The sequence below is a fragment of the Argentina anserina genome, chromosome 6 (genome assembly GCF_933775445.1).
Source record: "Argentina anserina chromosome 6, drPotAnse1.1, whole genome shotgun sequence".
NCBI lineage: Eukaryota > Viridiplantae > Streptophyta > Magnoliopsida > Rosales > Rosaceae > Argentina > Argentina anserina.
The window spans coordinates 16,100,769-16,172,857 of NC_065877.1; the positions used below are offsets into that span (position 1 = coordinate 16,100,769).

The 72,089-nt window shown below is 37.8% G+C and overlaps 1 protein-coding gene and 1 pseudogene across 1 annotated transcript; one reads left to right on the forward strand and one right to left on the reverse strand.

Annotated features, from left to right (window-relative positions):
- Positions 1–1,969: 1,969 nt before the first annotated feature.
- On the forward strand, positions 1,970–8,217 carry LOC126798801 (NADPH-dependent thioredoxin reductase 3). Its single transcript, XM_050525860.1, has 10 exons — positions 1,970–2,198; positions 2,291–2,492; positions 2,589–2,694; positions 3,536–3,801; positions 5,568–5,847; positions 6,010–6,117; positions 6,619–6,705; positions 6,839–6,943; positions 7,577–7,707; positions 7,959–8,217. Exons 1-10 carry the CDS (start codon positions 1,976–1,978, stop codon positions 8,017–8,019), a joined length of 1,569 nt encoding a protein of 522 aa, XP_050381817.1. The 5' UTR covers positions 1,970–1,975; the 3' UTR covers positions 8,020–8,217.
- A 6,648-nt stretch (positions 8,218–14,865) lies between these two features.
- Positions 14,866–58,819, reverse strand: LOC126796958 (ABC transporter G family member 15-like; annotated as a pseudogene).
- Between the last annotated feature and the right edge of the window lie 13,270 nt (positions 58,820–72,089).

Genomic DNA, 72,089 nt, shown 5'->3' on the forward strand with positions numbered 1-72,089 from the left:
GTAGATTTACCCCCTAATAATGAATGACTAGTGGTGAGGCTGCGCTCCGCAACGGTGTTTGCTAGCGTAATTACAGTTTACAGATGAAAGAAAAGATTAGTTATATTTATATATTTTTTGGTCGCGGCATTACATTTCATAAGACAGTGGGCAGTTCTTTATTACATAAAAAAACAAACAAATGCAAACTGGTTGACATAGTTAATATGTTTGAACCGTCCCTAAACCTATTTCTACATGAACCCCCACCGTCTGTTTGTCTTTCACTGTCAACATTGGAAAACATAATATAACACTGTTAATTGTGGCTTCTATAATGAGAATATTTTGACAAACAGATATTATACCTCGCAGTAGGTTGTTCAATTCGCCTCGTGAAGTTTTGATATTGATACTGCATTTAAGTTCTTGTTGATTGGAGTTGTATTACAGTAGAAAATATGTTAAGACATTATGACAAACAGATATAACATACCACCATACTAACTTGTATCTAAAATATTGAAATCGTTGTGTGATGATTCCTCTGTTACATAACCACAGCATAAACAAAGACAAATGGATCACCATAGACTGATAAACTGTTTCATATTCAGGATCTTATGTCTTTATGTTATATTTATAATTATTATTTCTAATATTTCAGAAAAGAAGATGGTTGAGGTGGACGATAATTCTGAAGACACATTGGGTTTGAGAATGCATGATCAAATAGCGGAAGAAGAGAGCTTCACTTGAGAGAAAACATGGCATTGATGTGAAATATGAGGATAAGACATATTAGTTTGCTGTTTATTTTCCATGTTTTCAATTAGTTTGTTGTTGCACTTATAAATAGGCACTTGAATTCGAACAAGGTTAATTGCAATGTATCTTATATATTTTCAATTAGTTTGATGTTGCACGTAAAAACAGGTACTTGAATTCGAACAAGTAGCACCATTATAATTTTATTTTGATTGTTTCTATGTGACCATTAGGGATGAGCCTTTACAAAATTGAGGACTCCAAAAAAAAAAAAATCATAAATAAAAATAATTTTATTCTCAAAGAGTTGTGTAGAATTGTAGAAAGATATAAAAATCATAAATAAATCAAATCATGTCGGATTTCTGAAAAAAAAAATTACGTGTTGACGGGTTCCAACGGGTAGCACGGAAACCCGTCGTACTTAATCCGTTAATATAAACGGGTTCTTAGAGTGCTGGCCCGTTAAGAGCACGGTCCACCAAAAACACGCACGAGCCCACCCAATTGCCAGGTCTATTTCTCATCAAGTCATTGTTGTTGTGTTATCTGTACTCTAATAACCCTAACATGGTTGCTAGGAAAAACACAATTTTTTTACTAGAAAATTCCTGATATATTAAAAACCTTTGTGAATAAATTAAATCATAGAGACAATTCAGTCAATTGTAAAATATCTGTTAATTATAAAAATAAAATAAATTCATCCTATAGATCCATATTTTCTCCCACATAAACTAATATTTTTCTGTAAAATCAGCCGTATTCTTTTTTATTTTTATTTTTTTTTAATTTTCTAAAAGCAAATAAGTTCTTCTTTCGTTCTTCATTCTTACAAGACCAAGCATTTGACCAAAGGGGTTGCCATTTTGGGTTCGACGGACACCTAAACGGAATTATCGAGGTCACAGTCTCCCTTGGACCTACAGATACGAGTACAGTCAAGTTTGTTATAGAAACACACGTGTGCTCCCATCGTGACCACCTTTCCTCACTTCCCCCACCCCGTTTCACACCCCCACGCGCCACATCAACTCGCTATATTCTTATTCTCCTTATCTCCTATACTCTTTAAAAAAAAAATAAACAAGCGCGTGCAACGCATCCTCTCCCGCGCGAGTAAGGATAACCCTCAACTGCCCGTCCACAGCTTCCAAAAAACCAAAAACAGAATCATCTTGAATTCTTCATCAATTTTTCATTTTGAAGCGTATGGTCTGAAACCAATATGGCTGCTGTTGTCAAGATAGGAGCTACCACCGGCGTCGGAACCGTTCCGACTCACCACCGCGTCACCATGTCCGCCGCTCTCCCTCCTCTCCCTCACTCCCTCTTCTTCCTCCGCACTCTCCCCTCCCGCCCACGCGCCCTCCGCCTCCGCTCCACTCGCTCCCCTCACTCTCACTCTCTCCGCCTCCGCGCTTCCGCCGACGACTCTCCTCCTTCTTCAGGTACTCTCTCTCTCTCTCTCTCACTTGCGTTGGCTGGAGTAGAGATGCTCTATTTGCTTATACGATTTGGACGAGTGTGATTTTTTTTGCAGCGCGAGAGGTGGAGAATGTGGTGATTGTTGGCTCAGGTCCGGCTGGATTCACGGCGGCAATCTACGCGGCGCGTGCGAATTTGAAGCCGGTGGTGTTTGAGGGGTACCAGTCTGGCCCGGGAGGACAGTTGATGACTACTACAGAAGTGGAGAACTTCCCGGGATTCCCTGACGGAATTACCGGTCCGGATTTAATGGACAAGTGAGTAGAGCTAGCTAGCATTTTGTTTCATTTGTTTTATAATTAGAATGCAGAATGAGGTAAGGGCCTCATCAACACATTGTGGCTATTGCGTAGGATGCGGCGGCAGGCTGAGCGGTGGGGAGCTGAGCTGTACCAGGAAGATGTTGAGTCTATTGATGTCACTACCAGGCCCTTTACTGTGCAGAGCAGTGACCGTAAGGTGATGTTTGGTTTTGCGCCAGCTTGCTATATGTTAAAGTTTAATGATTCTGGTTTGAGCTCGTGTTAGTTAGTTAGGATGCGTTTTCGTTGAACAAATGTGAAAGCCACAGTTACGTTGTAATGAGATTTTAAGGTGAAGCTTTTGAAGGTATGCTAGTGGTTGGCATAAACGAGGGGATGTGAGTGCCGGGTTATGTGTAAATGCTTGCTGAGTGTATTCTTTAAAAGTTTTTGATAGATTTGAAATTAATTTAAGGTAACTCCTTGTTTGTGGTTGTATGTACTATATGAAACTGATAGTGTCTTGACCTTTACTATTGAGGGGCATATGTTGGTTGCTAAAACGCAGCTTCCCGTTGTGCTTGATGGGATGCCTTTCCACTCAATAGCACGCCAAGTGGCTGTAGTTATTTTTGTGTGCCGTCCTGTTCATTTCTTAGGATTAAGGTTTAATCTTCAGCTCTTGGACTTCCACCATAAACTCAGAAACTATTTCCTAAACAATGTGCTCTAATTTGTACACCCCTAGACTAATTGACCACATTTTGTCAAAAGGGTTCCATTTTTATGCATTTTGTTCCTTGTTTTATTAGTAAAGGTAATCAAGATATTCCGTGTCCATTTTTGTTCTTGTTATTCTTTTTTGATTTTCTTCACGCTTGTTGGTAATGATGCATATGTTCTGTAAATATCAGTGTGATGAAATACGACTTTTGATATGCGAGATTAGTGGCTCTGACCAAATTTTTGGTGAACCATGTAGGTTAATAGTCCTCAAGTTATTTAATGGCTTCATCAATATTTCATATCTAGTTCTCATTTTTGCATTTGTATTTCAGGTCAAGTGCAACAGTCTGATTTTTGCCACAGGGGCTACTGCAAAACGTCTTAGGATACCCCGTGAAGATGAATTTTGGAGTAGGGGAATCAGCGCTTGTGCAATATGTGATGGAGCGTCGCCACTTTTTAAAGGGCAAGTGCTTGCTGTTGTAGGAGGGGGTGATACAGCCACAGAAGAAGCTGTGTACCTTACCAAATATGCTCGACATGTTCACTTACTTGTACGTAGAGATCAACTGAGGGCTTCTAAAGCCATGCAAGATAGGTAAGCAATAATTAAAAGTCTCCTTTATTTGTATTCATCTCCTACTAGTGTAGTGCACCCCTTTAAGATCATACTTGTATGTTGGTAATTATAAATAATAAGATGTCTTGACACTATCTAAAATATGCTCTATACAGTATGATCATTCGATTACTTAACCTAGTCATATATTTTTCTTGTTGTTTTATGAGCCACATCAGAAGAAGAATTTTTTTTGAAGAATTCCTCTTTATTTTTAAGGTTCTTTTCGTTTTTGTATTTTCCCCATAATTTGTTTAAAGTTCTTTCACACCATTGGTGGACTTATGTCCTATTATTATTTTTTCTTTTGTATGTTTTTTCATCTGTTGCTTCGTTGGTTTGTTTAGTGTATGCACAATGCCTATCAGACGCCTGATCTGTTGAACTAGTTAAGAGTATTTCTGGTAGAAATCTGAAGTTTTAAGTTTTAAGTACTATAAATAATATTGGAATTGTCTTTCTTCATGTATTCTTGTTATCTTGTTTAAAGTTCCACTCTGTCACGTTGTCATTTCCTTAAAACGGATAAGAGAAGTCCCATTTGTCTGTTTCCGCAAGGCTTGTTGTAAGTTTTGTTGCTGTTGCCGTTGAAAAATATATTTTTCATATTTTCGTTCTTGCTCCTGGAAATAAATAATCTAAAATAAAGTTTCTTACTAACACGAGTGTTGTATTGAAGATGGGGAAAACAAGAATGCAATGTCTCTCTTCACATCCTCCCTTCAAAGTTCACACTCACACAAGGACTTTATTATAAGCTTACACTCGAACACTCATACACAGTGCATTAGCATATGGTTGAAAGTTGTTTACTTTTTTTTTGGTCAAAAACAAAAACTGATTGAATGATTTCTGTGTTATAAAAAAGAATCACTGAAAATATATACGTCATTACTTTCAATATGAATCTACTTATTAGGAAAAAAGAAAGCTATTGCACGATACCTAGTCTCACTGTGTTATGAATTCGAGTGGGGTTTGGGGTATATTGAAAATCCAAACAGGGAAGGAAGATTATCATCATATCTTTATTGAGGTCATACGTCCTTCCTATCATAAAGAGAGTCAGGTATAAATACCTTTAGGATATTTAAAGCTAACATGTCAAAGCAGGTAGTGGGCAATTGTCATTGTGGTGCTGGGGCCACATGCTTCTTGATTGTCCGTCTTTTCACATATTCCTAGTTCAAGTAACTTGTCATAAACGTCTGGAGGTTGTATGTTATGTACGGTTTATAGATCATTTTGTAAACAAACTCTTAGTTACTGTTGAAGTGTGTTTCTCTTGAAGACATAGAAGATCAGATGATGATGTTAATTCATGTGGTATAATCTTTGAGTTTTATGTTTCTTTCTATGAAAAACGTTTTTCTTCGCTTCTTAGATGATCTTAGCGGTCCTTTTTTCTTTTGTTTTCTTGGTGGAGGATCTTAGTCGACCTTCCATAATTTTCCCCCAAAAACATTTCAATAGGTCCAGGTTGAAAGGGTTTTATTAGAACTGTAATGAGGCCAATGTTTCATTGCTTGCAGAAAGAGAACCTGTGTTGACATCTGGTTTGGAAACAAATTTTTGTTAGCCATATTGACATTACAAGTTCATCTCAGGAGCATCACTTTCTTTTATAGATTCCGTTTGGCTCCCTTCATGGTGATTTATACTAAATTACTAATGAACACCTTGTATGTGTGAGTTTCAACTCCCTGAATGTTTGTTTAACAGGTTGATTATCGCGAATGTTTCAGAGTGTACAACAACCCAAATATCACCGTGCACTTCAACACAGAGACTGTGGACATTGTTAGCAATACAAAGGGCCAGATGTCAGGCGTATTAATTCGGAACCTTGATACCAAGGAGGAATCTGTGATTGAAGCAAAGGGGTTATTTTATGGTATAGGGCATTCACCAAGTAGCCAGTTGTTGGAAGGTCAGGTTAAGCTTGACAGTTCTGGCTATGTCATAGTCGAGGAAGGAACTGCAACAACTTCTGTTGAAGGTGTATTCGCTGCTGGAGACGTACAGGTAATCCCGCGAAAACTTAAACTTTATGTTCTCCGTCGACTTCTGCAAATTATTTTGAAGCTGGTGAGATTGTTTTAGTCTACTTGGGAATGCCTAGCAGCAAATCAGTCATTTTGTTATGCGAATTGTAATGTCTGTTCTGGTTTGCACTAACCTCAACAGGATCGTGAGTGGAGGCAAGCTGTAACTGCTGCAGGTTCTGGATGCATTGCTGCACTATCGGTTGAGAGATATCTTGTGGGCAAAAGTCTGATTATTGAGTTTCACCAGGTATTGAACTTCTTATGACATCTTAACATTTCCTTTTCAACATGTCCCTAGAAGTGCATAATATTACTCGTGTTAGACGTTTCTACCTTGTTTGGAGGTTTATATCTATTGAACCTAGATTATTATTGTTCAATGTGACTCTGGATCTAAAACAAATTCTGATCAGATGGTTTCGTCTATTAAAAGAAAACTATGCTTTTAAAGACAAGTACTTCACCTTCATTTAATTGAACCTTTTTATTACAATGTCTACTGCACGATGTTTTGCCTACATTTTTTTCAACATTGATTTGCTAAATATTAAATATGTTAATCAGTACAAATACGACTAAATCGTTTTACGAAAAAAATACTATGTTGGTGTTAAACATGTACGAAGGGATCTCTCGATTTTATATTTTTCCTTGTAAAAGATTTTTTAGAATTCATTTGTCAGTAGCTGCATTAATACTATCAATTTCATTTTTCTTCGGCCTATCTCATATATTTACATTTTGACAGCCCCAATCTGAAGAGGCTAAGAAGGAACTTACAGAAAGGGATGTTCAGGAACATTTTGACATTACAATTACAAAGCATAAGGGCCAGGCATGTCTTTTACATACATGTTGAATTTTCTATTTCCATATTTTGGTGTATTATAAATAATAATTAACTTCTGCAAGCTCTATTTGCTGTTCAAAATTTGTAACATTGTTGCGCTATTGTCTTCTGTTTTCAGTATGCCCTGCGAAAATTGTACCATGAAAGTCCAAGGCTTATATGTGTACTATATACAGCACCAACATGTGGTCCATGCAGGACTCTGAAACCAATACTTAGTAAGGTATGCAAGGCAACTACTATAGTACCAAACAATACTCATTCCCAGTGACACTTTTCCTAGCTATAAGTTTATGATAGTGTTGATCTTTCATATGCAATGTGAACACTGTATGACATGTAAGTGATTCGTGCGCATTTGGCATTACTGGTACTGTGCATAATTTTCATTAGGGTAGTTGTTTTGGAGCATATGGATATTAGAGAAAAAGAAATTTGTAGAAGCTCAGGTTTGACAACTTATATGGTAGCGTTTGCTTCTTTAACAGTGGGAATAAATTATTTGTCATATCTGAATAGCCAAACCTGATTGTGGGAAATCATAAGGTGCTATCATGTGTTAAGAGTACAAGTATAGAATGCAAAGCAGTTTAGATGTCTCAGAATAGTACTAGCTCCACTATTAGGTATATATTAATGGTTAGAAGGGGAATTGAACCATCATACCCAATTACCCATGCCCACCACTCATATAAAGGCTGGTGGGCACTATTAAAAACTTTTAGCTGAGTGGGCACTATTAAAATTTTTTGTGACTTTACAGCATGATTTATGGTATCATTCAGTGAATGTGTAGAATGACTGCTAGAGTATGTGATAAACTGATAATTATTATCGCAACTTAATCTGATGGCAGGTGATAGATGAATTTGACAAAAATGTACATTTCGTTGAAATTGATATTGAGGAAGATCAAGAAATAGCCGAAGCTGCAGGAATTATGGGTACACCATGTGTTCAGTTTTTCAAAAACAAGGAGATGATCAGGTGGGATATAATTTTGTTCTTTCATGTTGTTTCTTGTCCATTGAGGAATTGAATGCCTAGATTTCTTACACTTTGTGTGCTTCTTTGGGTCATTAAACACCCAGTAAAACTATATTCATTTCTAGATATTCACCTAACAACTTACACAAAAGGTTGTAGGGAATTTTTAGTTTCCGTGATCCATACCACATAAATTGCATCTACATCGCACAAAATCTTGATCTGGCTAATTGTTACGTTCTTGTTTTTAGGACTGTATCGGGAGTCAAGATGAAGAGCGAGTATAGAGAATTCATTGAAGCAAATAAATGAGAAGATTCAAGGTACTTGCTTGCTGGATAATTGTCATTTTGTAATTCAATTTTGTTCCTCCCAAAAGGGCTAGTTCAATAATACCTCCATTTCCCACATTGTTTAGGTAATTGTATCCTCATCTGTTGTAATTGTTGATCAACAACACTAGATCATTGATATTAATGCAGAGTTGCCAGTGCAACGTTACGGACTTAATGTTCCCTTGTTCTCAAGATGGATTCATTGAGAATGAAAGCATACGAGTATGAGTGGCTTTGAAAGAAACAAGAACGCTTGAAATGATCATACATTGAAAGGCCTAGCTTCGACTATATTAGTATAGGTTCCATCAAACCTAAGAAACACAATTCGATACGCGGACACGCCAAATGAAATTTTTATTGGACACTGACACGTTTTGGACACGTTAATTAAATATTATTTTAAATATATATCTATTTTAAAAAATAAATAGCATAATTTATTAAATTAGAACAAGATCATCTCAAATATCAAATACAAATACAAATACAAATACAAGTTAAATATATAATAAATATAAATAGTTAATAACTTCATTCAAACTCCAATGTCATCTCCAATTACCTCCATTTGCAGGCTTGCTAATCTTCTTCACAAATGCCCACAATGGAGTTTTATCATCTATTTGACGATCTTCACGACTACCTCCATCTCCAACATTACCATTGGTATGAACTGATCTGGTACTCATACTTCCTGAAAAAGAAAAAAATCTGTCATTTTTCAATGCAGATCTGCAACTTCAAAACATGATAAGTAATTGTAGAAAAATCCTTTATCTATGATTCAAGTTCTCAATTGTTCTTTAGGATGTCTATTACAAATGTCTAGAAAACATTATCTGCAAATAACCAACTTAACTACTTCATTTTTAGCCAAACCTTTTACTGCATAAAAATTACAGATTCAAGTTAACTTAACATTCATTCACACTTAGTAAACTATGACACAAGACAACCCACCCACGGGCTACAATAAATCTACTGACACTAATATGTGGATAACTAAATAGAAATCAAGACATATCTATGCAAGACTCATGCCCAGTCATTTGACACTGATCAACTGGTTATGAGAGATCTAACTGTAAATGTACTTGTATGTTACTTTTCTGTGTGATTATAATGATTATAGTGACAGACATGTAGTAGTAGCATTATGTGTTTGGTATATTTATTTATTTGCATGTAACTGAAGAACAACAAAAGTGGCATCAGATTTAAGGTACATATAGTTCAAGTTCAAGTTAGGTTGATGATGCCAAGCTCGATAATGGCAGAAGCTTAAAATCCTTACGATCTGTCAATCTGAACTTTACTAGGCACGACATAGTTAATTTTATTAGTTTATCATCAAGACATAAAGTATGTGGAGGAAGAGCAACATCAACGCAACTTTTTAAAGAATGTAGAAATGGATAATATCATTTAGCCAGAATATACAAAGCAATTGTATATTTGCAACTACAGAACCCATTCAACCAACAAAAACATTCAAATATCATTTACTTTTCATATGTGAATTATTGCATCCTAAAACGAAATTGAACTTAGTGATGTGAACTTAAGAAATCTCTTTGACATCAAAAGCTAACACAAAAATCTCTTTGCTCCAAGTATTTATGAGTATCAATTGATCAATATGCTGGAATTCTTAGTACTAAATCTAGTTGACATCAAAATTAAGCTTCTTTTTTCTTTGAATTCACAACACAGTTTAACCACATCCTATCAGTTCATGCATTATCTGTGTTCCTATTTCTAAATCAATAACAATGCAAAGCCAAACACCCAATCAAAATGAACATGAACACTTGAAAATTGGAATAGGTTGAAATCGCAGTCTCAAATTGAATTCTGAACTCACATTCAGAGTTGAATCACGAGGCTAAGAGGTATGTATGTAATCAATAATCACAGATAGTCATCAATTACACGATCACCATATAATCATCATTACCTAGCATAATCAAAACCATTTAAAAAAAAACCAAGAGAAAGAAAACTCGGCCTCATATAGAAGATTAGATGAGTTCAACACAGAGATTTAAACATGAAAACTAAGTAGGCTTGAATTTGTGATCTAAAATGGTGAACCCAAAATCATCAAACAAAAACCCAATTCAACTAGCATGTAATCCCAAACAAACCAAATCACTCAATCATAAAAATTAAAAATTTAAGATTATCGCTTTGTGTTTGTGTTCTCAATCGCTCTCAATGGCCCTTGGAGCAGTTCGATTATCGCTTTCAAATGAAGTACGGCGATTTGTCATCAAGAAGACTACATTAAAGGGAATGTTGGATAGCCTATCCAACATGTATGAGAAGCCAAACGCCGTTCAACAATTATACTTGATGAGATGACTATTCACTCTGAAAATGGGTAAGGGTATATCTGTTCGCAAACAAGTTGGAGTAGTTGATGATATTATCGAGCAACTAGCCTCAGTGGATGTAAAGTTCGACGAACACATCAAATATTTGGTGTTGTTGACTTCCATGCCTTCAAATTGGGATGTGACTGTGAACTCAATTTGTAGTGGAGTTGGGACTACAAAGAAGTTGGAGTTTAATGACATGCATGACATTATTTTGAATGAGAAGATGCGAAGACTTAATAACCTTGATGAGCCTTTAAGTTCTGCGCTATCTATGGAAAATAGAGGTAGAACGTCCAACAAACACTCAAACAATAATCGTGGAAGGTCCAAGTCCAAGGCACCAGGAAAAAGGCAAAGTGTGTCCAAGGCAGGAAAATGGTCCGAAGGGTGTTGGCATTGTGGTAAGACTGGACATATCAAGAGAGATTGTAACCAGTGGAAGGATGCAACGAAGATGGCAAACACAACTGAGTATGAATCAGAGGCACTTGTACTAAGCGTTACAGAAACACCATTGGAATCATGGATCGTGGATTCTGGAGCATCTTTTCACTAAACTTCACAACGAGAGCTCATGGTGAATTACCAACATGGTCATTTTGGAAGAGTAATTCTTACTGATGGTAGAGCCTTGGAGATTATGGGAAGGGGTGATGTGAAGATCTCACTCACACATTTGGTATATGGACTTTGACGAATGTTAGACACATTCCACGGTTGACAAGAAACTTGGTTTCTGTGGGTCAGTTGGATGATGAAGGATGTCGTACTACATTTGAGAAAGGCACGTGGAAAGTAAGTAAGGGAGCTATGGTATTAGCTCGTGGACTCAAGATAGGGTCACTCTACACGACCTTAGGTATTATCGCCGTTGTTGAAAACAATGTAGGCGGTACAATCGTTGAGAAGAAGGATGATGCATACTTATGGCATCATAGACTTGGGCACATCAGCGAGAAAAGAATGGGTGTACTTCAGGCACAAGGTAAATTACATGGTGTGAACTTAGTGAAAATTGGGCTTTATGAAGATTGTATATTTAGGAAGCAAAAAACTGTCAGTTTCTCAAACGGTGGCAAGGCGCCAAAAGATGCAAAACTGGAGTTGGTTCATACTGATGTGTGGGGTCCTACACCTAAGCTTTCAATGGCTGGCTTAAGGTACTACATGACTTACATTGATGATTCCACAAGGAAAGTATGAGTTTACCTTATGAAATATAAATGAGAGGTGTTTAGTACTTTCAAGAAGTGGAAGGCGATCGTAGAGACTGAGACAGGTTTGAAGATCAAATGTCTAAGGTCGGATAATGGAGGTGAATACTGTAGTAATGATTTTAAAGAGTATTGTGTAGAGAACGAGATCAGGATGGAAAGGAAAATTCCTGGAACTCCACAGCAGAATGGAGTGGCTGAACGCATGAATAGGACTTTGAATGAGTGCGCAAGGAGTATGAGGATACACGCAGAATTGCCAGACATGTTATGGGGTGATGCAGTTAATACTGCTGTTTACTTAATTAATCGTGGACTGTCAGCGTCATTGAATAATCTTATACTTGAGGAAAAATGGAGTGGAAGAGAGATAGGCGTATCACATTTAAGGGTGTTTGGTTGCGTGGCATATGTTCACATTGAGTCCGGTGCAAGAAGCAATTTAGATCCTAAGTCTCGAAAGTGCATATTCATCGGGTATGGCGGGGATGAGCTTGGCTATAGGTTTTGGGATATGCAAAGCAAGAAAGTTATCAGGAGCCGGAATGTCATCTTTAATGAAAAGGTGATGTATAAGAATAAGCAAGCAACAGAGCCGGAAAGTCTTGTAAGAAAAGATCGGCAATTTGCAAGATTGGAAGAATTGTTTGATAAAAATGTGTCTAATGTTAATCATGGGCAGGAACAACAAAAAGTAGCTCATGAGGCCGCACAACCTGATAATGAAGTTCCTAATGATGAGCGAATGACACCTCCTTTTGTGCCAAGAGTATCGTCGAGAAGTAACAAAGGAATACCGCCAGACATATACTCGCCTTGTGCTAACTATTTGCTATTAACTAACTGTGGTGAACCCGTGACTTATGTTGAGGCGATACAACATGAATATTCAACTAAGTGGGAGGGTGCTATGCAAGATGAGATGGACTCTCTCATGTCCAACAATACATGGGAGTTAGCTGAATTGCCAGCGAGAAAGAAAGCATTACAAAACAAGTGGATTTACAAGATTAAACAAGAAGTTGATGGGAGCAAACGTTACAAGGCCAAGCTGGTTGTGAAAGGTTTTCAGCAAAAGGAGGGTGTTGATTTTGATGAGATCTTTTCTCCGGTTGTGCATACAACAATTTGGGTGGTGCTTGGATTAGTGGAAGCTGAAGGATTATATTTGGAGCAGCTAGACGTCAAGACCGCTTTTCTTCATGGAGATTTGAAGGAGATAATTTACATGTAGCAACCAAAAGGTTTCATAGCACCTGGTAAGGACTTGGTATGCAAACTGCAAAAGAGCCTGTATCACTTAAAACATGCCCCAAGGCAGTGGTACAAGAAGTTTGATGCGTTCATGTTTGGAAGTGGCTACATAAGATGTCAATCGGATCACTGTTGTTACTTTAAGAGGTTTGACAAGTCTTATATCATTCTCTTATTGTATGTGGATGATATGTTGATAGCTAGGGCAGACTTCGACGAGATTGAGAAGTTGAAGAAAGAGTGAGGCGAAGAAAAACTTAGGTATAAAGATTATTCGTGATAATGTGGCTGGTACTCTGAAACTTTCACAAGCGGAGTATGTTGAGAAGGTGCTTAAGCGATTCAATATGGATGAATCAAAGGCTGTGGGTACACCGTTAGCAGCACACTTTAAGTTGTCATTGGAACAATCACCCAAGAGTGAAAAGGAAAAGGAATATATGAAGAACGTACCTTATGTGTCGGCAGTTGGATGCTTAATGTATGCTATGGTGTGTACTAGACCCGATATTGCGCATGCAGTTGGGGTTGTGAGTAGGTACACAAATAATCCAGGTAAGTAACATTGGGAGGCTGTGAAGTGGATCATGAGGTATCTTTGAGGTACTACTAATATGTCTCTTTGTAGAGGTAGTGCTGAATTACAAGAGTATGTGGATGCAGACTTGGCATGAGATAATGATACTAGTCGGAGTACAACTGGTTATACTGTAGGTGGTACTGTTGTATCTTGGATCTCACATTTGCAAGGGCAAGTGACTTCATCTACGACGGAGTCAGAGTATGTAGCAGTCTCAGAGGCTGGTAAGGAGATGGTGTGGCTAAAAGGTCTCTTGGAGGAATTGAGTATAAAAGAGATTTGTGCTTTGCACAGTGATAGTCAAAGTGCAATTCACTTGGCAAAGAGTCCTGCTTTTCATTCAAAAACTAAATACATTCCTATGAAGTATCACTACATAAGAGAGCTCGTGGAGAATGAAGTGCTGCAATTGTTGAAGATTCAAGGAAGTGAAAATCATGCGGACATGTTGACTAAGTCTGTGCCAATAGGTAAACTGAAGCTATGCTTGGCTTCAGTTGGTCTCCAAACTTGAAGAGGGAGATGTTGGCTGCGGTGGGTTTCAAGTTGCTATGATTGAAGAGTGTTGAAGATTGTTGCTACTCGTGCAATCGGCTCCAAGTGGAAGATTGTTTAGGTTTGTGGATCCGATTCCACTTAGGATAAAGATTCATTAGATCTTGATCAAAGAAGGAACACTTTGGTGGTTTCCTACTTAGTAATGGTTTCTATGTCTATTGGGAATATATTTCCAATGACTTATAAGTTTCAAGTTTAGACATCTATAAATAGGGACATAGGTAGCGGTAGTTAGACATCAAAGTAAAACACAGAGAGCAAGTGAGGTCTTGAGAGTAATTGAGAACGTCTTGCGAGAGATCTTGTATTCTTGTTTGTGTTGTTCTTCTATAGTGAAACCCAGTAGCCCGAGGACGTAGACAAGTTATTTGTCAAATCTCGTAAACTTTGTGTTTGTGTTCTCAATCATTTATCTATATTGTTTTGCACTTGTTAAATCCCGCAAGAGGAATCTAGGGTCGAATTCCTAACAAAAAATACCCTAGCGTGTCCTTCTTATTTGCGTGTCCAAATGGGACATGCGCGTGTCCGAACCGTGTCTAAAGTCAGTTCGCGTGTCCGTGTCAAACACGCAATATGCTGCCCAGAAACCGTATCCGTGCTTCATAGCATCAAACTGAACGGAAAATACATCTTTTTATGTAAACATGATTCTCGATTACCCTTCCATAGACTAGTAAACCCTAGCTGGAACGTAAGTTACAGTTATTAAGGTATGGTACAAAGTAAACTGACATAGAACATCGAGGCTATAAGCAACGTGATGAGATTATTATAACTACACTTACGTAAACAGTAAACCAGTGATTATTCCAATCCCTATATATTGTACACTACGGAAGTGGTGATCCGAGACCCTCTTGTGAAGATAACGGAGTAAGAGTCCGGTGTCTCTTCGAAGAAGAGACAAGTTGATCCTTCCTGAATGAACCTACATTGAGATGGCTTTGGAGGTTGATTCTCTTGGCACATAATCTCTGGAAAAACAATGTTGATCTTTCCTTGTATTTTAGTACCACATAAAAGAGGAGTTTCAGACCAACTACGAGGCCGGCGAGAGCAGGCCATATTCCACCACTAAGAACTATCCGGATTTACCCCAAACATTTGTCGGAGGATGATCTCACCCTTCAACTTGGGTTCTCCTTGGACTCGGGAGTCAAATTCCAAACTAATCATGTCATTCTTCATCTGACCCTGTGAAATATGCATCATTATAGCTGTTGGGAAACTGCTACCAAATTAGCACTCTAGTGTGAAGAAAGATTTAGGCTTTTACCTCTATTGCCCATCCAGCAAAACTAAGGTATGACATTGGATATTGCCAAAAGAATTTTGGAAGGTCAGAGACCGTCCGGAAAAGAAGTGAAGGCATCATCATGAAAACCTATACGGACATTGGACATGCATGTATGAATTCATAATCATACCACATTATGCCAAAAAATAGTCAATCAAATTGAACATAGTTAATAGAACGTGCATTACTCCTTTTATCACATTATACAAGTAATCAATATATTCGAGTTAAGATAAACCACTTACAATGAAAGAAGTAGCACAACCGATGCCCATCAAGAAATTTGGAACCAACGAGGCAACGCTCAAGGCTGTGCTTTCTGTGACTACGATGCAGCACAAGAGATTCAAACAAAAATACAAGTAACAAGAGAACCCGGTGTGAAATTGCACCGTGTAGTAGAGTATTGTTCCAGCAGAGAAAGCCATGAGAACGACGAAAGGCAGTGATGAAATGAAGTTGGAGAGCTTAAACAAAGCTTCCCCATAGTGCCCACCAAGTCTTTCATGCCTAAAAACCTAGGTTTATCGAGTGGGAATCATAACAAAGGGCACTCACATTCAGCATACAATTGAAGAAAGAAGTAACTAGTTACACATACATATATGAATTGTAGCAATGCCTAAGTACCTTTATTTCTTCAATGACAAAGGGTATGCCTCCAACGGACAAGCAAATCATGAGGCCGTAAATGAAAGCATCACATCTTCCTCTCGACACAATTGGTTGATTACTTGTTCCAATATGATAAAAGAAGGTACCAGCGCTCAAGGCTATTAGAATGTAAAAGACACACCAAACCTAGTAGTAGCCAATATCTCTACTCTCTAGACATGTTGAGTGAAGTTCGGCGCATCAATGTCCCGAGCTGCTTCAACCAGCTATTGCCGTTCTTTGATTTTCTGGAAAGCTTCTCCTGCATGCCAATTTGATGAATTAAGTATCAAGGATTAGGAGATCGGTTAACGTACTAGTTAAAATCCAACATATATACATAAAATCTCAACTCCAGAGGTCTGGACCGTCCGGATTCGGTCATTCTGGCCATTGGCGATGCGCAATGACGACGCCGACCAACACATCCGCACTCTCCTCCTCTCGGCGCTCTTCCCTGTGCCGACCAGAGCTCTAGTACCGGCCTACTACTCCTGGAATTTGCAGATTTCTGGAAATTTCCTAGAAAACTTGATTTTTTTTTTCTTCAGAAATCTGCATATTTCGTGAGGAGTAGGCCGGCGTTGGAGCTCCGGCCGGCACAGAGAGGAGCTCCGGGAGGAGCAAGTGCAGATGTGCTGGTCGTTGCGCGTCTTTGGTGGCCGGAATAGCCGAATCCGGACGGTTCGGGCTGGATCAGAAGTGGACTGTACGCACGGGCGTATTTGGCGATTTCGGCGACGCGCAACGACGGCGCAGATGGTGTTGGCTATGCTTCCCCCTCCCGATGCTCTTATCTGTGCTGACCAGAGCTCCATCACGGCCCACAATAGCCGGAATATGCAAATTTCCAGAAATTTCAAGTTTATTGGAAATTTCCAGATTCCGACTACTGTGGACCAACGATGGAGTTCCAGTCGGCAAAGACAAGAGCGCATGGAGGGAGGAGCACTGCTGGTACCTTCCGCGCCATCGTGGCACGTTGCCGGAATCGCCGACGTCTGCACTTGCCCGTGTGTGTGTGTGTCTATAAAAGGCCTTTTTAGACACTCCTTTTGTGAGCATATCGGCAAGTTGCTCTTCTGTAGGAACAAAATGAAAGCTAATAATCATAGCGTCTAACTTCTCCTTCATAAAGTGACGATCAACCTCCACATGTTTTGTACGATCATGTTGCACAAGATTATGTGAAATATCAATAGCTTCCTTGTTGTCATAGTACAGTTGCATAACACACTTAGGCTTAATAGCCAAATCTTGTCGCAAATTTCTAAGCCATAACAATTCACACACTCCTTGAGCCATACCTCTATACTCTGCTTCAGCACTAGATCGAGCTACCAATTTTTGTTTCTTACTCTTCCACGTAACAAGATTACCCCCAACAAAGTTAAGTACCCTGATGTGGATCTCCGATCTGTAATATTTCTAACCCAGTCTGCATCTATGAAGCCACAAACCTCAAGGATATTATTGTGATTAGAAAACATTACTCCTCTTCCTGGAGCTGACTTCAAGTACCTCAAAATCCTTACAACACCATCCATGTGGTCCACACTGAGATTATGCATGAACTGACTCACTACACTTACTGCATACACAACATCTGGTCTGGTATGTGATAAATAAATCAGGCGTCTAACTAGCATCTAATAACGAGTTTTTTTTCAGTAGACACTTGATCTGGATACTCTGCTAACCGATGGTTCTACTTAATAGGAGTATCAATGGGACTGCAATCCAACATACATGTCTCTGTTAATAGATCAAGGATGTACTTCCTCTGACATAGATAGATACCATCACTTCCCCGGGCTACCTTAATGCCTAAGAAGTACTTGAGTGTACCTGGTTCTTCATCTCAAACTCTGTGGCTAGCTGTTTCTATAATCTATCCACCTTAATAGTATCATTCCCAGTAACTATCATATTATCAACATATATAATTAGGGCTGTTACCATCCCTTGTTGATGTCTGAGAAATAATGTGTGGTCTGAATTACTCTGTCTATAGCCAATTTTCCTCATGAATTGTGAGAATCTTCCAAACCAAGCACAAGGTGACTGTTTATGACCATACACATACTTTCTCGATCTGCATATAAAGTTACTTAGAGAAGCGGCCACATATCCACGCGGAAGATCCATGTATACTTCCTCTGTATGTTCTCCATGAAGGAATGCATTCTTAACATCAAACTATCTAAGTGGCCAGTTTAAGCTAGCATCAAAAAAGAGCAATACCCGAATAGTGTTTATCTTTGCGACATGTGAAAATGTCTTATCATAGTATATGCCATATCTCTGGGTGAACCCCTTTTCTACTAGGCATGCTTTATACCGGCTCACTGACCAATCTGGATTATGCTTCACTGTAAACACCCAACGACATCCTACAACCTTCTTGCCATGTGGTGGAGGTACAAGCTCCCAAATATTGTTCTTTTGTAATGCTTCCATCTATTCCTCTATTGCTTTCCTCCATTTTGGATCTCCCAATGCATCATGCACTTTGTTAGTTACTGGTATAGTAGATATTTGATTCACAAATGATTCATATGACTTAGACAATCTTTTGGTAGACATAAAATTTGTCACATGATACTTAACTTTACTTGAAGGGTAGGTTCATATTTTTTTGTTGGCTAACCCCGAGTAGACCTATTTGGCAAGACATATTGTGTACTATTAGCCTCACTAGTATTAGCCCCAATAGAATGACTAACCTCAGATGAATGATCTTCTGTACCAGGAGAGCATTGGTCAGGTGTATAAACAATAGTATGGGAGACATGAGGGGCAGTTGTGTTGTTATCTTCTGGTACCTGAATCTCTGGAGTGATTACACCGGAATCATCCGGTGGTGCCTGTGTAGCTGACACATTGGTAATCTCAACTGAACCTGTCACCATATCTACTTGCTCACTTGTCTCTCCCTCTCCATGATACAACTCTTCAAAATATGAATTCTCCCATTGAAGAGCAGTATCAGAAGAGGTAAAATAGCTCATGTCCTCAAAGAAAGTAACATCCATTGTGACATAGTACTTCCTAGTAGGTGGATGATAGCACCGGTACCCTTTCTGATGTCTGCCATACCCAACAAACACACATTTAACTGCCCGGGCATCCAACTTAGACCTCAGATGTTTTGGACGATGGACAAAAACAACACAACCGAAAACACGGGCATGAAGATTATGAAAAGAGGGTAATGAGACATGAGATGCAAGCACCTCATATGAAACTTTTCCTTGAAGGACACGAGATGGAAGACGATTAATAAGGTGGGCGGAAGTTATTACAGCATCACCCCAAAGGTATTTAGGCATATGGGCAATAAAAAAAATACACCGAGCCAGATCAAGTAAATGACGATTTTTCCTTCCAGAAACTCCATTCTGCTCAGGTGTGTAAGAACACGTTGTTTGATGAATAATTCTGTGTGTGTTAAAGAACTCCTGAAAGACACGATTCACATATTCCCCCTCATTATCAGAACGAAGAACTCTAATTGTGGCATTATATTGTGTTTGGACAGTGGTATAGAAGGCTTGAAAAGTCGGAAAAACCTCATCTTTAGTTTTAAGGAGAATAATTCATGAAAGACGTGTGTAATCATCAATAAATGACACATAATACCGCATTCCTGACACAATAGACTCTTTGGAGGGTCCCCAAACATCAGAATGAATTAATTCAAAAGCAATAATACTTTTTTGAGAAGTACTAGGGGAATAAGTAGATCGATGACTCTTGCCCAAAACACATGTCTCACAACGTAAAAAAGACTCCTCCACACTAATAAACAAAGTAGGCATGAATTTTTTCATAACACTAAAAGATGGATGCCCTAAGCGATGATGCCATAACCAAACTTCACTTAGCTTATCAGAAGTGGAGATTAAAGCAGTCCGAGACTTTGCCCCTGGTTTTCCCCCGCATATGTCTGATCCAGATGAAACAACCTGCCCCTCCGGTGAGAAGATCCTGAAATAATACATACATAGGAAAAAATGTCACAGAACATTTAGCGTCAATGTTCAATTGTGGGACAGATATCAAATGATGAGATAAAGCAGGTACATATAACACATTGTGAAGCTCTATTGTGGGAGTAATACTAACTGACCTTTTTCCTAACACGGAGAATGCCTCACCATTAGCATTAGTGGCATAGGGTACTGGTGGAGGAGACAATACGGTAAAATAAGATTTGTCATAAGTCATATAATCAGATGCACCAGAATCAATAATCCATGTATCAAAACCAACAAAGTTAGAAATATTTAAAGCCATACCAATTTTACCACGACCAGCTATGGATGCAGTAAGTGTTGCTCCTCCTGCTGTATGATGATCATGTCCAACCACACCATAGATATCTGGTTCTTTGACTAATTGATTAGTTGTTTTCGCCTTGGAACGATAATTAGGCCTCTTAGGCCTAAGGTGTGGATATAACTTCCAACAGGTCGCACGAGCATGGTTAATATCATGACAATAAGAGTAAGGAGGGCGAGGCTGATTCCCGAAGCCTGGTGGTGGTCCTTGCTGATGAAGTGGAGCTGAAGTTACATGCTACAGGGGTGGTGCTGGAGATCTAGCATGAACAGTAAGGCTGAAGACTTCAACTTGTGCCTGATGAAGACTCTCCTGCTGAGACTCATCCTTACGGATATATGTGATAGCTGTGATTAGGCTAGGGGGTTCGGTCTTTCTGAGCAATTCTCCTTTCGCACTGTTATGCTTTGCATCAAGACCTTTCAGGAAATGGTGAACTCGCTCAAGCTCCTTCTCTTATTGGTACCAAACAATATCCTCCTGATTCTTGATCATACAAGGACGTTTCACATCAATCTCAGCCCAAATATTTTTCAGTTTGGTAAAATATTGCGCCACCGGTTACCCATCCTGTTGCATCGCCAAAGATGTGCACATTAACTCAAGAACCTCTATGAAATCAGAGTCATTAGTATATAAGCCTTCCAGTGTCTTTTATATTGCCTGCGCAGTGTCACATGCCTCCACCAGATCAACTATCTCTTCATTCATAGATTTCCCCAAGACTGACATTATAAGACTATCATCGTCGTCACACTTAGTGTAGGAAACAATATCATCTGCACTAGGAGCCTTAGTTACTCCGGTTACATGCCCCATCTTGTGCATCCCCGAAGATGAGCTGTCATAATTCTCTTCCATTTATGGAAATTGGTCCCATTGAGTTTGTCTTCCCCAAAGAAACTATTTTCAGAATTCTTGACAGATACTTCAAGCTTCTGAACATCAGTAACCTGAGAACTTTCTCTTTCTTTTCCAGAACCCATTGTAAACAATCAACAAATCAGTAGTTATGCAGCGGAAACAAAAAAACTGAAATGAACCTGCCTTTGGTGCACTTGCACTGTCGGTGAATGTGCACTGACGAACCCAAAAAAAAAACAGAACCGGGTTGGGCTTATGGAAGTTATATCCACCCGAGAGAGAGAAAAACAAGGGGAACACCAACCCAAGTCTTTCTGAATTTCCAAAACAGAGACTTTGGTTCTTCTGGGTTTATCTTGAACCTTTCAAAGACTAGTGCTTTTTCAAGGTTTGGTGTTTCTGGGTGTAATGGCCACTACTCAGAGGGGGTCTTTCAAGGTGGAGAGGTCTCTTTATGTCAATTCCGACCCCAAGCCTTCTGTAAAGTCCAAGTGCTTGCTTCCTCCTCGCCGGAACAACACCGGCTCTATTGCTGGTGGAATCGCCGGAGAGACACCCCTAATACGAAGAGGATGACTTGCTGAATCTCGACTCGGCTACTGAGAGTGACGTCGTCGAAGATCGAGAGCGAAACCACCTCTTTTCCACCGCGCCGTTGGATTTGAGATTGACGGGTTCGCAGGTGGTGGTCAAGGCTATGGTGAAGGTGGACGAATGCGGTGACGAAGTTTCAGAGTTCGCCGCCGGTCGAGCTTTGATGGGAATAGCTTCTGCAAGACCACTGCCGGGCCGTGTGATCTGCAGCTGACTACGCTGCTGCAGATTGCCAAAAACACAAACCCAGAAAAACAGAGGATAAAAAAATTGGCTCTGAAACCAAGTAGAATAGACTGAATACTTCTTGTATATTGGATGATTCATTCTTACACTGAAATGTTATATAAATAAGCTAACAAGAGTACAGTTAACCTATATTTCTATATTCCTACCACAAATCAGTCCCTAATTGGCTCCCCTTGAATTACGCTCTAATTAGTTCCATTACTCACGCTAACAGGACAAGGAAATCCGGCATCAGAGAAGAACCGGGTAATAGGAATGTACGAACTACATGAGCTACCAGACGTAGACTATCAAAGTTTAATATATACAATTAATTTCAATGAATTACCCAGAATATATAGTATAATGCTAAAAGTCCGTATACATAAAAATAATACGCCGGTTTACCTTTATAGCCATATGTGTCTCTCCAAAATAAACAGTTTCACCCCCTGCTATGAGAATCAGGTCATTGAAGAGATTGAAGACATCACTACTTGGTTGGTGAATAGAGCAAATGACTATCCTTCCATCATGAGTAATATTTCTCAATGCCCATATCACATAGAAAGCTGAAGCACTATCTAGACCGCTAGTAGGTTCATCAAGCAACAACACATGAGGCTGTGTTAATATTTCAATACATATGCTAAGCCTCCTCTTTTCTCCATTACTTATGCCTATCAAATGCCAATTCCCAATGTAAGGTCTCAGCGCACTCTTCAAGACCCATTTTGGAGAGGGACTCCTCCACAACTTCATTTTTCTCTTCAGTTGTCATTCTCGAAGGAAGCCTCAGATGAGCGGAATATGTAAGAGTTTCTCTGACAGTGAGTGATCCCAGAAATATGTCTTCTTGAGTCATATACGACTGAAACGCATAGGCAAAAGAAAGATTGAGTTGTTGACTTCTTGTAATTTTGGGAGTCATTAATTCCATAATATATATTCTGCAGAAGATGTCTAATTGATGTACTTACAATATCAGTACTGTTTATGCTTCTTCCGTTTCCATTGAGTATAACATCCCCACACATTTTAACATTTGGAGATAGCCTCCCTGTTGCAATTGATGTATTATTATGGAAATATATAACTTTTTTTTTATGGCAAACCAATGCATATAGGTATTTTATAAATATTTTGTGGCATGAATAGTCATTACATACTCATTTGCTAATAACGACATCAGACAAGAAGTTAGGGAAATATATAACTTTAAATTCTACAGACAAGGATATATCGTAGAGAGAAAAGTCAAGAATTCAGTTTATATCATGGGAGCGAACTATACATATGGCATTGAAAGCATGGCGTTCTCAGTAAAAACGCAATCAATTTCTTTAATCTGACTATGCTTGATATGGAGATGGCGTTTAGCAAACGCCATGAAATATTTAAAATTACCTCCATGGCTGCAACGCCGTAACAACTACTATGCCTCAAGCGGGTCTCTAATCTAAGTTTCTAACTCGGCAAAAGGGGTTTGGGGGTCTCTTTTCTACCCTTAGTTAGCTCATTGCCTCCATCCAAAAGCAAAATCGTCGATTTTCCAACTTCAGCTCACTTTCATCTCCAAAACCCTTAGCTAGCTCATTGCCCTTCCCTAATGTGTTTGGATACTGCAATTTAAGTTTCCATAGACATTATAAAATAATGGGAATTAAATTTCAATAGATTTGAATTCTATCAATTTTCATTGTTTGAATTACTTAATGAAAAACTTTTAAAATTACAAAAATTAAAGTCATTTGAAAGGAATTTAGAAAAAAAAACACATATTTTTGATGGAGTTCAAGTAGGAATCTCCCTCTTAAATGATTTTCCACATAATTTTAATCCTAACAGAAAAACTCTGAGGAAATAAATCCTAAAATACCAACTTCCTCAATTTGATGACCTCACCTCTCTTCTCTCATGGTCTCCCCAATAACCCAACACCACCTCTCCCCACCGCTGACTCTAATGTCTCCTCCCTTAGCGGCCTCTCCCTTCTCCTAGATTCTCTCTCTCTTATCCAACTTCAGCCACAACTCTTGGCCTCGGTCCTCATCTTGGCGGTGGAAATCTAAGGCTTAATCCCTAGTTTCACTTTCATCCCTTTTAGATCAAGTTGGGCATTGTAACTCCAAGTCCCATAAGTAATCGATGTTGGGTGATCCGAAGTCATACGCGCCGGTGGCCTCAGCGCCACCACTCACCGCTGCCCCTCTCCATTCCCTGCGAAAACCCACTTTGGTGAACATGTAAGATTGTTATCGTTATTGGTTTTGTGATTGTTACTCTTCTTCAAATTTAACTATTGGTTGCAATTTCATGTTTAGTCATGGTTTATCGATACATATCTGGGTTTTTCCTTTTTATGATATCTATTGAATCTCTTTTCCATTTGGGCGTGTTTACAAAAAAAAAATTCAAATGATGAGGAATGTTTTTTGGGACTCATTTACCCAATTCACGCCTTCTACAAACGGGTTTTGAATTTCGACAATGAGTTGATGATGGGTTGCTACACTACAACAAAAACTCTCATTTTTAAGGGAGGCATTTGGTTGAAAAAGACAATTTTCCCCTCGGAAAAGCCTTTTTCCGACAGCTAGGTCCCTTCGGTGGTCGTCGGAAAAAGGTTGGTTAGAAATAGTCATTTTTCGACCAGCTCTCAGAAAAAGACTTATTTTTGACAACAAAAATTTGTCGCAAATATATTTTCGGTGGTCGGAAATTAAAGTCAATTCGCGATGCAAAAAAGTTTTTCCGATTGAAAGTAGTCGTTGGAAATAATTTGATGCTCGTCGAAAAAACTTTTTCCTAAGAATATATTTATGATGAACAATAGTGGTTGGAAAAAGTATTTTCGACAAGATTAAGGAAAACCGACGAATGTTTAGAGTCAGAAAAAAAAAACATATTTTTGAGGGTCAAGTTTCATTGGAAATTAATAATTTTCTCTCGGAAAAAAAAATCGAACATTTTCGAGGGCCAAGTAATAGGAAAAATTAGTCGGAACTGTTCTAATGTGCTTTATTCATTCAAAATTTATCAGCAAATATTTTTTCTCATATATAATCATACCTGTTAACTTAAATTGTAAGGATCAAACAAAGTAGCAAAGCTAATAATATTAGTTAATAATTCATATTTGTATATCATACCAGAACTAAGAGATCAAAGTAATCTTACCCAAGGAAATTGGGATCTCGACTATATTATGATTCACTAAGAAAAGAGAGAAATAATATATCAAAGTAATCTTACCCAAGGAAACAAGAGGCTTCTCAAATCTACCACTCAATTCATTGCCGCAATGCCTCAATTGAGATTTAGGGTTTTGATGAAAGCACAAGAACAACAGAGAGCATAGGGGCGTGTTTACTGAATATAAGGAGAAATAACAAGTATCTCCCTTTTTGATATGAGGAGGAGTCTTTTTGGGGTATCAATTAATTGCATAAGCGGGAAATCTACTCCATGAGAGGGAAATTTTTTCCTCTCGAATGAGGGAATTTTTTTTGGCGGATTGGGCGGGTTCCAGCGGGCTCGGAAAGAAAGTCGGCATCCACTAAGAATCATATTCGAGCTAATTGATTTTCAAGACCAAAGGAGTAAGTCGGGATATAGAGATAGAGAAAAAAGAATGGCAGAGAGCTAGAGATTCATGAAATCTGGAAAAAGTAAGGAGAGAAATAGTGCAGAGTGTTCTTTTCCTCGTTCCTTGGTTGGTCAAACGATCCATTACCTATAGCTGAGTTCACCACTTTAATTAATTATCATCAAATGACAATCAAGTGACACCCATCATGATCTAGGCACTAGTTTTAAAATTAATATACTCATTCTCATTTGTTTGAGAATATATACTATATGAAGATTAAATGTTTCCATACAATCGATCAATGTATATAACTATATAAATATAATATGTGTGAGTATATGCACTCGATGATAATGAGTGCTTCAGTGAGGGAGATTCCAAATACCGTTTAATTCCTAAGTTGACATGGAGATCACCTCGAACTCCAACTTACAAGGAATCTAGGATTATTAGGGTTATTCTATGATGATCACTAAGATGAGTAAGAACATTCTTATTAGGATGTGCTATTAGGATCTTTCTCTGAGTATATATCTTCTCCAATAAGTATTCCTCGAGGAGATTGATCACTCCTTACTTGAATCCCCATTGAGGAGATCTCTCCTCACTAAGATATTTCTTAAGTATGTGGGTGTACGTGTGTGTGTATATATATATATATATATATATATATATATATGCGTGTATGTGTGTATATATATGTATGTGATATGTATGATCTTACCCTTAAAACTATTAGAGTTTAGGATATACAATTTATAATTTAGGGTTTAAAGTACAAGTTTTTAGGGTTTAGAGTTTAGAGTTTGATGTTTGAGGTTTAGAGTTTGGAGGTTAGAATTTATGGATAAGAATTTAAGTAGGGTTTATTTTCTTTGAATTTAATTAATAATGAAAATCAATACAACTTTTTAAAAAAATTATTTCCAAGGGCCACTACCCGTGGGAAATATTTATTCATTACCGAGGGTTATTTTTTGCCGACGAAATTAAGAAATTTTTTCCGACAAAGTCCGCTGGCCCTTAGAAACAAAATTACTTTTACTGACGAAATGAAATTTAGTTAGAAATAATAGTGGCGCCAAAACATCCCGCCTTTTTTTTTTGCTTTTCCAATGAAAATGATATGTATTTCTTACGACACATTGTCTGTCGGAAATAAAATTGATTGAGACATGGTATTTCCGACGGCAAAATCTTGTGGTCGAAAATAAATGCCTTTTTCGAGGAAATTTCTTTGCCCTCAAAAATGCTTATCGGAAATGAGAATTTTTGTTGTAGTGCTAAAGTTTGGATCTTTAGAACTTCCCATGGAGCAGCAGTTGGTTAATTGTTGTCCTTTATTGTAGCTATGGCATTTGCATATAGGTATTTATTCCCCACTATTCCCCTGTATTTGGAAGTTATGGAATTTCGGATTCCAATACTTTTAGTTCAAGTAGTTCTTTAGCGAAGTGCAATGTTTATGAAGGAAACTATATTGCAGATGAGTGTTACTTTTTGCACTTGGATTTATGCAGGGTATGCCCACCAGGGCCGGTCCAAAGTGTTAGAGGCCCCGGTGCGAAATATGTTTTGGACCCTTCATATTTATATGAAAGAATTCATATATTATTATTATTAAAAATAATGTTACAAAGAATGTTGCATAGATTAACCATATTAACGTAACTACATAAGATTCATAGTTGTCCAAAACTCTTAAAAGTAAAACAGTTATCAAACTAAAACGAAGGAGGTTTAGAACATCTCCAATAGCTCTTCTAAAAGCCAAATAATCTCTATTATAGAGAAACAAAATCAATTTTTAGCTCCAACAAATCATGTAAACTCTCCTATATAATAAAAAAAAGTGGGAAGAGAGGAAAACAAAATCACTAAATTTGTATAATTTTTAAAATCTGTATAATTTTGAAAACAATCTCTAAATTTTAGTTCTCACCAAAAACTTCACTCTCCATTCTAAAAAATAACCCAAAAATGATTTATCTCTCATTCTCTCGTCTTGGTCTAAATTATCGCATTATGAGATTTAATTTAATTTTTATTTAATTATACAGATTTGTATTTAATTTGATACAATAAATATGAGCTGTTGCAGTCAAGGTTCTAAAAAGCGCTAGGCGGTATGTAGGCGGACAACCACCTCCTAGCGCCTAGACGGTTAGGCGGCCTCTTAGGCAGTTTCGAATTATTAAATATTTATTTATTTTTTACATATATTTAAACTATTTTAATAATTAAAAATATATAATTCTGTTTAATATTAATTTTAAAAATACTTAAAATAGTCTAAATTCATATAACTTAAGTAGAAAGTCCATAAAAAATATTTGAAGAAAAGATAAATAATGAAAAAAATGCAATAATACTAAATCTCAAATTCTTTCTCTCCAAATTATTTCTTAACTCATTCAGTATCAGACTCAATCCTCTTCTTCTGTTGATGAGATTCAGTTTTCATAAAATAGAAAAAGAGTGAGAGTTGCGGCCTCTTTTAGTTTTTTTTTTAATGTCAAATGATGGTTGACCGCCTAGAACAAAATATGGCTGATTAGACCGCCTAGGACTGAATAGGGCCGCCTAGGACTGATAGGACTGAATAAAGCTGCCTAGGACCGCCTAGAATCGCCTAAAACAGCCTAGAACCGTCTAGGCGGCCGCCTAATTCACAAAAGCCACAGATGGCCGCCGAGGCAAAAAGCACGGCAGTGGGTAACCTCCTAACGCCTAGGCGGCCGCCTAGACCGCTTTTTAGAACACTGGTTGCAGTTGAGTCCTTTTTTTTTTTTTTAGAGATTTAGTGTTTTATCCTCTATAGTATATAATTTTAAGAGAAACTGTTAGAGATGCTCTTAGGGAATAAGAGGATGAAGATATCATAAACAGTAAAACCTTTGCACAAAGATAAGGAGAAAAACAAGGAAACAAATGAAAAAAGAAAAAGAACAAACTAAAATTAACTATGACAATTTATAGTAGGAATTAAATTCTAGAAGACAAATGAAGGAGTTTTGGGGAATAAGAGGATGAAGAGATCATAAAAAGTAAAACCTTTGCAAAAAAGATGAGGAGAAAAACAAGGAAAAAAAAATTAACTATGACAATTTAGAATTGGAATTAAATACTAGAAGACAAATGAAGGAGTTTTATGGAATAAGAGGATGAAGAGATCATAAATAACACTTTGCAAAAAGGTGAGGAGAAAAACAAGGAAACGTAATGAAAAAAAAACATAATAGCAGATTGGGGCCTCGAAGTCAGGACTTCCATGGTGCACCAAACTTATTAAAAACACGGTAGCCAACTCTGCCAAGGACCTCGCTTTGCCATTGTAGGATAGTTTTAAAATTTATTTACATATTTGTTTTTCCACTTAAGAAAAAAAGTTTCAGGGCCCTTGCTGACCGGATGGCCTTGGGTGGCTATTAGTTTAATATTAACCTAGTAATGTTTGTCTTATTCTTATTCTTTTACTTTATCTTTTTGTATATTTATCTATTTCTTATTATGTTTCCTACTCATGCTAGGAAATGTACAAATGATCAGAAACACGTCAAAATGAGTGGATTTAACGCACATTTTGGATTCGGGTGAAAGTTTGAAGACAAAAGTCAACGCCGGAAAATGCTGGTCAAATTCCGGCGATGAGAAGATGGTTGCCGGAAATGGTGGTGGCTGAAGTCAATAAGTTAGTGGAGCATTGATTGTGGATTTAAATTCAAATTCAAATTCAAAATAGAATAAGACAAATGAAGGGGACCAATTCAAGAACAAGATCCACAATTTGTGCTTCCACCTTTGTCCACCATATCTAACCATTCATCCCCTTATATCTCCACCATTCATTTGTGACCCTAATGCCTTTAAATACTCTCTTCTTCCCAAATTCGTGCAACCTCCTTTACCACACTAAAACTCCATCAAAACTTCATCTTTTCCAAAGTTTTAGCTTAGTTTCTTAGTCCTAGTTCATAAGTATCAAGTTTGTGTAGAGAGAGGGGTGTAGCATCTTGGGTTGATAACCAAAACTTAAGATTCTACACCTCTTGATCAATCACAATTGTGGTAGATTCATGAAGCCTTGTTCTTAATTTTATTTTTGTGTATGTAGATTTGTATAGTGTTTTGGATTTGAGAAAACTGAAAATACTATACTTTGATGCTTCACATCCTCTTTATTTACATCTAGGAAGCTCATGGATATTGTGGTTCTTTCTCACACACTCTTTGTTTTCATGATGTATAACTTTATGATGGCTTTTATGTATTTATTTATGTATTGTGAGTAGTGGAGTTGAGGCTAGGCTAGCCTTACCCACACTTCTGCAACAATGTATTTTCTCTATTTAATTGCTTATTGATGCATGTTTGAATCTATTGACTTCTATACTTAATGTTACTAAATGTGTTAGCTAGCTTTGTCACCTAGGTCGGAAGACCATTTCCACAAGTAAGATAGTAGGATAGAATAGCTAAACATGTTCTAGTCTGAAATTAGGATAGTGACTCAATGATATCTTGTTCTAGTCTAAATAGTTAAACATGTTCTAGACCTATAAGAACCCTAAACAACGGTCACGGGAGCATGTTTAGTAAACTAATGAACTGAAAATTTGAAATTGATAACTTCTTGAATCCAGAACATGAGTAGCCCTTAGGTGGTGGTTTAGTGTTTCTTACGGGAAATATTAAGTTATTTGGATTTCTTACTTTGAACTTAATGTATGTGTCATAAGTGTAATTACTCTAAGGGGGTGTTATGCTTGTGGTACATAGCCCACTTGTATTATAAGGTAATATAATTGGGAATAAGGTTGTGTGGTTTAACTTGGCTCCAAAATAATTTGTTAAATTGCATGATTCGTTGATTTCTTGGTAGCTTCATCAAAGCACTAGAGGGAATTTGTCAAATATGTTTCACATCAATTATGGGTTACATTTGTGCATGAGTAAGGGTAGGTTCTATGCCTAAGTCTTTACTCCTCTCTACACTTGTTAGTTTAGTTGCTTTATTTATACTTTACCTTAGTTTTGGTAAAATAAGCTCAACAATCATTTTACTACCCACCATTGTAAATATTACCAATTGGTGGTGTTGGCTTCCAAAGGGCTTATATCACTAAATTGTAAAAAGATAGACTTGCATGTGTTTTCTAGGTTTTATTCGCGGTAATCTAGTTAGGGTGGAGTTACTCAATCTCTTGGGTACGATACTCTTACTTTTCCCCTCTATACTAAAACTTGACCTCCTAATCTTGGGAGTATGTAGCTTCACACAAATACACATAATAATACTTACGTGATGCAACTAACAGTGACTGCACCGCCTTGACCACCCCAGGGCCGGCACTGATGCTAACATTCAGTTTTTGTATTAGACCCTCAGAAGTTGTGTTTTGGGATTTGGAATGCATGTGGAGGCTTGTGCATACACAAGGAGCCAAGTGAGTTGTACTTGAATGTGTTTCATACAGAGGTTTACATATTGACAAGCATGATTGTCATCAATGGGTAAGGAGTAATTGTAAGTTTTCCGTTGATTTAGTTTTTCTTCAAATGCATATCTTTTGTCTAATTGCAACATGATTTATAAATTCAGATCTGAAGTGTAAAAACAAATTGGACTTGTATTATGTATTAGGACTTGAACATTTAGGCTGCAATATACAACAAGTAAATTAACATGAAGTGAGTTTAACTAGGTTCTAGTTGCTTGTAGAGATCATATCTCTATAAGATCACAAGACTGTAACCAATTAATTATCTAATAAATATACAGTATAGTAATAAATCTAGCTCCTATTCTATTAAGGGTACAATTGACTTAGGACTCCTTATGGGGTTAGTCTCTCATTCAGAATTGGCCAATATATGATGGAGATAAAGTCCATGTACTCAACACCTTGTTTCGAGTATATAGATATAGTCCATTATGTTGCTTGGTGTTGAGGCACATAAGACTTTCTCTCTATTACTAATCATTCTACTTAGCGTGCAGTTCCTTCTTGTGATCATGTTTGGATCTGTTGCAGCTGGTGAGGGATGGAGTTAGGTATGATTCTTAGTTCGTCTATGAATAACTTCTTTTGTATTTATATGTATATGTGTTTGTGATTCTTGTGGAATGATCTTAATTCATTTTGTTTGATGCATTTATGTGACGGACATGACTCAAATTACGAAGTATCACTGTTTTGATTGCTTATGTGTGTGTTTTATTGTTCGATTAGGAATAAGTACTTTAAAATACCAAAGTAGTTTTAAATAAATCTATATATTTTAGTTCCTTCTACTGATCGTAAAAAAATACTACTCTAGTAATACATATTTAATGCTTTTGTAGAAGCACCCAACCATTCCCCTTGCTCACTACACGTGCCATTCTTTTGTGTCATTTTGGTACATCTCTATCACTTAACTAAAAAGAGACAGACTCCCTTTTCTTCTTCTTGGTGGAATTCCTTCTTCTTCTTCTTTTCTTCTTCTTCTTCTTTACCTTCTTGCACCTGGAAAAGAACCCGACTGAATATAGATTCACTCAAGGAAAAATCTCCATAGAGACCACCGAATTCATTACCCAAATCCCTTGTTAAATTTCAATCATTCTCTGTAAGTAATTTCTGAAATCTCCTCGAATTCGCTTCTTGTGGTCTTAGTCCTTCTAGAGACTTTTGGATTCATTTGTCTTCAAATCATGTTTAGGTGGCTGGGTTGCTTGAATAAATTTGGGTGCTTGAGGAGATTAGGAGCTTTGAGTTTGATTTGGTGCTTTGAGTAGATTGGGTTTGTGTTGCTTGTTCTTTGTTGGAGAGTTTGGCTCTGAGGAGGTAGGGAAAATAATCTCTCTTCTTAACTTTGAATTCTAATTTGGTGTGTATATCTTGTAATTGGTTGTGATGCATCCTTATGTGTTACTGTTGTACCTCCGTTTGATGATATTGTGAACCATTGAGTTTGAGTAGAAACCCATGTCTCTGTTTGTTTGATTGATCTCTGTAGAATTGGATGTTCAGCAAGTTAGAGTTCATTTATATAATCAAATGGATTACTTGGGTCTTATACCTATGATTTGGAATTTGTTCATAAGCTGAGGATGACTTTGCGTGCCCTTAATTCAAGTATCTTTCAAACTTGTTGCTTGCTGCAATTTACACAGTGAGATTTAGTTTTGGTGTCATTTTGCTCATTGTTTATTTGTTTAATCAATTGACATTCTCTATATCAGATCTCACCGTATGTTCTTTGTTAAACTGAACTTAGTCTCTTTAGTACTTTGTTAAATAACTCTTGGAAAGTATTGTGGTTTTGATTTAAATGTTTTTATTCGGTTAGGCCCTGAGATTTTCTCTAGGGTGCAAACACACCCAATACCTGATCAGGATCCGCTACCTTGTGGAGGTTGCTCAGTGGTTAGACGGGCGGTGGGCTCTAACCGGTATTTGTTGAACCTTCAAATTGTACGAAAATGACTTTTCTGAATCGTGTCATAGACTTGGAGGCTAATCGTGTCAGGAGAGTTTTATTTGCAATTGTTCCTTTATACAAGGCATCCCTTCTTCTTGTTGCAGTCCTTCTGTGTTTCATTCATTCATGTCTCTAAGTTGGTGTTGAGCCTCATATTACTTGTTTATAATTATTATGTCATTGATTCAATCAGTTTCTTACAGTAGCCTTACAATTGGATATTCCTTGCTCTTCTCTTATTCTGCTGATCACATTTCATTTCATATTATACGCTAATTTAGAATTCTTAATTAAGTAGTAGATTATTTATCGTACCTACTTGTAGAACGAGAATCTGAAAATCAATAAAAGAATGCAGACACGTGTACAAAAAAAATGTGATTAATTGAATATCAAGTGCGGGGTTACAATCTTTGTGAACTCCTCTGATTCTATCTCCGTATATGACTTGGCTCAAGGGTGACGTGCACTTGATCTTGAGAATTTGAGTTTGATTTGAATTTGGATTTGATGAAGAACGAGCGATTTGGCCGCTCGATGATTCTTCGTGGACTTGAGTTTCGATTTGAATTTGATGAAGAACGAGCGATTTGACCGCTTGACGATTCTTCGTGGATTTGATGATCTTCGTGGACTTGAGAGACTTCGGGATTTGTCGAGAGTGATCTTGCTCAAGTGATTTTCTCTCTTCTTAAGTCAAAAAAATCTCATCTCTCTTTATGTTGAAATGGGTATTTATAGTGTTAAAGTTTCCATTTTGTAGAATATTTTAATGAAACTAAAATAATAATTTTTTTAATTGTATAATTAAATCAATATTATTTTCTTATTAATTTAAAATTAGTTATTCTCATAACTAAATTAAACAGAAAATAATTGACTTAATTATAACCGTTAAGGAATTTATTAATTTAATCAAATGTCCGATTACCATTTCGAATCGTCAATGACATTCAATTTTCCGATTTAAGTCGGAATCATGTAGCTTTGATTACGATCATCCGTTTATGTGCTGACACGAGTTTTATTCGGGTCTGCACCAACTTTATTTGACTTTTTGGGCCACGTGTGCAATTTTGTCGGTTTCTTGGTCGATTTAATCATTTAATGAAGATGATTTACTTCATTAAATTTTATGTATCTACAGATGCCCCCACTTCAAGTCGTGCTGCAGACATGTCGTCGTCATGAGCCGAAAGCGCAGCTTGAAGTATACACTTTAATTTTGAGAATTTATGGAGCTAGCTTTCGAGGCTCCGCAAATTTTTTAGTAATATTTCTATAAACCTTTCCCGCCACCACCGAAAACATCGCCATTTTTCTCAGTTGTTTGAGTGGAGTCATTGGTAGATGATGATGTCCATTAAGAGAGCAGTAAGTATGGGGGCAGATTTAATTTTGTGCTTTCCCAAGCGTGGGGGACATGACTTAGGCAAACGTGGGACACATGACTTAGACTCTCCCTTTTGCTATTTCATGCTTAGAAACATTCGCCTTGAGAAGGGTGAGGCCATAAGGTAATGGGCTCTACTAACTTTAGCAGGAACAAAGTGCACATCACTTTGCTTAAAGAATTCCACAAAATATCCTTCCAAAGTTTGGCTATCATTAGATTCACAAAAATTCTCTGAATGTGTGAGGACTAAGTCATTGCCGAATCATCATTGGACTCACTATAATGTTGAGATTCACATCCTCACCACGTTCTTGTCACTCTTCTCTTCCTCTTGCTTTATGTGTAGCTTTTTCAGTTTTGTGGTGCTCGACAACCTGTGGAGAACGTGCTCTATATTCAGCAAAGGCATTTTGTGTTGCCTTTAAAGCCTTCCTATAACCGTCCAAGAGATTATCATCATCTCTGTCTGAAGCTTTTGCTGGTCTTCAAACCTGGCCTTATGCAACTGCTCAATCCATTCATCCCTCTTCTGTAACTCTTGCATAAAAAAAAACTGAAGCTTCTTGATCCACTGATGCATACCCCAGTGACTGCTCCTTTCTTGCATCAAAACATCTGGTGAGAACCAACACTGGTTTTGGTGAGAGCCTGCTCCAGATGAGGCACTGCTGCTCCAGCTGCAATGCTTCGAACACTGAGAGGCAGTGAGTTTATTTTGTTTGTTTTTTTTAGATCCGACCATCTTGGAAGGAAAAAAGAAAGCACAAGCAAGCAGTGAGTTTTTTTTGAGATTCAATATCTTGAAAGGAAAAAAAGAAAGCAAAAGCAAAGACAAAAGATAGTGGAAAAAAAAACTTTGTCTTCCTTGGGCTCGGCTCGGTCAACTTGGCTCGACTCAGTCAACTAGGCTTGGCTCTGTCAACTAGGCTCGGCTTGGTTAACTAGGCTCGACTCGGTCAACTTGGCTCGGTTCCGCTACTCGGCTCGGCTCGGCTCGGGTATGCAATCCTTTTTTTTTAATTTGATTTTTGACTTTTGATTTTTTTTACTGGTCTGACTCACTTTGACCTCTTTTTTTTTAACAACAATCTCAGAGTCACGGTCAATCTAGCAATTTGACTACTTTAGAATACGCGTTGATCTCTGGCAGATTAAAAGAATGTAAACGACCTAATCGCTTGACTGCTCTCATTTGATAGACTTGACAGCAGTCAACAAAAGCGTGTTAGGCTTTACGCATCACATTCACCAAGGCGACTTTCAAGAGTTTCAAGGACGGGACGATCACTATCCTCGACGATGTTGAAGATGATCAACAAGAAGACACCACTTTAACCGTATATCCCTCTCTTACTGGGCCATTCGCTTTTAAAACTCCATTCTATGGCAGCTCCACTCCCGTCTCGTAGTGGACTCATGCAGTGAATCGTCAAGTAGCCAGGCAATGAGGAGTTAAGTTCAGACGTTTTGATACTGAAGTCTGCACATTGTGACGAAGATGCTCCCATGGTGTCATGCAAGCTTCTCAACGACTCTATATCCAACAACTCCGTGCGATGGGGTACGTTTCGAACCACCGGTGGCTTTACCTATACGGAGTGCCACATCAAGAAAACGGGCCTCTATCGAGCAGTGTTCGCGTCATTATTCAGCTATGATCGTTGATAATGTTCAGATGGAACGATATGCCAAAGTTCCAAGTGTGCGCAAACTGATAGTTGATACCCACAGAGCCCTTCCTTCAGATTTCGCCTATCTCATTAGCCTTCGCTCCGGATTTGTGTCCCTACGGCAAGATAGTTGGCGAGTAGTCGAACCATATAACCCTCAGTGATTCAGCCAACAATTCGGATATGTTCAGGGTGTTCCCGGAGTTTCCCAAAGAGATAGTCGACCTGTGCCTTTGGCTCGGACATACTCGGTTTAGGATAGTTTGACGAAGCTTGGCACAAAAGGTGAGGTAATTTTGCCGATGAAAAGTGACATCACCAAGTTTATGGTTACTCAGGACTACATCGAATGGTGGTCCAAAGTTCATCACCCTACGTTGAAGAGGCCTATGAAGATAATCATTGTAAATTTGCCACAACAAGAGCCTCCAAAAGCTAAAGGAGATGACCATGCCACAACTCCTCTACAAATTTGGTTTCCGCCAAAGCTTTGCCCCCGGTCCACAATTATCAGATTCCACCTCCTCCAGCTTTGGAAGGAATCAGAGATTCAACAGATTTCCGCCCCAAGTCGAAGGACAAGGTTGCTACATCCAGGATGCATAGTAGAAGCAGCAGTAGTACTCATAGTGACGTGCACTTCAAACGTCAAAAGAGGGATGATGCTGGTCTTAGACCTATTTACTTCAATCACAATGCCGACTTTGATCTTGGCGGAAATTTTCTTGGGGATGTTCTTGGTCTTTCAAAACTCGTGCCTGCGCATGTTGAGGTATTCACTTAAACAATTTTTTTTGGTGTATTTGCTTTTGTGCTCGTCCCCTTTAGCTATGTATCATATTGAACAGTTCACTTATTGCCAACTTGATCCAATTTTGTTCCTCCCAGCTTGAAGATATCGGTTATTTTGATGAAGTCTGCTCAGGTGACGGCGTTCAATTTCCTTTTGAGGAGTGTGCAGCTAACATTTTCCCAAAAAAGGACGTACGTCGAAAGGAGAGTGCACCACAGCCAGTTTACCAGAGAGGTACACGCGAATTCATTTATATATTATTTTCCCGTATTTCTTCAATAATTTATGCTCATTTTCTCCCTCATAAACACAGGTTTGTCCATGGCGACGGAAAGTACAAAGCCTTCAGAAAAGGCAATATTTCCTGAAGCTTCTGTGTGCGATATTGTGGCAGTGGATACAAGTCAATGGCTCCGCGATATCCGCATGTGAGCAGCTGCAGAAGTTTGTGGAAAGATAGAAGGCGTGATAGCGACGTATTCTCTAAAGATGATTATTGCTGGGAGGAATAAGGTTGATATGTTGACGAATGAACTTAGCAAATATGAAGTCGACCCATCAAAAAAACAATTGGAGCAATTGATGACAAGCACTAGCCTATATGACTCGGCAAGGCTTGCATGCCCTCACAAATGCACCATGGGCACCAGTAGGGGTGGGCATAAACCGAATTAAACAAGCAAAACCGACCGAACCGAACCGAAAATATGATTCGGATAACCGAACCGAAGAGATGTAGTTTAAAAATGAAGAAAACCGAACCGAAACCGGTTTAAACGGTTTGAAAATGGTTTACGTGATCAAACTAACCGATTTAAAACCGAACCGACCGAATTTAATTTAATGATTTAAAAAATAATAAATAATGGGTATTAGTACAAAAAAATAACAAAACATCACATAGAAGGTTGTCTAGTGCAGTTGGTAGAGCGCATGGTTGTTATATTATAGGTCAGGAGTTTGAATCTCAACATTGACATTTTGATGTTTTATTGAAAATCTATCAAAATGAGAAAAATATAATCTTTACATAGTTATTAATGAGACGTGCGTGTAATGTACTGATTTGTAACATCATTTTTGGGTAGGAATTTGAGTCTCACCTCTTGAAAATTTTAAAAAAATTACGTATGAGGTGTGAACCGAAACCGAACCGAATTTTAGTTAAACCGATTGTTTCGGTTCAGATTAATTTAATTCGGTAAATGGTTTGAATTTCTAGAAAACCGATTAAAGTGGTTCGGTTTCGGTTTAGACTAAAAACCGAACCGAACCGATATATGCCCAGCCCTAGGCACCAGCGCCCAAAAATTGGCAGAGACATAGTCTGAAATTACGACAGCCGAGGAAATTCGACAAAATAGTTTTGATTAGCGTTAGTCTACACTTGAGTCCCTTGAGAACTTGAAGAAAGAACAACAAAAGCTAGAGCAGACGTTGGACTCGCTAGATGCAGACCTTTTTCTTCATGATGCAAGACTTGCTGATCTAGAACAGAAGAAGTGCCAAATCCGAGAGATTCCAAAACTGACTGCAACAGAGATTGAAGAGGCAAAGAAGTTGCGAGCCAGTTTTGAAGAACATCGTAGCAGCTTCAAGGGTTTGACTTGGATGTGATAACTGACTTGAATGATCAAGACTTGCTCCTTTTTTTAATCATCTTGTAATCAATCGATTTTGAAATTTAACTTACTATCAGTGAAATAAGAATTTGCTTTATGATTGGCAGACAAACCCTTATTTTTATTTTGATGTGACTGAACTTAAGATTGTTATTCTCAAGCTGCCTACGTATCCTTCTAAAGAAGGAATCAAGTCATCACGTAGTTCAAGGGTTTTTTATTTGTTTTTTGTTTTTTGTTTTGGGTGCCTCGTGCAGTTTAAACTCATGCAGGCGTGGAACATTTTTTTTTGTATCGTGCAGTTTAGGCTCATGCAGACTTTGAGCATTTTTTTTGTCTTATGCAGTTTAGGCTCGTGTTGACTTGGAGCATACTTTGACGTTTTCAAGCATGGTACTTCTTCAAAAACTTGCCGTTGATGGGACTAATCCTGAAACCGTCTTCCGCCACAATTTTGTAAGCTCCATTGGTGTAAACTTCTCTGACGACGTAAGGACCATCCCACTTTGACTTGAATTTGGAGCCAGACTTGTGTGTTATAATGATGGGTCTTCGAACAGCAAGAACTAAATCAGCAACTTGAAATGACCGTGGTTGAACACCATTGTTGAACGCATGTGACATCCGAGCTTGGTAGCATTCCAGGTGTTGTTGTGCATCAAGCCTCTTCTCGTCCCAAGCTTCTAACTCTTGAAGGCGCAACTTGACATTTTCCTCATTTGTGAGACCTTTTTATAAAGTGATTCTCAATGACGGGATTTTTTTTCTCTAATGGTAACACAGCTTCGACACCATAGACGAGAGAATAAGGTGTAGCATTTGTGGCTGTCCGATACGTCGTTCTGTAAGCCCAGAGAGCTTCGCCCAATTTCTCATGCCAATCCCTCTGCTTCTTGCTGACAGTTTTCTTCAGAATGTTACATAGAGTTTTATTGAATACTTGGATAGGAGCTCAAAGTGTGACGTTCTTAATGTTTATATACCCTATTTTTATGCTTTGTTACTTCTTTTGTAGTTGTTTTAGGTTTATAATTGTCATTTGTATGTTTAAAGTAGAGCTATGATGAATTTAGATGAGTTGATGATGAAATTATACTAAGTGTTTGAAATCCTTATTGAGCTAGGATTCCTTACTCGACTAGGATTCTACTTTCCTATTTTCATTCTTTCATATTCCTTAATCGTCGAATTCTTTTCAGGAAAAACAAATCATACTTGGAAAGGAGTAGAGATGCCATGATGCATTCCTAGTAAGACAAGAAAATCATATCTGAGTTGAAGAAGGAGAAGAAGACGTCGGCCTAGCTATACCTAGTTGAACAAGGAGAGATGCCGTGCAGCCCATATGTGTTCTCCCTATTGGATTTGGTTTCCTACATCAAGTTGGATTTGGAGTACATGAATCAAAGTCCATATCAAAAAAGATTTAAGCTTCCCAATTGGATTCTATCTCCTACAAGGGACGGCAAAGAGGGTTTTGTAACTCCTATATATAGAGGCTCGGTCTCACCATTCAATGATCATCAACCTCGCACACAAGCACAAGCCATAGCTCTGCCGAATCAATCCCTCACCCTTCCAAGAAATCCTAAAACCGATTCCACCATTCTCCACCATCATCCTTAGCCTTCAACCACGATTGAGAAGAGGTTCCATCCCCTTAGAAGTGACAGCTACACCTTGTAGAATCGATTGATTGCTAAAGTGTAACCATGATTCTCTCTATGTTTAAATTCGGTTTTTGGTTTTTCTTGTTCTTGGATGAGTATGCGATTTGTGTGGAGTAATCTTGTTTCGATTTTGTCTATGAAATAGCTACTTAATTCAATTTATATAAAGTTGTGATTTCGTGTTTTGGTTTTATGAATTTTCTGTTTTTGGTTTCTGCCGTGCCTTGTTCTTGAGTGATTTCAATATTTTTATGTTATGTATGCGATTGTAGCATGATATTTAGGTTGTTGGATTAAAGACTTATGCTATTTACATGTTTATTCTTTTCTATATGATTTTCGAAATTGCATGATTGGGGATTAAGTAGGTGACATACTTAATGAATTCGATATGCATGGCTTTGGAGTTGTATGGTAAGATGAACATGTTAGATTTCAATGAAGCCGAGTGGCAAGACTTGAATGTGTTAAGTGTCTATGCATGTAGGTTACTTATTTGGAACTTAGATTGCATGATCCAACCTTAGTTATTTATGATAGTGTCTCATCATGACTCTTAAAGGAGGACTAGAATCTGATTTTCGTTAGCTTTATATTATTTGTTTTGGTGATTGCTCATGTATTGGTTGGTTGATCACATGTATATATTAGTTAGTTTTATTTTCTGTTTTTATCTTTCAATCCGATCCTATATATTATATCTTTTATATCTCTATGAATTCGTGTTAAGTGTTGTGATCCTAAGCCCTGGCTGGATCTCCGGTTTGTGAACGATACCCTCTTGCTTTATACTACTAATGATGCTTACAGGGTTAAATATTGATGTCGAGTAATCGACCTACTATCATGCTTCTGCCAATCCATTTGACGGAGCGTTATACATCGAAGAAGAAGTGAAGCCTGAAGTGAAATTTCTTGCTCAACTTTTTTGTTGCGGTATTCGAGAAGTACTTGGCGTTATCCGTGATGATGCATTGCAGTATACCATAGCGTTGTATAATGCTTCCCGTAATGAAGTCCACAACATTTTATTTCTTTATTTATTTGAGCGGTATCGCCTCTACCCACTTTGAGAAGGAATCTGTGGCTGCCAAAATGTACATATGACCAGCCGATGATTTCAGAGTGATGGGTCCATTGCATCCATTCCCCAGACATCGAACGGGTACGAAGCAATTGTCGGATGCAACGGCTCAGGTGGCTGATGAATAAAGTTGGCATGAAACTGACAAGCTTGGCATTTTTGTGCATACTCCATACAATCCTTGACCATGGTGGGCCAATAATACTCTAGTCGTCTTACTGGAAAATGTAACTTTGGTCCTGACCATGGCTTTGACCGCTTCATCTTTTCCGAAGCATCGAAGGAGTACTCCGTCAAATGATCTCCGATATAAAGTTTCTTTGTAGTAGAGGAAGCGCCGTATTCGCCGCTTGATGCTCCACCTTTGCTTCGAATCTTCGGGAAGCTTGTTGTGCTCAAGGTAGTCGATAAAATGATGCCTCCAATATGAACTGACACTACATTAGAACTAGCACACTGGAGTGAAGGTTTGTTGTCAGGACCCACCTTTGGCAAATTGGGATGTCCAAAATTTCATCTCCAGACAATGCCAACGTCGCCGCCAAGTTTGCCAATGCGTCTGCCATTTGATTTTCTTTTCGTGGCACATGTATGAGTGTAACATTATCAAAGCCCTTCAAGAGTTGTGTGGCAAGTTGGAAATAAGGTACCAAATCTTCCTTCTTGACCTCCTAATTAGTGAGTAGTTGATCAATCACCAACTTCGAGTCTCCATACACTTCGAGACTTTGGATTTCAATTTCTAACGCGGTTTGCAATCTCATGATCAAGGCTTGGTACTCTGCGACATTGTTGGAGCACAATTCCCCAAGAGTGAGAATAAGGCAATATCTGCTTTTGTGGAAAGACAAAGATAATACCAGCCCCTGCTCCGTCTGCCCTAGATGAGCCATCGAAAAGCATCTTCCAAGTAGGGAGGACCTTTACAAGGAAGACTTCTCGTCCGGGAATTCATCTGAGATTTCCCAATCCGCTGGAATAGGGTGGTCTGCCAAAAAGTCGGCCAACGCCTGTCCTTTCACTTCTTTAGCGGGCACATATACGATGTCGTATTGGTTCAATAGTAACGCCCACTTAGCCATGCGTCCGGTTAGAACTCGTTTAGATAATATGAACTTAACTGGATCGGCTCGCGCCACCAAGTGCATTGTGTAAGCTTGCATGTAATGCCTCAACTTTTGAATGGCGAAGACGAGTGCAAGACATATCTTCTCTATCGGCGGATAATTCAACTCGAGTCCGGTGAGGGTCTGACTTAAGTAGTACAAGGCTTTCTCCTTTTGGGGTTCATTTTCTTGGGCAAGAAGGGCCCCAACCGATCTCTCTTGAGCCGCGATGTAAATGATAAGAGGTTTCCCGGCGATAGGTGCACCCAACACCGGAGGATTCACCAGGTATTTCTTTATGCTCTCAAAGGCATTGCGACAAGCTTCATCCCATACAAATGGAACATCTTTCTTCATGAGTCGACTGAATGGTTGGCAGCGGCCTGCCAGGTTCGATATGAACCGTCTGATGAAGGCAAGTCGTCATTGGAGGCTTTTCAACTCGTGCAAATTTCTTGGCTCTAGCATTTCCTGGATGGCTTGAATTTTAGATTGGTCTACCTCGATGCCACGGTGCTTCACGATGAATCCAAGAAATTTTCCAGAACTGACGCCGAAGGCACATTTCAAAGGATTCATTTTTAACTGGTACTTACGTAACCTGTCGAACACTCTTCATAGATCTTGCACGTGATCACTTCTTTTCTTTGTTTTGACAACCAAATCATCAACATAGCATTCTACAAACTTGTGCAGCATGTCACCAAAAATTTTCTGCATAGCGCGTTGATACGTCGCACCGGCATTTTTTAACCCGAATGACATGACCTTATAGCAATAAATTCTTTGGGGAGTTCGAAATGCAGTGACTTCCTCATCTTCTAAGGCCATGATTATCTGGTTGTAACCTGATGATCCGTCCATGAATGACAAAACCTCATGCCCGGTTGTCGCATGCACCATGAGCTCTATGATTGGCAGAGGGAAATCATCTTTTGGACAGGCCTCATTTAAGTCACGAAAATCTACACAAACGCGGATTTGCTCGTTCTTCTTCTTGACATGAACACTGTTTGCGATCCATTTAGGATATTGAATCTCTCTAATGAAGCTTGCGACAATCAACTTATCAACTTGTCATTCAATTTGAGGAATAAGTTCTGTTCGAAAGCGTCTTTGTGTTTGCTTGGTTGGCCGAGCCTCCGGTTTGACAGCAAGTCGATGAACTGCTACCTTTGGATCCAGACCAGGCATTTCTTTGTACTTCCAAGCAAAGACATCTTTGTACTCGAGCAACAGATCAAGATACTCTTATTTTTCTTCAGAACTTAAAGACGCACTCACAAAAATAGGTCTTCGATCTTCCTCTGTTCCCAAGTTAATCTCCTTAAGTTCGTCCATAGTGGCTTGCCCCCCGTCTTCAAGTTCTGTGGAGCTTCGTCTGCTTCAATTTCAAAATGTTCATGATCGTCTTCCTTTACGGCATCTGCTTCTGCCACCGTGACATGATAAGAGGTTTGGACAATGTCATCCTCACCGCCATTATCGAGGTTGCTATCTCCTTTTTGGCCAGTGAATATGATGGTATGTTGCTTCACTTTGAGTTGATCCATGGAATCCACTTCCAACACACAATGCCTCTTCATGCGTGACAGCATAAGACTTCGGATTTCTTTGCTCTCCGTTTGACTAGAAGTCGTTTTCCTCTTGCATATCTGTCGTTCCTTAGATGCTTGGATCCTTTCCAATGCGGGTTTTCGCAAAATGAGGTTTGACTTTTTCTTATCTTTGTCTTAACTTGACATCCTTTTGAATGCGATTGAAGACTGAATCTCTATTTGCTGTCATGTTCACACGGTTAAAAACCGACACCCTTGTGATTTATCTTTCAATGCGTTCAGATGTTGCTCTTCGGGAACCTGGACGAATGCGATCGAACGACGAAATACGAGGGGTTGACTGAACCTCTTGACTCTTCTCTTCAACTACCTCGACACTGATATGTTGCACATTGGCTCGCTCCGCCCTCCTCCTTCCTAAAATTCTGATTGGCTTGCTTGAAGTGAAACCGAGACCAGCTTTAGAAGAATCAATTGTTGCCCCTTGCTCTCTTAACTTCTTTTGTGACTCATCGAGCTCATGCGCCATCTTTTCTGCAGCCTGGTTGTCCTTTTTGCTTGATGAACCAAAGTCGTATCCGGCCTTTTCTAACAGCTTGTATGCGTTAGGATCAAACCTTTCACTTGTTCTTTTCTTGGTCAGTGAGCCATGTTCCGTCTTTCCTTGAATTGGTTTGACAAACCCCTTTAGTGGCTGGTTCGTGGGATTTCGATTGCTCACCTTTATTAATGGCAATGTTGACTCCTCCCTCAACAATTTCACATCATCCTCTTCTAATTTTCGTGGGCACTCTTGTGACTTTGTCCCCACAAATGGAGACTCCCCTCCCTTCGTCTAGATTTCGGGACATAGCGAAGGACCGGAAAGACATGGCTGGCTTTTCTTTCCGCAGACGATGTTGCCACTTCAGATGAGACTTTTTGTGACAGTTCACCATGAAGCTCAATGTCTTTTGACTTGGCATCGTTCTCCCTAACTTTAGCGGCTTTCCCCGTAGAGGGTACTTCGACCGGAACGACTTTTTTCATTGACTCCTCATCTGTGTAGAATTTAGAATCCGCAAAGTATGATTCAGCTTCAATGAATGGTTTGGTATCTCCTATTACGGTTTTCACACCTCCGCGATAGAACTTGAAGCATTGGTGTAAAGTGGATGGCACGATGCCATTTTCATGCACCCATGGTCGTCCCAACAACAAGTTGTACGAGGTCTTCGCATCGATGACATGGAACAAGATGTTTCATTTTAGCTATCTGATATCTATGTGTAGTCTGATCATGCCTATCGCCCTCTGTCCTCCTTGGTTGAAACCTTGGATTATGAGACGACTCCTTGATAACTCATCAACGTTGATATCGAGTTGAGACATGGTTGACTTGGGCATGATATTTACTGCTGACCCTCAGTCTATGAGCATATGATTCAACTTCGGCTCTCGCATGTACCCTGTCACAAAAAGAGCCCGATTATGTGGCTTAGAGCCCAATTGGAGGTCATCATCTGTGAAGTGAATGGTATCACAATATGCATCGCACGCACCACATTCATTCATGCTTGTGGAGTGTTTTTCTACGTCGACAAGAAACTCCACAAGCGCGCATCTCGTTGATTTTGGAAATTGCATAAAGTCAGAGAGGCTAAGTTGGAAAGGTAGACTCTCCAATTGTTTCAACACCTCATTCTTTTTTAACACTTGACTTGCACCTATTTCTCTTGATTCAGGCTTCTCGTCTTCTTTGGAGCTAACTTCACAACTTGTGGCCATTAAAGTGACATTCGGTTGTTTTGTCGGCAAGTGTTCTCTTGACAAGTTCCGGCGAAGAGGCTTCCATAAAGTTTCGTCTCAAAATTTCCTCGTCCGTTCTCACCCGTCGTGGAGGTGATTTCTTATGGCTTGGTCGGGCAACCGGTGAGTTTGGCATCATACCTTTGTGAGTTCTTCAATGAGTGACCAATATTCATCCTTCATCATCGACATTAGAGGCAACTTGAAGGATAGGTGTGCAAGCAGAACATTCTTTAACTTATTTGGTCTTCTTATGTTCGCGCGACTCCTTTATGAAACAAAACGGTGTTTTCATCGGGTGAAAAGGGAGTGGAACTGGCTCGAATGACCCGAATGTTACGGTAGTGCAATTGACTTTAGCAACGTCGTCGACGTCCAGCTCAATCTTCCCTTGCTTGGCAAGGTTCATTATCAAATCCTTCATAACAAAGCACTTCTCTATAGGGTGACTAACGAGGCGATGATATTTGCAATACTTCAGATCGTTGACACGATGCATTTCTTCTTGATGCTTGCACTCCGGAAGATCTATTATCTTGTTTTCGAGCAGATCCTCTAACATGCCCGCCACATCAGAGTCTGGGAACGGGTATGTCTTTCGCTCCATCTCCTTCAACGTGCGTTTACTTCTATCGTAGGTTCAAGGAGGTTCCACCTTATTGAACTCTTTCTTATCTCGCGTAGAGATCTTAACCGGTGCAGTATTGATGACCATTGATTCTTTCGAATGCTTCTTCACAACCTTGTCAAATCTGCTTCCGAAGGCTTTGTCTTTTCGTTGATCGACCAGGGTTTCATTCTATCCCTTATGACTTGCCAAGCTTAGCTCCATGTCGTGGGCTCGAGTAGCCAACTCTTCGAAAGAACGAGGTTTGATTCCTTGCAAGATGTATAGCAAATCAAAGTGCATGCCTTGGATGCAAATTTCAACGGTTGACACCTCTGACAGTTGATCCTTTCAATCAAGGCTAAGTGAGCGCTATCTATTGATGTAGCCGATCGCGGGTTCATCCTTCCGTTGCTTCGTGTTAGTTAGCTACATCATGCTCACCGTCCGCCTTGTACTATAGAATCGATTAAGGAACTCTCGCTCCATTTGGTCCCAACTGCCAACATACTCCGGCTCTAAGTTTGTATACCACTCGAAGGCATTTCCCTTCAACGAGTGAACAAACTGCTTGACAAGGTGATCGCCTTCTGTGGGCGACATGTTGCTTTGGGTTTCCTTTACCTTCAAATTGTTGGAAATTTGGTGGCTGATACCCCAGCGGCACCCTTAAGCTGTCGATCCTCTTCGTGTAAGGTTTGTAGTAATTGAGGGAGTCACGAGAAGGACCTCCATATTGAGCCCGAATTGAGTTTGTGATGATGTCCTCCAATTGCTGGAGTGACAAGGAACCAAGCGAGTCGCCATCGTTCTTGGACGTTTCTCCCTTTTCATTTACTTTGCTCCTACCATGCGACCCTTTGGTGGAGTTCTCATCATTGTGATCTTCCAACTTGCTATAGAGCTCAGCGATTTGCACATCCTTTTCTTCAACCGTCTGGGTGAGCTTTTCAACCATCTCCAACATATTGGAGAATTGCTCCTCGACTGTGGATGCCCCTGTCACCAAGACCTGCGCATTGTCAGAAGAGGATTCATGTGTCATAGAATGAAAATTATCGCCATCTTCTTTGGGACTTCCATGGTATGATGTCGTGCTTGATTCGTCATCAGAGAAAACGTCTTCCAGGATAGGGCCATCACCATGAACGGATAGAGGAGATTGCTCCTTTGGCTCCTTCTCCTTTGACACTTGCTTCTTGCCACTTTGGGAGGCATGCTTTATTGCTCCCAAGCTCTCCAAGGTGATGACTGGTTGACGAGGCTTACTAGCAAGTACCATAAACGTCGTGGGTTTAGCTCTAGCCACGCTACGGGTGACAAGGGCAATCGGTTCACTCTTTATTTTAGAGGATGTTTGTTTGGACTTCTTGACCGGCTTAGCCTCTCCGCTTATCCTCGCGGTTGTGGACTTGGATTTCTTCGGTGGAACGGCTTGGTTGTTCTTGGAAACCATCGCACAAACGAAAGATTTCTTCGGAGAAGGAGATGAGAGGCCAAAATTGTGCCACCGGGCGTGCCAATTTGTAGAACGAGAATCTGAAAACCAATAACAGAATGCAGACACGTGTACAAAAAATGTGATTAATTGAATATCAAGCGCGGGGTTACAATCTTTGTGAACTCCTCTGATTCTATCTCCGTATATGACCTAGCTCAAGGGTGACGTGCACTTAATCTTGGAAATTTGAGTTTGATTTGGATTTGGATTTGATGAAGAACGAGCGATTTCGCCGCTTGATGATTCTTCGTGGACTTGAGTTTGGATTTGGATTTGATGAAGAACGAGCGATTTGGCCGCTTGACGATTCTTTGTGGATTTGATGGTCTTCGTAGACTTGATGATCTTGGTGGACTTGAGAGACTTCGGGATTTTTCGAGAGTGATCTTGCTCAAGTGATTTTCTCTCTTCTTCTCAAGTCAAAAAAATCCCCCCTCTCTTTATGTTGAAGGGGGTATATATAGTGTCAAGGCTTTCATTTTGTAGAATATTTTAATGACACTAAAATAATATTTTTTTAATTATATAATTAAATCAATATTATTTTCTTATTAATTTAAAATTAGTTATTCTCATAACTAAATTAATCAGAAAATAATTGACTTAATTATAACCGTTAAGGAATTTATCAATTTAATCAAATGTCCGATTACCATTTCGAATCGTCAATGACATTCAATTTTCCGATTTAAGTCGGAATCATGTAGCTTTGATTACGATCATTCGTTTATGTGCTGACACGAGTTTTATTCGGGTTCGCACCAACTTTATTTGACTTTTTGGGTCACGTGTGCAATTTTGTCGGGTTCTTGGTCGATTTAATCATTTAATGAAGATGATTTACTTCATTAAATTTTATGTGATTTCCCTATTTTATTTGTGATTTCAGGCAAGAACTCTATAACTGGGAGTGGTTCAATTATCCCTGAGTTGTCTTGAGGTGCTTGAGTATGGAGTCTTACCTTGTTAAAGTACAAGCTTGACTGTGTTTCTTTTGGCCACTGTTGTAGATATGCTATTATCCCAAGAGATGTACTTCTATTTTTTCTGTGTAAATGTTGTATATTTAGTTGAAGTATAAACCCGGAGAAAGGATACTAAGGTGTGGTGGAGTTGTTTTGAAGTCAAGTTGTACTTCTTTGTTTTGAATGAAAGTTCAATTTTTATCTTCAATCAATCTATCTTGTAGTTTCACTAAAAAAAACTTTGTAAAAGTCATGTACATGAACTGAAATTGTGGCCACAATTCAATATTTCAGTTTGATATTTTCTATCTATATTTCCTTATCAAGTTTTAAATTATTTCTCTACTTAAAAAAACGTTTAGATATTTCAAAGGAACTTTCTGCCTATTGCTTAACTTAAATCCACCACATTAGTCATAACCCCATTTTGGGTTTGGACAATTTAGGCTCTGCATCATACCTATCATTAAGCATATTAAAGACAGCTCTAATGTATGTAGATCAAATGGTAGCTGGTGATTTAGTGTATGCCTAGTATTGTATTGATTTCTTTACTAATTTTTGTCATCCTTTGTATGTATTACAGTATTAGGTTAATAGATCAATGCACATGAACCTAACTTACACTCTTCCGGGTGCTAAGGCTGAGGTTAATGCTATAGAAAAAGTGTTCAAGAACTCTAAACTGTTTCAACCATAATGCTACTGAGGTCATTTCTTTTGATATTTATCTGTTGTTTAATTAAATAGAAATATATTAGTTACTTGTCTTGGTTACTTAGAATTATAGCTAGCTTGAATACACATGTTCTTTCTCTGTTATGACTTGAGTACTTTGGTACCGACTGGGGAAGAATCTACTTGATGTTCTTAGCTTAGAGTGGTGTTCTTCTGATGACTTGAGTTTCACTTTAACATATGTTCTGATGCTCCTATCAATTAAAGCAATTTTAGGCATGAACGTGATATATTATTCCAACACTATAATATTTTTTTATTTCACTCACCATAAGATTACTCAAAAGCTGAGGTTTTTATTCATCGTCCTCTATACCTCCAAGTTTTGGGAATGAGAGAACCGCCAATAACTGTCTCAGAGCATTTTTCCAATGCAGGCTCTAATTTTCTTTTCTATGATGTAGTCTTTCAAATTATGTAATGGAATATTGTAGGTCGGTTGGCTATTCTGTTAATTTAAATGTACAATGATCCATTCTGATATATAATATTTTTTTCCAACTAGATATTTGATTTTCTGCATGTAATTAGAAAATTAATATATATAATTTTTTTAATAGAAAATGACATTGCACTACCAAAAAAACATGTTGCTCTTCTAAATCCTAAACGGTAAACGATAACCCTAAACACTAAACCCTTAAATTTAGGGTGCGTTTAGGGTTTAGGGTTTAGAGCCCTAAACGCTAAACATTATTATGCGCTATTTTTTTTTCATACTCACTAATGGTGATTTTTACTAATATTCTTAGTTTAACACGAGGTTTGTTTTCCTAGTAGTAATAGTAGTAGCATGGTGGTTATAGCAATAACACTTGCTAACAAGACAATTATGAGTGAAATGACATGAGTGGATAAGTAGCAAACAATATTTAAATGTCGTCTCAACTAACGGTAGCAATCTCATGTAACTATGTGAACCTTAATAGATACGGTAGCGAATGACTATGAGTAATATGATGATTAGATGAGTATGTGTGCATCCAATAGTAAGAATGGTGAGGTGTGTAATAAGATAAGGTGTAGTAACATAAAGTGTATTTTTATAAAGTGTAGTAGTAGATTTGACTAGTAAAACGTTCTAGCACATCAAAATATGTACGAGTGTAATAGTGTAATCAAACGAGTTAAGGCGTAGTAGCACATCAATACAAGTATGAGTATTCAAACATGACTTAAAATGAAGTTATTTTTTCGATAGTAGCAGGTTTCAATCGGCAATAACAAGTCATTTTGATAGTAGCAAATGTGGAAGAGTAAGTGTAGTAAGCTTTATTTACCTGAAATTGTTGGGATAAGAAAAATTGCTGCTACTGTATTTGCTGAAAAATATAAATATACTTGATTTAATTTTAATAACTGGTAATTTGGTAAACTAAACTCAGAACACAAGGCACACATGGAAGAATATATCTTTGTTAACATAAAACCAACTTTATGTGATTTATTTGTAATAAGCATATATTTTAAGGACTTATGTGTAGTTTGCTATATCTTTTAAAAACTTTAAAACAATGGAATTAAGTTTCATGGCATTTGGTAAACGCTGTTAAGTTTATGGCATTTTTGAAACGACATGAAATTTAATTTAATTGAAAAATCATTGAAAATCTTTTAATGACGTTTGAAAAACTTCAAAGGCCATATATTCATTTAGGAAAGGGCATTGTTGGTTTCTACGATGTTTAAGGATGGCATCGAAAAACGCGGTGAAAGGCATTTGATAATGCACCTTTGTCCATTAGTGTTTTTATTTTTCAAGTTATTTTTTATTTAATAATTATGTTGCGCTTTTTACGCGTAATAAGGCCATGTCTAGGGCGAGTTGGGCTGCGTGTCCATGTGTGCACTCAGTGTGCATTGTCTACTTTAGGTTGGCAGCAAGTTCTTTGCTTCGTCAAATGGTCGCTACAGCCTACAGCCTAGTGGTATGGTGAGATTATGTGTCGTCGGATTTATTTTCTAACGGTAACATAATTTGAGAGTTGTTTTATTGGATATTATGATATATAGGCGATACTTCATTGTTTTTAGAGATACATATATACTGTGCTCTCAACTATGTCACCGTTGTTTCAAAGTAAATAGAATCGCCATTAGTATATTATTCTTTGCTAGTTAGTGTTTTGTTGGGTACTTGTTTGTATGGATATCTGATATTATTTCAGGTCTTTTTAATCAAAGGTTTAGATTTCATGTCCCCCTCTTATTTTCGACAGTTTCATTACTGAAAATTTAAAGACAGCCGCACCGGCCTTTTATTCAAAAAATTAGTGCATGCAATATTTCTAGTGCAATTAATACTTTTCTTCCCTTATTCCAATTGCCATGCACACGATTATATATTCATAGTACTCATTTATAATATTTTTTAAATTTTCATAATGTACTGAAATTGCAATAAATGGATCAATTCAAATTCGGAAAAGCAAGTACTTGTGAGGTGAAATTGGGGAAACCAAAAACTGGCCTTCCCCATTTTTAAATTCAGCCAACATATGACACCTCATTATATGATCACACCCAATTTTAAGTTTTGAGGAATAAATCTAAAAAGGGCAATAACAGTTACAGAAAGATTGAAACATAAACTATTAACTATGTTAGAGCCGTTAGTACACGGCCTACTTGGATGAATATGGGATTATAGGTGGCTAAGATTGCATCTTTTCTTGTACGACGTACTGTGTCTTTTTGCATGGTGGTTATTCGTTTCCATGCACAGTTTACTACCATCCGAATGGGAGAAGAAATTTAGACATGGCACTATAGCTAGAGGTGGAGGAAGGGATATATACTCTTGATTTGTTTAATCCAAGGAAAAACACAGTAACTCTAAATCGAGGATAGTTTCCACGATTTTCCTTTTTGTGATCAATCATTCTACAAAACAGTTTTAACTGAGCTGTCATTATCTGAAACCTCTATTGACTTTACTATTATTAGCCTAGCTAGCTGACAAGAGAGGGTGCAGTAGTGAGTCTTGACACCAGACCAATGGTCTAAATATCGTTTTCGGCATCGCATCGGTCGAGAGGTAAAACGATATATCGGAGGATATATCGGTTTTATCGGATTTGCTTATTTTCAATAAAATTTATAAAATTATATTTCAATATGTACCAAATAAATTTAAAAAACGGTACTAAGTAAACTAAAGAAAATAAATACTTGATTTAATGACAATTAAAGTACACGAACGACATCTAATAATAAAATTAGGTATTTAAGAATGATTATTTAGACTTGAAATTCATCATATATATTTAAAATTTATATAAATTAAAAATATATATGAAAAAATGAAGAAAAAAAATATAAGTTTTTCAAAAAAAAAAAGAGGAAATAAATATTAAAAAATTAAACAAAAATTGAAAAAATAATAAAAAATCAAAGTTTGACCGATATTTGACCGTTGACCATCATTTTTGCGTTGACCGATAAATTTTGACCGATATGCTCTTATCGTATCGGATTCGAAATATCAGCGATATATCGGGGATATATCGGCCATATCGCCGATATTTCGAACAGAGCACCAGACTATTCTCAGTCATAAGTACGATATGCGTGGGTATTCTGTATCTGGAGTCTATAGATCGACGATAGAATGATGTTTGCTCCTCAGAACGTGACATAGCCTACGTATGATATCTGGAGAATACATATGCGATATTCTCAGCTCATAGAGAACTAATTAACTGATGTTAATTAAGTAGGTAATTAATCAGCTAGATCTATTCATCATGTACAATCATTTTCATGCAAAAGATTCGGCAACAGGCAGAGAGAGAGAGAGAGTGTGTGTGTGTGTGTGTGTTGTGTGTAACCAGCCAGGGCATCTAGCAAGGTGGATTTCCCAGAGCCAGAAGGACCCATGAGAGCCATAATCCGATAAGGTTGTGCATAACCAGTACCAGTAATCCCATTTAACAGCAGCTTTGATTTGATTCTCCTACTTGTTCCTGCTGTCGGCGCCACCACCGTCAAGTCTTGCCAAACTAAGTAATTCCCAGCTGATGATGATCCAGTTCCATCTATCACTCTCTCTTTCAATATTCTCTCACTTTTCTAGCTACCTGTATCCTGGCATGCCTGCAAAAATCCGTTTTAATTTGCTGGATTACCAATCTTGTATATAGGCGCGAAAATGAATATGTTATAATATCTCAAAATCTAAGATGTGGAGTTGATGAGATCTATATATTAAATTGAGTAGGCCGCAGAATATGGCCAATAATTAAGTGATACCTATATTATGCCTAGGGGTCATCATGTCCGGCCGGAGCCGGACTCAGTCCTACTTTTAAGATTTAGGGTAAGGTCGGGCCGAGTTCGATTTTAGTTAACTAATTTAAAGTCGGGTAGGGATGAGCTGAGACTTTAATATACAAACTTTTATTTGCCTTAAAGGCCTATTCTGATAAGCCTAAATATGGCCCCAAAAAAAGGACCAAGCATGGACTAATTTGTTTTAACAAAAAAAAATGCAATATGATTTTTATCTCATAATTTAGTTTATATTGGTTTAAACATGTAATATAAGACTTTTTTTTATTTATATATTTATATTTTATATATACGTTGAGATTAAATTTAACATTCTATTTTTAAAAATGTAAGTTTAATTAGTTATATTTATATATTAACTCTCTAAATCACTTAAAATCAATTATTATTTCTCACAACAAAAAGACATAAAAGAATTAAAACTTATACATAATTATTATTATACCCTTATGTGTGTCTTAGCCTTATTAGGTTTCCTATTAGAGATAGATTTGCATCTCTGTAATAGATTAGGACTCCAAATCCTATGGGATTGTGGTTATTTAATGCTTATATATATGCCTCATTATCAATCAATAAAACATTACATTCTGTTTCATTACATCCTCGAACACATTATCATGCACTTTGTTCTAAAGTGTCTGAGCGACGAGGCCACCATCAGAAATTTAGAACCCAAACCCTGAAACTCTATGCTCTGGCAGCCTCAATCTTCTTGTCATTGCCGGAATTTTGAGCGTTTCTGACAAATAGTTGTCGAGAAAAAAAAAACAGCAATCGAACCTACTATGGGCACCCATCTTCTTCCTCTGTCTCCGATTCCGGCGCGCAGCTTCGATGATGACATTTCGACGTCCAGTTCGTCGATTTATTCTCTGTCGTTGTAACTTCAGACGAAAACGACTTGTCGCCCAACCACAGTCGTTCGCCTCGTGTCGCTCCAGACCTCCATCTTCTCCGGCCAGTCGCGCACCAACTTCGTTGTTGCCCAACCGCGACGCAACCTAGAGTCCTCCGCCTCCAATCGACGTTACCTTGTCGCGCATCCGCACCTTAGACCTTGCAACAACCTCGTCGGACCGTGCCGCCTCGTTGTCCGCGATGAATCGACGCTGCCTTGTTGCCCCGACGAGTTCCCCCAAGATTTTTGGATTTCGACCCGTTTCTTTGGGTCCGACCTGGCCTTGACCCGGCTTTAACTACAAGCTGACCCAACCCAGTTTTGGGCCTTCTACTAGCCTAGATGTTACCTTGGGCCTCCGTCCCCACCGAGCCCAATAAGCTTATTTGGTCTAAACTCTATCTTTTCTCTTTGCTATTCAATTTTAATAATTTATTTTGCAAGTTAAAGTTTTCTAACCATGTTTCATGTGCTTGCATAGGAAACATTATCACTCGTTGTACTATGGTGATGACATTCATGGAGATGGAAGATACTTTTGTCATCTATATGCGATTTCAATCGTATCCTCAAAAAAGATTTTTATGTCATCGGACTAATATCGAAAAGGAATTTATCAAGTAGCTTTTCTACATGAAGATATTTGAAGATTATCTCATTTTCATGTGGTCTATTTCGCAGACTAACAAGTATGTTTTTCTTAAAGTTGCTGCTTTTTTATATATATATATATATATATATAAATTATCGGGTGCTATTAGCCTTCTACATGTCTCTTTTCCGGCATTTCGTACAACGCTGATGAGACCAAAGAGTGATATGATTCCCCTCTTGGTCGATATTTTCGTGTGACGGTCTTGGGGGAGTCACATTATTATTTAAAGGGAAAAAATCGATTTCGTGTGGTTGTCTGAGTACACGGCTTTTATGGGTGCGATCATGAGAATCACCGATATGCATCGATTAATTTGTGACCATATACATCACAACCCATCTAATTCTGGTTATATACTTGAATAGTTTCGATTATTTGAATAGTTTTGATTATTTGTGGATGCGTCACTATCGCGACAATTACTTGAGTTTTTTAAAAACTCATGTCTATAAACGATAATCCCAAGATCTACGTACTCATTTATTTGAGCTGAAATTCACTACTCTGAAGCAGCACTATTTGCTGACATAAGATTCCAAAAATAGCAAATTATATGGGACACATTTAAAATGATTTAATAACCGTCTATGACGTTAGTTTATCAGAGTTAACCTTGATGCATGCTCCACATCCAAGAAACACATGTCATTTTTGGCACCTATATCTATATCTATTGAGGGAACATTTGAGATGGAAATGTAACATTATTCCATTCTCCAGTTAGTAGATTTTGAGCCTCAGGCTAAGGGTCCGCCTCATCTCATACGCAAGATTTTCTTTCTATGAATATTCGATTAGTCAATCTATTTTGACTATGTTTTCTGCTTAATATTTTTCAAGTATGACGTTGGCATTGCAATGTTTGTTACTCGACTTCAGCTTAAGTCGTCTATTAGAATTGAGATCTTGTTTATGTTGTATTAAATATTGTATTCAATAAAATTTCTCGTATTTCTTGTTTACAATATGATCTCGTGAGAATTTTATTTGCCTTGACTTAGCATGAATGGTCAATGTTTGCAACTCATGTGGTTTTTAAATTGGCCGATATTGGGTTACATGGGACCCCAATAGTACTACATTGTGAATTTAGACCCTAAATTTTGAAAAAGAGACTTCGGAACGTCAAAAATTGACGTCGTTTTAGCCTCTTGGCTACCTAGTTACTATTTCCACCGTTTTCGACGCCACCACCTGGTTCATGTCGGCGTTCCCTATCGGACTTGCAGCTCCGGCCTCCATATTGGCCGCTGCCGGCTGGTTTTCTTAAGATCGGCGCTGCCGCCTCTCGGCGAGTTTTCCAGCGATTTGTTTGTTGTTTCTCGTCATTTTTTCGACATGTTTCCCGCAATTTTTGCTGCCATGTTTTCCCAGTCCACATTTCACCCGGTTATGAGTTCTTTTGACATGGTTTTCCAATTAATTTTCCGGTTTTCTCCAAGTCGTTTCATAGCTCAAACGATTTTATTAGTATTGTTGACCACTCGCATCAATTGAATTGTTTTTACCTCCCTAATTGTTTGATATTCAATTGCTCCAATACCATGTTTTTCCAACTCTTAAGTTGAAGAATGTAGTTCTATTTCCATGTGATACACTCGATGGGATTGCACTTTGTTTCAATCCCCCCTTACAATTTTCTACGGTGTATTGTCTAGAGAAGTTCACTGCGTCGTTGACTCTCTTAATTTTGTATAGAGAATGTCCCGCAGTGAAATCGAGTGTCTTGCCAATTGCGTAACCACCCACACTGTCTGACGGCGCAGGTAGTTGTTTTATGAATCTCGTGCGAAGATTATGTTTTATATATTTGTGCCTTGCTAAGTTTTAAAGGTCATACATGCCAATGATACATTTTTATCTTGAAACTTGTGTTGAGAATGGAGAGGAATACCTTTGTGTTACCTCTAAAAAACAGCACATCGCCAAATCTTAGGGAAGATGAAGAGTGTCGGGAATGGTTTATATCTTACTTCCATTGAAATTTTTTAATCATATGTGGTTGAACGCCACTTTTGTGATTCAGATTCTTATATGCTTTGGCATGCCCATCTCGGGCATCTTGGACGTGATATGATAATTAGAATTCTTACAAATTCACATGGTCATCCATTTTTCAAGTCCCGAAAGTGATTTGAGAACCACCTCATCCGTGCTCCCCCCGGTGAGGTCGGGCTACCCCCCTAGGCAGCTCCATGGCATTCAGGCTGTCGGGGGCGGCATCCCCTCCTTCACAGGAGCTTGTGATGCCTCCCGTGTTTTCTAATGCCTCTATGACAATCTCTTATGCCCATCTCTCATTTTGCAAAGGTTGTTCTCTTACTAAATTTCAAGGAAGTCCTTCATTTGCTAAGGCTCCAACCGAGAACAATTCATTCTTACAAAGTATGTAAGGTGACATTAGTGGACCATATCCAACCGAATGCGGACATTTTTTGGTATTTTTATTGTATAGGTTAAGAGCATTGACGCGTTGGTCACACGTCGCTTTGCTTTCCACAAGGAACATTGCATTTGCTAAGTTTTTAGCTATGATTATCATACTAAGGGCTCACCAGCCTTCCCATTCTCTCAAATCTATTCGATTGGATACTGTTGGAGCGTTCACCTCCAGGACTTTTGATGATTTCATTTTGCATGTCTACTGGGATCGTCATTCAACATATAATTCTTCATGTCCATTCACAGTATGATCTAGCAGATCTCGGACTTTGTTATGGGTACTAACTTACCGGTCTTTGCATGGGGATATGTAACGATGTTGCATGCAGCGACACTTATTCGTTTCAGACCCACAACTTGCCCAGCGTTTAGTGTGTACCAGATGGTTACTAGATACGATCCCAGTTTTGTTTTTTTCACTAACGCCTATTTGGTTAAGTTGTTTATGTGCCTCTATTGTCGTAATCTCAATGGGTCTACTTGAAACGCTTAAGTATTTTGGTTGGTTATGTTTTATGAATCACCAACACTTGTCCGCTATTTCCAATCTACAACAGTGGATCTCTATCCTGCGATATCCGCAGATGGTCACTTTGATGAGACATACTTCCCGTCGTTAGGGTGAGATATGGAATGCTCCTATTCCGATTTTAACGCCAGGAATTGACGTGGTGTGGCACTATGTATCATTAAGATCCCGCACTACTTTGAGTAAGTAAGAAGTGCAAAGCATTATCGACATCTAGAAAGTCAAAGATTTGATGCTCAATGACTTTACCGATATTACAAAAGTGGCAAGATCGCACATAAATGTTGTGATGTGTCGGTAAGGTTGGAACTCTCAGAATATGGGAGAATTTCATATGACCTGGTCCTAGCACCGTTGACACCATCACTGATAGTGGGAAGGAAGCCGGCGATGACATCATCATACTTTGTGGTGGTGTCGGCGCCCATGGTATCGCACGACAAAACAAGAGCGACAAACGCAAAGATGGACTAGTAAGGGTCATACCTTCGGTCTTGGCTCCTACCTAGATGAGGGGGAGACCATTATTCTCTAGAATCAAAAACCAGAAAGAAATGAGGTGCGTAGGCACAAGTATTTCGCCCATCATCAAGAGATATTCTTTGATCATGTATATCAACTAAGATTTTTTGGGACGTTAAAGACTCCTTTTGTTGATGCTCGAGAACAAAAGAAATCTCTCAATTGATCGTAAGAAACGCGCGCGTATGTTAATAGATTCTGATCTATTTCGATTAGACTCTAGCGTTCTTCATGGTTCTAAGATCCGACCCATGCAAGGAGGGTGTTACTACCAACATAGTGACCACCATATGTGGGTTATTCTAGTGTAAATTCTGGTTGGCGGCGGCTGGAGTTTGCTTGCAAATAATTGGAACTTGGATCGTATCCCAAGTTTTCTTAGTCTTGTTTATTTCAATTTCTTGAGAAGTAGGAGTGAGCATAGTCTCGGATTTGGTGCCATGCTTGGCTTAGGATGACGGCGAGTAGCTTGCATTGTCAATTGGTCGATACCTCCTAGTGACAAATTTATGTCCAGTGGCAACAAAGTGGAAAACTATTCGAATTAGAAATTTTTTGCTCCATGTGAGAAGTATCTTCCTAGTATGTCGCCAAAGTTGTAAAGCAAATAGAGGTGCCAAAATTGTACTATTTGGTAATTAGTATTTGATATAATACATAAGTTAATAGAATACAATGCTATATGAGAATTATTTTCATTTCTCTCTTCTTTTCCTTTGGTTCTCAAACAAGTGAAATGAATCACTGTTCCTGATTTCATGAATCAAACTTAGGGGAGTGTATTCAACTCTGATTGCAAATGATTCTGATTGATTTATTATAATCAATGGATTCTGAAAATCCATATATTATTTCAACTCCACATAGATTCAGCCAGATTTCATTGTATTGTATTTAACAGATTTGTCTTGATTTGCTTGGATTTCACAAGTGCATGTATGATTTTTATATTATTATTAAATAATAAAATATAGAACATGGAGAATTAATAAATTGATTTTCTTTTTTAACAAATTACAAAATAATAATGTATTTTACAAAATAATAAAAATATAAAAACAATCAAATATTACATTGTGAAAATTGCAAAAACAATTAGAAAAGTACATTAAGAGGCTGCATACTCATCCATTTCGACCTCATTGTCATCATAGTCTTCATGATCCCTATCATTCGCATTGTCCTCATTATTTTCATCCGCATTGCTTTCAATATAATTGTTATCTTCTTGACTTTCATTATTACCATTCCGTGGTCTATCTTCCCACATAGCTTCAGCAATATTAAGTCTCCAAGCATTAGCCTCTGCTCTTTGTTGTAGTTGACTTTGAAAAAGTAGTTGAAGATTCTCGTCTTCCATATCAAGTTCTTCATCATTTTCTATTTCAGGAGAAAATTCATCGGAACGACATTCTTTATACATACACGTTAAACAATAACAAACATCCCTATGTATTATTAGGGATTAATATCTCATTTTTACATAATCCTAAAGTCACATGAGTTTGATTCAATTATATAAACTTCCATAAGCATCTATAAAACAAAGGTACAAGGTCAATATCACAAAGGTGCAACTATCTTGAATGAGGATCAAAGATATAATAATAATTTTATAATTAATTTTTATACATTCAATGGTATTCTAAAATCTGAAATTTGATTGTTATACAATTGATTTTTTTAGCAAAACAACTATTAGTACAATTATAAAAACAACCATCATTTATTTTTTGCCTACAACAATTATACCAAATCACAAGAAAAACCCATAAAATTGATTTGAGCAATTAAAATAAACACATGATTAAGAACATAAAATTTTTCGATCTTATTGAGAGAGAGAGAGAGAGAGAGAGAGAAAATACATCAAAATCTCATGTCTAGATGCTTGATTTCTAACAAGCATGATATAGTGTAAAAATACTTCAAAATCCAATAAAATCAACTAATAAATGAAATCATTCAAAATCAATCGATTTTTGAATACCACCAGAATTCATAGGAGTTTTTGAAATCTTAATTGAATACCTTGAGATTTTAATGGATTGTTTAAAATCTTAATTGAATACCATAAGATTTCAAAAGATTCTTCAAATACAAGAAAATCTTATAGAATCCTAGTTGAATACAACCCCCTTAGACTTGTTGTATATAGGCGCAAAATGAATATGTTATAATATATCTAAGAGGTGGAGTCAGATGAGATCTATATATTAAATTAAGTAGGCCGCAGAATTGAAATCTATATGCATCTTATATTAAATTGAGATCTATATATTAAATTGAGATCTATATATTAAGTAGGCCGCAGAATTGAGATCTATATATTAAATTAACCAGAAACACATTATGGTTGGAGGACTCAAAAATTATTTATAACTGGGGCACTTAGGGATCAAGTGGATTTGATTTTTTCTATGTCTGAAACTTTGTATATATATATATATATATATATATATATTATTTACGTGATATAGTGCATGAGACACTCAAAAAAGTCTAAAATCATAACACATAAGCATCAGCTTATAAATACATGATGTTGACATTAGCTGCCCAATTTCAAACATGGTGGGGAATGGGGACAGAAAAGTACAATACTTATATAATCACGGGCCAACAAAAACATGCATCTTTTATTTTATTTTAAAAGAAGAAAAAAAAGAATTTGCATCTCATAGCAAACTCATTACACACTTGTATACCCAATCAAACAAACGTGGAGAAAGAGGAAACCACAAAATCATGCGTGGTAAAATTACCCAACAACCACATCCGCCGATCACATCAAATGTTGAGAATTCTTGGTGTTGTTTTTCCTCTCCTAAACAAGATCATATATCATATATAACATTACCGAGAAACAAGATGGTATATAAATTAGAAACTTTTGATATTTGAGTGAAATTCTCACATGGGGTGCGTGTCAAAACATCTTGCCAACTAGCTACTAAGAGACTTCTAACAAAACGTTAGAAAAGTGAGAGATTGAAGTATGTCCTGACACTTTAAAACGGAAGAATTAAGTTCTTCCAGTTTTTGAAAGGAGATTGTTGTTGTTCAAAATATTACAGATAATTCAAGTTTTGGTGTCAAGCTTGATGGCACTAATTATCAGTTTTGGTGAAGACTTATGAGGGTCGATATACAGGGGATTGGGAAGTGGGGTTATGTTGCTGGGAGTGTCGTGAGACTAACCACATGACCTAAGGCAGATGATTGGGATACAACCAATACCAATGTAATGGGAATTCTACTCAAGGTCATGACTCCAGAGATAATGAGATTATTCTCTAATTATGATTCGTCGAAGGAAATTTGGGATGCTTTTGCTGCTACATATTATGATGGGAGTGATTTTGTTCGTGTTCATGAGTTGAATGCTAAGGCTTTCAAAACAACTCAAAGCAGACAACCAGTTGCAACCTTTTATGCAAACTGGAAGACAATTTGGTAGGAGCTTGATCAAAGAAACCCTAATCCTATTACATGTGAGGCAGACATCAAGTCTTATCAGACCCGAGCAAGACAAGATGCGTGTTCACATCTTTCTTGGTGGTTTAGATCCTCACTTTGAAGGAGCAAAGAATGAGTTATTGCGCCGTAAAACCTTACCTACGTTGAAGCAAGCATTTGCTTATATTTGGAGAGATGAAGGTAATAAGGTAGTTGCTAAAAATCTCCATACTGAGATATCTAGCTTGGCAGTCCAAGCGGCACCTCCTCAACCTCAGGTTGGGAACACTACCCTAGTTCCATCTCAAAATCAGTATCGATCAAGGAATTAGGGATATCAGCAAAATCAAAATTATAGCTAGATAATTTGTCACTATTGTAAGAAATTTGGCCATATCAAGAATCAATGCCCCAAGCTTCGATCTTCCAGTTCCAATTCTAGGTGGAGAGGAGGCAACAACAACAATAGAGGATGTGGAGGCCGTGGTGGTGGACAAAGAGGCAAAGCGGCAGTTCAATTGGTGTTGGAACCTGATTTCTACTAAGGTATTGAATGGCAAGATCCTTCAAAGGGTAAGGAAACTCGAGGTAAAATTGGTATTGCATTGCATGTTTCGGACTTTATTAGTGGTAATATTTCGAAAATTGATTCTGGCACATCTGATCATATGACGTATGATAAAACGTGTTTCATGTCTATATCTTCTCCCACTATATCCCATGTGTCAAGTGCCAATTGTGCTTCGTTTCCGGTCTTAGGTATTGGGTCTATTAAGGTCAGACCATCCATCATATTGCATAACGTACTTTATGTATCCACGTTGTTCATCATCTTTTTTATGTTTCCCAATTAAGTGCACAAAATAAGTGTTATGTAACCTTTTACCCCATGTATGTTGTATTTTAGGGTCTATGTACCAGGGTGATTATTGGCAAGGGAGACCTGAGGGGGAGACTATTTCACTTAGATTGCATGTACGCAAAGCCGAGACAAGCACCAGAACAACCTTTAGGCTTGACATTGAGTTCTGATAGATTGAACGAGATATGGTTATGGCATAGACGATTGGGACATTCGTCTTTTAGAGTGATGAAGAAGTCCATGCCTTCGCTATTTTTGGGAGTTCGTGAGTCGAGCCTACATTGTGAAACTTGTGCTTTAGCTAAGAGTCGTCGGTCTAGTTATCCTTCGCTTTTTCATTCTAGTACTATGCCTTATGAGTTAGTTCATTCGGATTTATGGGGTCCGTCTAAACATTCTACCCTTTGACGGATGTAATATTTTGTGTTATTCATTGATGATTTTACTCGATTATCTTGGGTAGTATTGCTTAAGACCAAAGATTCTAGAAGTGTTTTTTTCTGCCTTTACAGCATTCCATAATCTGATTTGCACTCAATATGATGCTCATGTTAAAAAAAATTGTTCTAATAATGGGGTGAATTTGTCAATCACATGTTTCATGAGTATTTTGAACAACATGGCATCATACATCAAACTTCATGTCCACAGACACCTAAGCGAAATGGTGTGCCTGAATGACATCTTCTGGACATGGCTCGGTCTCTCTTATTGAGTGCTAATATGCCTAAGTATCTATGGGGTGAAACCGTGTTGTGTGTATCTCATCTAATTAATCATCTTTCATCAGTTCCTCTTAAAGGTCGTGTCCCGTTTGATGTCCTATCCAATTTTATTTCCATCCCGTCATCAAATATTCTTCATGCTTGTGTTTTTTGTTGTGTTGCATATGTTCATTTGTACAAAAATCAAAGAACAAAATTGGATGCTAAAGCCCTTAAGTGTGTGTTTGTTGGATATAGTAACTCAAAAAGGATTCAAATGATCATCCTCCATCGCAGAAATTTTATGTTACATGGATGTTACGTTGAGTGAGAATTTATGTTATTTCTTGCCTCCGGTGGTTCCTCATGAGGGGGAGAAATCGTGTTATTATGAAGATATGTTCAGTGGGCAAGATAGAAGACTGGTTGACGTTTCAGCCTTAGAAAAGGGCATAATTGGAAAACAAAAAGAGAGATGGTGGTTCCGAATAGAACGACGACACATTGAACATGACTAATCTGGCCCCGACGTCGAGTCCCAATTAAGAGAAGACGCCACTAATGTTGATTGGTCCGAGTTCGCGCCGACGTCGATCGCAGGAGAGGAATTAGCGGGATCCGACCTGATTAGAATTGATATGTGTGTTGGTTTTGATTCAATTCAAGAAAACATTGTTGTTGATAGAGTTACAGTTCCTCATCCAGATGCAAACCCCAACGTAGCCAATGCAATTGTGAATAGCTCTCTAGACTTCCCCTCTCCAAAAATTAGAATTGATATGTGTGTTGGTTTTGATTCAATTCAAGAAAACATTGTTGTTGATAGAGTTACAGTTCCTCATCCAGATGCAAACCCCAACGTAGCCAATGCAATTGTGAATAGTTCTCTAGACTTCCCCTCTCCAAAAAGTCACCCGAGGTATGTTCCCGTCCTTGTCATGTGTCCACTAATGATTCAATCAAACAACTGCCTAGTCGTTCTACTTGTGGTATGAACCCACCATAAATGGAAAAGCTAAATATCATGTTGCTAACTATGTGTCAACCTATAGGTTATCTAAATCATATGACATGACCTACCCTAAAATTTACCATAATATTGAGACAGATTATGCTGGGACCACTATCAAATGAGATATACCAAAATTTCGGCATAATCTCCTCTGAAAGTAGCAAATCTTACCTGCACAAAATGACACTCCCAATATCTCAAATCCAACCTCAATACCTGGAGCCACCATGCTCTTCAAAATTTCCAACTCCACAAGCACAATTCATAAATATAATTCAAAATGCATGACAGAGTATGCAATGTTCGTTACCTAATCTCATTGGACCCCTTGAGCTCGTAGCTCGTCTTATACCACAACCGCCCAACCCGCAATAAGACAACAAGGGTCACTAATCAACGTAAAATATAATTCCTGAGAATCTCATTCCCAAAATAATTACTAACATGCCGAAACCATCTTATCAATTTTTTAGATTTCCAATCTCAGATAAATATTCGGATAAATATTTGACAAATAATATAAAATATACTAGCCCCACTAGTCTGTGTAAAGTAATAAAAATAATAGAGAAAATACTAGCTCTGCTAGTCAAAACAATACTATCTGGACATAAAATGTGGACTAGCCCCGCTAGCCTTAGTAAGGAAATCTTGTCGTACAATATGCTCCCTCCCGAGCAATTTAGAAATGTTCACATACTCTTATAACTGAGCTTTTGTGATATTCCTTAATATCACATCCCCTACCAGGTGGAAAGGGATATCATAATAAATCTAGTAGCTCTCATCAGGTGCCCCTCTCGGGCCAAATAAATGTGTACTCACATACTCCCGAAACCTTAACGTCACGCTAACGGAGAGGGTAACGGGCTTTCATGGCATTGCCGACATACCACATCGTTTCCCAAACGGAAAGGGCTTGGGTGCACTACTTGGGGTAGCCACTGAAACCATAAGGTGGAATATACATATATAGTGCTAGCAGCTTCATCATCATCATATGATATCATCTCGTATCATCATTGGAAAACACCATATTCAACAATAAATATGTCTATACCTCGTTGATTCTAATGGAACAGTTGATTGATAAAGCTTGCCTATACCTCATTGGTTCCAATCGAATAGCCGAGTTGAAATGGCTTTCATGAGAAAAGAACAATAACAATTACTATGCAACATTAATCAAAGAGAACTTTACTGCAACTATAACCCCCAAAACCATCAATCGATGCAAACACATAGCAACCAGAAAAAACCAAACTCACAACGTATCAATCATCATCCACACAAGTAAAATAACTTAGATTTAATCTAAATAATGGTGGTTGCACCCAAACCTTGGTCAGGCTACTTACATACCGTGTTGAAAATGGATAAAGTCACTCGTAGTTCAACTAATTTAAATGACCAAAAATAATACCACATATAATTTCTAACCGTCTATAACAAAATAGAATATATATACTTTTCTGAACATCCCATTTTCGGTAATTTCTCAATAAATCATAAATTTCCAGAAATCACGTTTCCAAATAAATATTCGTAGAACAAAATATAATTCCAATAGAATAAATAACTCAATAACCATGCATGCATATATTTAAAAATAAATGTCCACTCACAATGACTGAGCCACGCCGAGGGTCCGTCCAAAGCCTCCTCGACTCAAGTCTCCTCACCTCCTCGATTGGTTGCCGGAGTAGAGAGTTCTCCTCACTCCTTCAAAGGAAATAGCAGCTATGTTTCTGCGTTTTTGGGCTCCCAATGGCTTGAGTTGAGTTACCAAATAACTATATACTTGTAGAGGGAGAAGAGAGCTTTTCAATGACATCTCATGCGTCTAAATCGGAGATTGGACAGCGGAGTTATGGCCGGAGGAAGATTCGACAAATTTTCTGAAAAATGACGATGAACAGTGCCACTCGGGTTTAGATTTCTGATTTTTCCTCTTTTCATCCCTATTTATACTATTTACTAAAAATGTCCAAATACCTTTTTGATTCGTAACTTCTTCATACGAACTCTGATTTAGGCGTGCAAGTGTCAACGAATTTGTATCGATGAGCTCTACAACTTTCATGAAGCAAGTTTTCCTGAAAAACTTATGCATCAAAAAATCAACTTTTAGAGTCGCTACACTGAGTACGACTCTCAACAAGGGAATAAGGCAAAAAGATCCGGGTCGTAACATCATATGTTGCTTTTGTGAGTCAAATATCTTCGGTATCCCTTCCTAGTAAAGTGCATGATGCAATGAAGAATAAGAAGTGGATGCAGATAATGACGATAGAAATGGATGCTCTTGAGAATAATGGTACATGAGAGTTAGTATCTTTACTGTCACAAAATAAAACAATCGGTTATAGGTGGGTTTTTACTGTGAAGCACAATTTAGATGGTTCAGTGGATAGGTACAAGTTGAGATTAGTGGCTAAGGGTTACACTCAGAAGTATAGGGTGGATTACGATGAGACATTTGCACCAATGGCCAAAAATAACACAATTCGGGTGCTTCTTTCATTAGTTGCTAATCTTGATTGGCCTTTACAACAATTTCATGTTAAGAATGCATTCTTACATGGTGATTTGCATGAGGGGGTTTATATGGATTTATCTCCTGGGTATGGCGTGTCTACATGAGAACAAGTGGTGTCTAGATTGAAGCAATCTCCTAGAGCTTAGTTGGGAGATTCACCAAGTTCATGAGGCAAATTGGGTACCTGCAGAGCAATTTAAATCACACGTTATTTCTTATACTTAATGTTGGTAAAGTGACTGCCTTAATTATTTATGTTGATGATATGGTTGTAACAAGTGATGACCTCGAGGAGATTAAGAAATTACAAGGCCAGTTATCATCTAAGTTTGAGATGAAGGATTTGGGAAATTTAAAGTATTTTTTGGGAATTGAAGTTGCTCGTAGTAAGGATTGTATTATGTTGACTCAAAGAAATATGTTCTTGATTTGTTGGCAGAAACATGTATACTTGACTGTAAGCCTGCTGATACTCCTATTGAGCAAAATCATCGGTTAGCAGAATATTTGGATCAGGTTCCTACCAATAAGGCTCCCAATGGCTCGAGTTGAGTTACCAAATAACTATAGACTTGTAGAGGGAGAAGAGAGTTTTTCAACGACATCTCATGCGTCCAAATCGGAGATCGGACAGCGGAGTTATGGCCGGAGGAAGATTCGAAAAAATTTCTGAAAAATGATGATGAACAGTGCCACTCGGGTTTAGATTTCTGATTTTTCCTCTTTTCACCCGTTGTAACAAGTGATGACCTTGAGGAGATTAAGAAATTACAAGGCCACTTATCATCTAAGTTTGAGATGAAGGATTTGGGAAATTTAAAGTATTTTCTGGGAATTGAAGTTACTCGTAGTAAGGATTGTATTATGTTGACTCAAAGAAATATGTTCTTGATTTGTTGGCAGAAACATGTATACTTGACTGTAAGCCTGCCGATATTCCTATTGAGCAAAATCATCGGTTAGCAGAATATTTGGATCAAGTTCCCACCAATATGGCACAATATCAAAGGTTAGTTGGCCGATTGATTTATTTGTCTCACACTAGACTAGATTTGGCTTATGCAGTTAGTGTGGTGAGTCAGTGTATGCATAATTCAAGTGACGCTCACATGGATGTTGTAGTTCATATCTTACGTGTCACACCCCCAAATCCGAGACCACTATTAGATGAAAATATGGTTCCCAAATTAGAGGTGTGACCTTAAAACTAATAAAATGTCCTCAATAAAACTGATAGAAATATATGTTTGAATAATACTTTTATTAGGAAAATAAAATCAAAGATATTTTACAAAACAGTGGATTTAGAAATACTAAAATTTAGCGAAAATACATGAGTCTCGCATTTATTTTCTTGAAATAGTGATTGAAAAAAAAACCACATTTTATTTAGTAGATTCATCCCATTTCCCAGACATTTACTCATTACCTAAAAATAAGATTATGTAGTATCATGACAACACAGACCCAATAAGTACATAGTACATTCTTATAATAATTTGGCTAATGTGAAATTCAAATATGAACAACATGTAAAATGTACCAAGAACTAGATATATTTGGTCACACGAATTCTTACTTATGCATATAGATATACATATCATCATCAATATATTCAATCAATTGTGTGAATTTTCAAGAAAATTGGTAATTAATCACAAAGTCACATGTTAGGGTTCACGTTTACCCAAAACACGGATAAGCCTCAGCATACCGAGGCCAAAACCAAAGTATGTATACTCAAGGTCAATTCTCCTATGAGTATAATAATGCACTATTTGTAGGGACTATGGCCCAAGACTAACTCCCAAAGCACAAACAATTTTACTAGTAATTCACTTAAGCACGGAGTAATACTAATCACCCGGCTTCACACCTCCAACTCAATAGTGTCAATAGAATATCACAAAATTAAGTAAATAAGACAATATTTAAATACTAATAAAGTATATAACCTTACACCAAGATATAAATACTTATCAATAACTGAATGTATGCATGAAATAAACAAGTTGTTAAACTTGAAAGTAAATGTGCTTTAAATTAAAAATAATTAGACAATATTAGTTAGTAGTCAAAGGATTAGTAGTCATTTCTCCCATAATAAGGAAAGTCTTTGTCCAAAGTAGCAATTGTCCTTCAAATAATAGTGTTACAGTCCATCAATTTTCTGTATCGATAACTCAATTAATAAACGTCCAAATTAGAAAAGTGAGGAGTCTATGTTCAATGATTTTTTATAAGAAATCCAATAGGATAAGTCATACAGTCTAGTTCAAAGTCATTGACTCCAAAAATTTCAAACACAGTAGCAGTGTAGAAACTGATCATCAAGTTATCATCTTAGATGTCTACTTATTCTACTTGTAACACAAATTTCATCATTTCTTCTAAAACTTTCCAGATTAAAGGTAGAGGTCTTAAACTTCAATTTGATATAAAGTTTGTGGAAAATGGTTAAGAAATGAGTGAGATATGAGTTTTTAAAGACGTGAGTGCTATAAGAGATTTTCAGTGAGTTTATTAACTCTAACTTTGATTAGCCATAACTTCTCCATTTCTAAACACTTTTGAGTGATTCAAATGCCTAAATTGAAGTATTTTTCATGAGTAATTTAATATTATTGTTACCTTAGATAAACTCAGATGGTCTAAAATACGAAAATATAACTCTTACCAAAACATGGTCTTTTTCATTTTATTCATAGCTATGCACTATGGTAAATCTTAAAAGACAAAAGATTATAACGATGTAAGATGCACTTACCTTTAAGTTTCAGGGGTAAAAGGAAGATTTTGATGTGGATCCAAAATTGGATTACTTTAGTAAGGAATGAACTTGTTTAAAAGAGAAAGAGTGAAGACTATAATTTTTACTTGAGGAACATTGGCTGGTTGAGTTTTCTATCAACTAAGGGAACTTTAGACTTGCATGATTTTTCTGAGTTTAAAGTGTGAAGAAAGCTTGAGGCAGCTCACAAATATAAATAGGCCAAGAAGGAACACAAAAATTCAATTCTCACTTATCCTTTTTGACTTAATAGACCAATAATTAATATTGAGTGATAGCCTAGCTAGTTAGGGTGGTTGTTGACAAAGAAAAAAAAACAAATAGTGTGATGTGGTAAAATATAAAGATCAGCTAGGTTCAAAACGTATGGCATAAGGCTTATATATATATATATATATATATAATAAACACATTTATATGTATTATTCTAAAAAAAGTAAAGGAATTTAGTATATTCTTTTCATAAGGTTTTCAATATATTTGCACTATCTAACACTAATATAATGCATAACATATAATACTATTAGTATTAGTTTTAAACTCGATTACAAAGTATCGAGTATACACAAGAAATATGAGCTAACGTACTCAAATTGTGGTCTAATACTTACAAAAACAATTTCTCTATATTTGACAGCATGGACCTTAGTATCATTGGTTTCTAAAGAGAAATATTAGAAGAAAAATTGAATTAATTCTAAGTTTAGATAACCTTAGAGTACTAAATATTAAATACTAAATTTCGGGATATTACAGTCTACCTACCTTAAAATAAAATTCGTCCTCGAATTTTACGTACCTTGTTCCATTTGTTCTATGAACAAATGCAAGTGTTTCTCTCCCATTTCTGATTCTAATCCCATCAAGCCTCGTTTCATTGTGTCGATTCCATTGTATCTTCACCATTGGAATTTCCTTAGTACGGAGCTTTCTTACTTCATTACTTAATATGCGAACAGGTGCTTCATCATATGTGACATCCTGCAAGTTCTATGGTACTATAGTCTATGACATGGGAATTGTCTGGCTTGTATTCCTGTAACATAGATACATGGAAAACGTTATGCATGTTGGACAAATGTTGTGGTAGATCTAGTCGATAGGCTAAATCACCAACTCTTTCTATAATTTGAAAAGGTCTAATAAACCGGAGTGACAACTTGGTAATCTTTTTTCTAAAACGGACAACGCCTTGCATGGGTGAGACTTTCAACAAGACACGATCTCCGACATGAAACTCTACATTCCTCCTATGTCGATCCGCATAGGTCTTTTGTCGACTCTGTGCAGCTTTCAAGCACTCCTTAATTGAAGCAACGACCTCCGCAGAATGCTTACATCAGGTCTGGGAAGAACGGTTTCGCCTACTTCAGCCCAACAAATTGGGGTACGGCATGGTCTCCCATAGAGAGCTTCAAAAGGCGTCATCCTTATGCTTGAGTGATAACTGTTGTTTGTAAGCAAACTCGATCAAATATAAGTGATCTTCCCAACTCCCTCCAAAATCCAAAATACAAGACCTAAGCATATCCTCCATCACTTGATCGAGTTTGAGGATGAAATGCAGTGCTCATGTCTAACTTCATCTCCATTGCACTTTCTAAGCTAACCCAAAATCTTTAGATGAATCAGGCATCACGATCTGATGCTATCAATACAGGAACTCCGTGCAATCGTACTCCTTCTCTTTGGTATAGCTTACTTAAGACATCGATGGAATCTGTTACCTTTATTCCGTATGTGTGCTCCAGTCTTCGAGGTGCTTCTCTTTCATTTGCCGAACGTATTTCAAGAGCCCTTCATCTTCCC

Coding starts and splice junctions, on each gene's coding strand:
- LOC126798801 (XM_050525860.1), top strand. CDS start 1,976: ATGGCTGCTGTTGTCAAGATAGGAGCTACCACCGGCGTCGGAACCGTT. Junction 2,695..3,535: donor TGCAGAGCAGTGACCGTAAG/GTGATGTTTGGT, acceptor TTTGTATTTCAG/GTCAAGTGCAACAGTCTGAT. Junction 5,848..6,009: donor TCGCTGCTGGAGACGTACAG/GTAATCCCGCGA, acceptor TAACCTCAACAG/GATCGTGAGTGGAGGCAAGC.